At 32.1% G+C, this 72089-nt stretch overlaps 2 protein-coding genes, 1 long non-coding RNA gene and 1 pseudogene across 6 annotated transcripts; all 4 read left to right on the forward strand.

Annotated features, from left to right (window-relative positions):
• The first annotated feature begins 3402 nt into the window (after positions 1 to 3402).
• Positions 3403 to 8209, forward strand: LOC137828608 (receptor-like protein 4). 4 transcript variants are annotated; one of them, XM_068635250.2, is made up of 9 exons: positions 3403 to 3675; positions 3757 to 4812; positions 4907 to 5057; positions 5147 to 5218; positions 5575 to 5643; positions 5738 to 5806; positions 6023 to 6100; positions 6495 to 6700; positions 7463 to 8209. In XM_068635250.2, the coding sequence occupies exons 1-9, from the start codon at positions 3543 to 3545 to the stop codon at positions 7567 to 7569; spliced, it is 1941 nt and encodes a 646-aa protein (XP_068491351.1). In that variant the 5' UTR covers positions 3403 to 3542; the 3' UTR covers positions 7570 to 8209. The 4 variants fall into 4 exon arrangements, 1 of the variants encoding a protein (XP_068491351.1); XR_016523548.1 differs by having other exon boundaries at positions 3459 to 3675; positions 4907 to 5062; positions 5147 to 5210; positions 7463 to 8062; XR_016523547.1 differs by lacking the exon at positions 7463 to 8209 and having other exon boundaries at positions 3460 to 3675; positions 4907 to 5062.
• A 3742-nt stretch (positions 8210 to 11951) lies between these two features.
• LOC137828610 (uncharacterized) lies at positions 11952 to 12389 on the forward strand. The gene is made up of 3 exons (XR_016523018.1): positions 11952 to 12023; positions 12170 to 12232; positions 12333 to 12389. It is a non-coding gene; the product is annotated as an uncharacterized LOC137828610 (long non-coding RNA).
• Positions 12390 to 55345: 42956 nt separating this feature from the next.
• Positions 55346 to 56904, forward strand: LOC137829044 (uncharacterized; annotated as a pseudogene).
• A 7222-nt stretch (positions 56905 to 64126) lies between these two features.
• LOC137828555 (AP2/ERF and B3 domain-containing transcription factor RAV1) lies at positions 64127 to 65623 on the forward strand. The gene has a single exon (XM_068635175.2). The coding sequence runs from the start codon at positions 64336 to 64338 to the stop codon at positions 65419 to 65421; it is 1086 nt and encodes a 361-aa protein (XP_068491276.1). The 5' UTR covers positions 64127 to 64335; the 3' UTR covers positions 65422 to 65623.
• Positions 65624 to 72089: the final 6466 nt, after the last annotated feature.

A 72089-nucleotide genomic window follows, 5' to 3' on the forward strand; every position in this document is an offset into this window, starting at 1 on the left:
CATTTAATATTTGTGACTATTTGTAATAAACTCCTAAATTAATGTATACATATATATCATTTAATGTGTCAAGTGATTATAAAAATCCTTTTCTAATTTGTGGGCTAAATTAATGAAATTTTATTTTTAAATGCAATGTTTAAAATTTTCAATTATTAATTATTGACATTTCATTTTTATGTTTATTAATTAATTAATATATATATATATATATATATATATATATTTACAAAAAAAAAACTTTAATTTTGAGGAAAATATTGTTACCTCTAACTTCTTATCTTCTATAAAATAAGAATTCAAATTGTAATTTTAGGTCTAGTTTAGGCATAAATAAATGGTTTTATGTTATAAACAATTTGTTTTTAACTTTCATAAAGTTTTTATTAGTGTGATGTTATAAAATAAAACATGAAAAGTTAAAATTTAATTTTATTAAAATTATAAGAAAAGTAAATGCCAGAGCTGCATGTGTTGTTGGCGTGCAGGTGGTGGTGGGTTGACTCTAATTAGTGGGTACCACGTTTCTTCCCATAAAAATTAACGTTTGGCATATCCAACCCCACTACTCACCTACTCGCATCTACTACTAATATATTTATTTATTTAAAATGTAAATTTATAAAATTATAACATATTAGATTAAGATTAAAATGAGTCATCAAATCAATATATTATGATTATACTAATTATAATATATAAATAAACTATTCTTAAATTCTTGAGATTTAGTTTCATGTCATCTCAAAAATATTCCCGTGATGGTTGTTTAGTTACTTAAATGGAGGGATATTAAATTTAATCTTGCTCTTACTTATTAATCTAAAATTATCACTTTCTCTTTATTTATTTTTACTCATTTAAAAAAAGTATTTATTTGGTTTTAATATTTTCCGTTAAAAATAAAAGGAACGTGCAAAAGTTTAAGAATCCTTATTTTTTACTTTTTGAGGTCCAATAAAATAAAAGCTTTGACGCATTAATCAATCAATTCACTGATTTGGTAAAAGACAAAACTTTATACATATAGTTTTAAAAATGGCTATACTAATCATTGTTCCGAAGCTTCTTCTAAGATAAAGGAGTTTCCTAAACTTATCTAAGAATAACTTTTTATATATATATATATATATATATATATACTTTATATATATATATATATACTTTATATATATATATATTATTATCCAGTCACAAATAATATGATTTTAAGTAGTTTTCACAAATCAATATATTAACTCATATAGACAGTTTTATATATAATGTAATTTTATCCATAATGTTCACTATAATCATGAAAATTATGTCAATAATTTGTAAACTTAAAAAAAAAACAAAAGGATTAAAATGTTCTCTTTTATGTATTTAAAAATTAGGTATTACATAAATTAATTTTAACGTGCATTGATTAACTATTAAGTAACTCTGGAATTAATCTCGTAATTTGGAAATCCAACCTGGGTGAATAGATTGTTGTTAAACTTGTTTCGTATACTTACTTATAATTTATTGTAACTTTTTTTATTTTTCCATTCGCGGAAATTTAAAATTATTATTAAATATATCAAACAAATTTTTTAATGTATTTTTAAATAATAATTGGAGTATTAACAGATGCAAAAGAACTGTGATACCAACTAATTATAAAACGTTATATCATTTTTAAGGTGATAGACTGTTATAAGACTAAAAAATATTTTTTTTGTAATATTGTTTTGAGATGTCCTATCTAGTGTTATATAATATAATTAATCGATAGTTACTCACAGTTAAATTATTTACAAGTACTGAATAAAGTGATAATTAAAAATATTTTTACCATGAAAAGTTATAGTTTAATTTTTCTTGTTTGGATTAGATGATTTAATTATCAGATATAAAAAATTATTTAAATATCAAATAATTGTTAATAATTTAAAATATTAATGTTATTATTTTTGTAGTCAATTTTAATTAATGTTATCTTTTCAAAGTTTGCTAATATTTTTTTATTTGATATTATTAAAAAATTAATTAAGGTTAATCGTGATTGCTTTTAATTGATATAGATTATAATTATTAAGAATAAAAGCAACTAAAATTTCTAAAAAAAATTATTGATTATAACTAATTATTAATTTTTTTTTTATCGATATTCACTAAGTAAATATTAACAAAAGAAGATATTTTTAAAAAGTGGTTGGTCGGATGGTCCTTTTCGGTATAGTTAACTCAAACAACGAAATCTTAAAACATTTAATTAGTAATATATGTAAAATATGATTAAAATATAATTGAATCCTTTTTAAACCATATGCGGGCCTGTGATATGAAAGACATCCAAATTATACAAATAACTTTTCAACTCCAATATCTTGAAATTGGAACTCGTAAAAATATTTTGTCATAGTCTTGTAAGAACAAGTTTTTTCACTTAAAATAAAAAGGCTCAACAAACTATTTACAAAGAAACAAAGAATAATATTGGTCTTGAAGATAAAAGAATAGTTCACCACAAATTTCAATCAAACGACATTTGTAAAAATATAGTTCTTTCTAGTATTGGAAAAAAATATTTTAACTAATTGAGCAAGAAATAATAATATATAGTAAAAATAAAAATAAATCTTATTAACATCAATAAAAATAAATTTTAATCAATAGTAGTACTTTCAAATATTTTGTTCTTAGTTAATCTAACTGCATTCCAATCAAGGTAAACTTGGAGAAAGAATACAAAGAAAAGATAGGTAAATTTAAAAATATAAAAATAATTCAAATTCTAGCTTTTTAAATGAAATTTAAAATTATTCAAAAAAAAATTACAAGTTATAATTTTTTATTACAAAACATTTTTAATCTAGTATAAAAATAAATTATCCTTTTATAAATTTTATCCAAATATAAAATCTACGAATAAGTTTTTATTCATAACAAATTTAAGGTAGATAGTTATTTACACAGTGATATGTTTTTTAATTACTTACCAATTTTATAATTAATAAAATATATTTTTTGGTAAGCGCTTACTAAACAGTATTTATTAGAGTAAATAGAATGATACAATAATCCACCTCGTTCTGTATGGACTTATTTTGGTCCAAATTTAAACTTATCTAAACCATGAGTAGTTTTTTAGGTAAACTTTTGACAAATAAGTCACATTTTAAGCTTTTCTTACAATCCGTCAGGTTCACCATATTTAGTAAAGTGACATGAAGAACTACGGAAATGATATTTTGATTTTTTTTAAAAATAAAATAATATCTGACAATCCTTTATAATAATATAATAATAGATATTAATAAGGTAAGATAAAAAAGAATTAAAATATTAATAGATTGGATTATGAAGTGATTTTATGAAAAAACAAAAGGAGTGAAAGATTGAGAAGGGAAAGAAGGGTGATTTGGCACCAAAAATTGCATTGCAGAGCTACTCTCTCCTTCAATTCAACCAACCATATTCTCCCGCTAATCTCGGCATCTCTCACTATCTTCTCTCAGCCTTTATCATCATTATCACATCCCTCACTTCCACCTTCATTCATTCACTTTCACACCATGACTTCACTTTTCTTCATCTCTTTCTTTTTCTCTTTCTTTCTCTTCTTCTTCACCATCCCTATCACCACCTCTGCACCTCCACCACCACCACCACCACCACCACCTCCTCCTCCTCCTCCATACCCCTACGGTAAGTCACTCCCAACTTCAACTTCAACTTCCTTCCTCCCACATTTCCTCATTCACTAACACTCCTTCACTCATTCCACAGGTTTCTCCTACCATATTAACTGTGGTACTTCCGCCAACTCCACTGACTCCTTCAACACCACATGGCTCTCCGACCGTTTCTTCTCAGCCGGCTCCTCTGCCCTCGTCTCCCAACCTCTCAACTTCCCCCTCCCCTCCGAAAAAACCCTCCGCTTCTTCCCTTCCTCCTCCTACGGCAAGAAAAACTGCTACACCTTCCCCTCCCTCCCCTCCTCCTCTCGCTACCTTCTCCGCACCTTCACCGTCTACGACAACTACGACGCCAAGTCTCGACCTCCCTCCTTCGACGTCTCCCTCTCCTCCACCGTCATCTTCAGCTGGCGCTCCCCCTGGCCCGAGTCCACCGCTGCCAAGGGCGCCTACTCCGACCTCTTCGCCTCCCTCTCCAACACTTCCTCCTCCCTCGATCTCTGCTTCTATGGCTTTGCCACCGACGCCCCCCTCGTCTCCTCCCTCGAGCTCATCCAGGTCCACCCTGCCGCCTACGGCGCCTCTGACAACACCATCCTCGTCAACTACGGCCGCATTTCCTGCGGCGCCCCCCACCACTGGGGCGCCGCCTTCTCCAACGACACCGACCGCTTCGCTCGCTCCTGGCAGCCGGACTCTGCCTTCAGAACAATTCCCCAATATTCCAACGACGTAAGCTTCCTCTCCACGGCGAACTCAATCTCCGGCGCCGACGAGGAGCCTAATTACTTCCCCATGAAGGTGTACCAGTCGGCGGTGACCACGGAGGGGACGCTGGAGTACGAATTGGGAGTGGACGCAAAGATGGACTATGCCGTGTGGCTGCATTTCGCAGAGATCGATTCCAGCGTGAAAAAAGCAGGGGAGAGGGTCTTCGACGTGTTCATCAACGGCGATAATGTGACCAGGCTTGACATATACAAACAAGTTGGTGGTTTCTCTGCGTTGACTTTGAATTACACCCTTAAGAACTTGAGCTCCAACGTGTTCACATTGAAGCTCGTGCCGGCTGTGGGTGCCCCTCTCATTAGTGGCGTTGAGAATTACGCGTTGGTCCCTCTCGATCCCTCCACTCTCCCTCTCCAAGGTCTCACTCTTCTATAATTTTATTTCATTCATAGCTTCATACTAATATAATAGAAAGTTTCGAACTGTAATGTGTAATTGTGATGTGTTTGCAGCGACTGCAATGAAGGCGTTAAAAGAGTCGCTTCGTGTTCCTGATAGAATGGGTTGGAATGGTGATCCCTGTGCCCCTACTACTTGGGATGCTTGGGAGGGTGTTACCTGCCGCATGACTACCGATAAAACTGCTCTCGTCATAAGTGAGATGTAATGTAACTCTTCTTTCCACTCTTTTTCAATTTATTTACTCTGCCAATTCATGTACCAATCAATCTTAATGCCTGTTTCGGTTTCAGAGATCTTAGCACTCAGGGCTTGAAAGGGTACATAAGCGACCAGATTAGTCTTTTGTCCAACTTGGTAAGCCTGTAAGTATCACGGTCTCTACTTTCAACCCAATTTTTTCCTATATGTTAAACCATTAGATAGACTCATGAAGTGGTGGTGGAGGTAGCACCTTCGGCCACTGCAAGTATTTCGATTTTCCATACCTGGCCTTTTTTTCTAAGTTTGCTGTTTGTCCTTCTTATCGATTGTTTTCCTTACATTTTTTATGCGGTTCTGTCTTGTATCCACATTCATTATTTATTAAGTGTTGCTCTCTGTTTCAATGTTGGCAAAGATTTTGTATGCCTTTGCCTTATGCCTCTTCTGTTGCATGCAGCACGTGTTTTGCCAGATTAGTCTTGCTCATTTTCATACTGGTGGTAATTTAATTTTACAGGAATTTGAGTTCTAATTCCTTGGCGGGTGGAATACCACCTGGACTAGGTCAAAAATCTCTTATACAAGTGTAAGATCAGTTATTATCCGAGTTAGCTACAAATTCTGGCAGACGAGTAATAATGCTACATCTCCTTACAAATTCTCCTCCTACTTTACTTTAGGGATTTGTCTAACAACCAGTTAACGGGAACCATACCTGAGGGTTTGGCATCTTCGAATTTGAAGCTCGTGTAAGTATCCACTACATCAATTCATGTGATCGTCTCTATAGGATCGATAACCTTATTCTTTTATTTCTTTTCCTGTTTGGTAAGACGTATAGTCCCTCCTTTATTTTTAGCACTTATTTTCCCTCAAGTTCAATCTCATTTTCTGTCAGAATTGGGGTGCTACAATGCTTCTGCTTTATAAAAAATGTCATTTTCTAATCTATTTAATCATGTCAGGCTATTGAATGGTAACCGATTGGAAGGACGAGTTCCAGAGCAACTTTATTCGGTTGGTGTGCATGGTGGAGCTATTGAGTATGCCACTTTAATTTGCTAGCTCTGCTCTATCTGTTTCTGCATAATGTTGTGTTCAGATTGAAATGTTGAATAACTTCGCTTGTATATATAATTATCCTTATTTGGCTTATTTTTGTCTCTTGTCTTACTGTTTTCCCTATCTCCCAATGTGTGTGTGAGCTTAAATTAAACTGTTACACTATGCCCATTCAAGATGACGAACATTATGTCAATCAATTCAGTTATCATCAGCTTTGAGTGCTAGACTCAGCTTAAATTACTAGTAGCTATTTAACTTTCTAAGGTTGCAAAAAATGCAAAAAAAACTCGTATCACACATCTGTAATCGATTGTATAATCCAATGAGAAATAATCTCTTTTCAATATTCAATGTGATTTGTTTTTTATTCAGTCTCTCTGGCAACAAGGGATTGTGCGGTGTACCATCTCTTCCGTCATGTCCTATCTTTTGGGAGCATGGCAGATTATCCACTTGGGGCAAACTTGCAATAGGCCTGTCGTGTGTTTTTGTTTTGTGTGTGGCACTGCTGCTGGCATATATCTACATCAGGAGGAAAAGGAACGATTATGATTTTGCTCTCCCTCATGAATTAATGTGTAAGTATAATTTCAATAAGATTCTGCGTCTCGTGCATTTTTATTTATAATATTCCTAGTGACGTCTATTGGTTTTCTGGGTCTTTATTTGCTTTCTCGGAGTAGTAGTTAGTTGCTCTTTTCAGTAACTCGGACTCTTATATGAATGGAAAATTATGCTTTGACAACCCATGAAGTTGTACACAGATTAATTTTTGTGCAGTATTTATATTAGTTTTCTTGCTCTTGCAAACTCTTACTGGTTGAAATTTCAATGAAATCTAACTGCTCCAGTCATGATCATTGAAAGCATCCTTCATAAATCTTATTTTATTTCAGCTGTCATGTGTATTATTCAAGTTTTACTTATGTTCATTATTTCAAAAGTGGCAAAATAATGTACATTCTTGTTTATATAATGATTTAAGTTGACGTACGAGATCTTCATTAATCTTTATTTTTTTCCTATGAATAACCTCCATTGCCGGTTTAATCTGGGGTTGAATCAAAGATAAATGAAGTAGAAATCATTTAAATCCAATCTAACTGCTTTTTTAGCGGCCTTGTACATGCACCAGCTGTAATATTTTGTTTTCTTTCATAAAATGGATCCTCTTATTGAATTTCCCATCTGGCGAGTGTTGGGTTCGAGCTGCTTAAATTCCACCAAATGATGAGATATTCGGTTTTATGTGGACTTCTAAGTTTAAAGAGTTCTATTTATCAACTTTGAATATTTGAATTCTGTGCTTATTATCGACTGTTCTATGACTTCTTCTGCAGCATTAGCTGCCAAGAGAAACCGCTATCAGAGGCAGAAATCATTGATGCTTCTTGAGCTAGAGAGTCAACATGCCAAGGGACTGCCTTCACTTTTTACTCCACTATAACTTCTTTTTCAACTGATATGGAAGATTTATTTCATAGGTTTCGGCTAAACATACACAGTTATTGCTTAGAGAAAGTAATTAAATGTAACAGGTTAGCAGCATCCTCCCTCAGCCATAGTCAAGGTCACTTAGAAAGAAAGAGAAAAAAAAAATGGTTTATGGGGTTGGTCTGCTTTTCTTCTACAACTTTGTCATGTGGAGGATTGTGCAAGATACCTATTGCCATGCACAGTGAAAATAGTTTCCTGAATAATCAGAGAAAGGAATATCCCTGGTTGTATCTCTAGCCATCTGCACCTTTTGATGAACACACATACCTGACAGAAATAAATAACCCCATCAATGTATACAATTTGAGCCACAACATGGCCTCCAGTTTTCATGTTCTGCTCGATTCATACACAACCCTGTATACTGATTTATGTAGCAAAACATCAGTAAGTTTTGTTGTACATTGTATTGTGTCGAAATTTTTTCACGGATTTACCAAGTAGAGGATGGTACAGAAAATTCCGTATCTTTTAGGCACAAAAATACTTGTATTTGATTATGGAAGAATAGAAACAGCTTTAGTTGAAATCTTTTATTTCATCATTTGGAAACTTCCATAAAGTGAGAGGAAAAAAAGCTTAGTACTCAATTTTATCTTCCATAAAAAACTAGACAAAAAAGACAATAAAGCAATAACTTCGTTTGTAAACGGACAAATTATCCTCGTGTTTTTTTGTACACTTACTTTTTTTAAACAAATTTATTTTTTTAATAAATAATCTGCAAAATCATCTCATTTCTCATTATTTTTCAACTGATTTTTTCTTTTAAAACGTCCTTACACTAATTATTGTTTTAACAAAAGTACTCTTTATAAGGTGATTTTTCTACCTTTAAAAAATATTTTTTTCTTATTTCCATAAAAGTTAATAGAGTAGTCATTTTTCTTATTTTGATAATAAATTAATGGAGTGCATTGATTTTTACTTGACGAAGTATTTGCTTTCAGTCTTTGGTGAAAGAGTATAACTAACTACTTCCTTTGAAAATTATATTACCTCAGGACTAGTATATTTTCATCATCTTATTAATTTTATTTCCTTTTTTACAGGCCTTTGTTCTAATTGTCTATTATTTGTTTTTACAAAACACCCTTAAATATTTTAGTTCATAAATAATAAATATCGTCAACTATCTTTTTTTTTTCTCATGCGAAGACTTGAGAAGATGAATAGTACATTATTATTGTTATTATCTCTCTATAATTAATTATTTAGGTGAGAATAATTAAATAAAAAAATTTGATATCAATAGTCTTTTCAAAACATTTTATAAATTATTAATATTAACTAATTTTAGTAACTTTCTTAAAATGTGAATTAGTTATTTATGTCTTATAAATTGGAGATGCGGCTAAAATTATACAATTTTACATTAGTTAAGAGTATTAATTTTACGTGCGTGTGTGGGTGTGGGTGCGTGTGTATGTGAATTTGAATCAACAGTTTCTAAGTTATCATCTTTCAATCTCTTTTTCTTGTATATACTTTTTCAATTATATTCATGTACCAAAACTGCATCATTTCAAACACCAATATTTTCAAAAGGCACGGACATGTATTCATCCTAGAAAAAAGTTTGACTATATTACGAATAAAATAAAATAGAAACTTGCAATCTAAGCAACATAATCATCTTGAGGTTGTTGTTCCACAAATAACATATACAGGTAGACAATGACAATTGTTATTATGAGAGTCACGTGTTTTATATGTAAACAAATGATACAAAGATATTTATTGTTCACACGTATATCCTCTCCTTCTCTTCCCCACAAAATCATTGATATCCTCTCACATTTTTGGTTGTGAACAATACATCTATAGAAACAAACAAATCCTAAGTTTTCTGAGCATCGATTTAGATGAATGTCAATTCAAGGTTTCACTCCTTTTGACTCATTATTCTAGGATTTCTTTTACTTGTGAATTTAAGACAAAGAAATATATGTATTTGTCAAGGAGGGGACCTTATTTTTGCGTTAGTAATTTATATAAATGTAACCATATTATTCTACAAGACCTATCAAATAATAGTCATAATCAAGAAATTGCTCCTCACTAAACCAATTACTATTTTATTATCCTTTATTAATTTATTTACTCATTAGTCCCTTTAATTAACAAGTCAAGTGTCTCTCACATGAGAACCAAAATCTTACATTCTCCCATTTGGCTCATGTGACATTGTATACTTTTATGAACCAATAAACAAACGTAACATGTATTAAGGGATTAAAACATTCTTTTTATTGAGTACATCATAATTTCCTAATTAAGAATATGAACTAATTTGAGTTATGGCAGTTGTACATCGTTTAATTGACATACTCCCTTCCAAGTAGCACAAACTAGACTTCTAACTAATATAGACATGATTAAGAGCTTATAATTGATCCAATGTCTTTAGTGAAGACATTATCTATTTACATTACTCAAAACAATTATTCATGTAATCATAGAGAACAAACAATAATACACATGTTCATAACACATTCTATGAATATTTTGGTGGTAAACCCTTTTGTTAAAGGGCCAACTATCATCAATGTTATGCTAAATATGTTCTATTGACACTCTTTGTTTACGAACTCCATATGTTTAACACCTTTATATTACTTGTTATTCTTATAGAATTTTTTTGTGTGGAGTTATCATAATACATTTTCAAGGGTCTAGTAATACTATTGACAATTTCAAGTCTTGAAATGTCGATAATTCCAAGCCCTAAAATAAAGTTCCGCAACCAATTATCTTGACTTGTAGTCTCAAAACTAACTACAAATTCATCTTCCACGGTGAATGCACTAACGATAGACTACTTTACATTTGTCCACCATATTGCTCCTCCCTCTAAAAGAAACGCATAGCAAAACGTGGATTTTCTTGTATCTGCACGTTTAACAAATATGAAGCCTGAATATCCAATTACTTCAATAGAATCATACTTCCTATATATAAGCATGTGATCCTTTGTTCCCTATAAACATCTTAGAACTTTCTTTGTAGTTTTCCAATGTTTCATTCTTAGATTACTTTGATATCGTCCTAACATTCCAATAGATTACAGGTTTGAACATTCATAATACTCCCAACAACAAATGTATACGAAATTACATTTATTTATTTTTATTTCAAATCATTCTTAAGACATTTTAAGTTGATATATATATATATATATATATATAAAATATCAATTTTTTTTAAGTTATGACATAAGTAATTAGTCATAGTATTTAAAGAGTATAAATATAGAAAAAAAATTAATGTAAGAAAATTTTAATTTTTTCAATTAAATTAACTATATTTTAATCTTATTGAAATATTTTATTAGAACTTGTAATAAGAAACGGGAGATAGTACTAGTTTTTTTATTCAATTTTTTAATCAAACATGTAATTAACTAAAAAGTTTTTCTTCCAACTTAGAGTTAAGTTCAAAATAAAAAAAAGTTTTAAAATAAAAAATTATAAATAAAATAAAGGAACTGAATATTAATTTATTAAAACAAAAAGAAAGTTGATATTTATTTAAAAATTATATGAAATTTAAGTGTTATTTTATTAGGAAACTCGTAGGAAATATCAGTAGTCCAAAGGGCAACAACCACTCCCGTGATTGAAATTAAGGTATTGTAAATGTATAAAAAAATAATGCGAGTCCTATTTTGACATTAAAAGATAAGTAATTGTTTTATGGTATTAGGTTGTACTCATTTCATAAAAAGATAAAAAGATATTATTTGCATTTGTTAAGAGAGTTGCTCCTATTATTTTTCTCATTTTTTTTCATTCTCATTATACCACTCTCATTTCATGGTTAGTATCTCATATACTCAATATAATTATATATTTTATTGTGTGCCTTAGAAAATATATTAAATTTCTTACATATACAATGAATTTCAAAAGTTAAGTATTTTTTTTAGGTTTTAATACTTTAAGTTCATCATATGGAGAAATAGTTCCTGGTTTCTTTTTTGAGGTGACTGTAAGGATCTAGAAAATAACCTTAAAGTAGAAGTGATATATTTTAAATGATACCTGAATATTTTATTATTAAAATGAAAATGACATATAAATAGAAAATTCAGTTATTCAGGTTTCATTTTAAAATAACCACCCAAGTTTCCCTTTTCCTTTCTCTCCCTTCTCTCTAAGATTTTGACCTCCTCGTTCATCTGTTTGACGATCAGAGTACGCCATTAGACTCCTGGCAGCAAAGACTACAAGACTGCCCGATCAAAATCTCTGATAGAGTAAGTTTATTTTCGTACCCTTTTCCTTTCCTCTCCTTCTCTCTATGATTCTGACATCCTCAGTTATCAGATTTGACGATCGGAGTCTGCCATTGAACTCCTGCCAATGAACTCTACAAGATTGCCCGATCAAAATCCTAAATAGAGTAAGTTCATTTTTGGAGTCAAATTTGGAACTTGATAGGTTGTCTACGTGAGTTTTACATGTGACTCTTTTAGCTTTAGGGTTAATCTCTGTTAACTCAAGGTCCTAGTTATATAGTTAGATTTTGATTAGGACTCTGTGGTGCAGGTTAATTACCTTTAAGCTTTTGGGTAGATTTGGAGCTCTTAGTGAGCATCAACTAAAGTTCAGGTAAGGGAAGCTAGTCTTATTATTTTCAATAAAACCTAGGTTAGAAGATTCTGGATGTGGAGGTGACGTGGTCACCAATTCTAATTGTTTTTGCTTGCAGGATTGTCTCTCTTGAAGAGTAAAGTAATATATTGACTGGAATGGTTGATTTTGAATCTGTTATGGGAATAATTTGTTGAAACTGTTTGTGATTGAGAATTGAAAGTGTTTGAATGATAATATAAATGAGTTGAACTATTCTTTTTGAATATTTTGGTTGAATTACTTAAGTGAGATGTTTGATGAGAAGTGTTGTGTGATTTCAGATGATGATTGATTTAAAGAGCATATATTTGGAATTAATTATGTGTTTTAAGTAAAGTTTGAGATATATTTGGATTGTTTAGAAAGTTTATATATATGAAGTGATTGAGTGGTGCATTGATATGTTAAATGATGTATGTAATGAGGTTAAAGTGTGATCAAGACGTAGTATTTTCAGGAAAGGAAATACCATGTTGAGATTGTTATTAGGGTGTATTGATTTGTGAGTGTCCTGTGAATGAGACGATCCTGACTCTACTGATATAATGGAATCAAATAGATGAAGTTATTCAGTTGGTGAGAGTCGAAGGAGGTCCATTTGGCTGATTCTGAGGTTTGAAAGAACTGATCAGAGCATATCAAATGGATTTATCCTGTCATATGAAGATGATGAGATGATGAGATATTGAGATAATTATGTGCATGGCTGTGTGGGTTTCACAGCAGTAGTATGACAGGTGCAGGTCTCTGGATGCTAATTTCAATACACGAGTCTTCCGGAAGTAGAGTCAAGTATCTATGTGTTGTGAGTCAGTAAAAGTGAATTTTATGAATGTAATAGACACTTGATGGTTTGAGAAATCATATGAGAATGGATGAATTATGCTTATTAGTTTGAAATTTAAATTATATCAAAACTTTTTATATAGATAGCTTACCCTGTTATTTGTTTGTGTTTGTTTCTTTATCTGTGATGATCGTGTTTTACATGGGAGCAGATGAGATTTCAGGTGATAGAGCTCTGAGATAGTTTTATTTGAATGTTTTGTTTTGTTGTTAAAACTTTTGATGTATATATATTAAATCCCTATGAAGAGGGATATTTCTTTTGAGATACACATATGAGAAATTAGTATATGTTATTTGTAATTAGATATTGCTTGTTTTACTTTTATTACATTATATATGGGTAAAATTAAGGATGTTACCGTGACTATTGAAAATTAGAGGATATTTTGAGTGTTATTTAGTATAACAAGGTAAACAATTTTTATAAAAAAATTGACATTATTTATGAGAAGATGTACTTTTTGGGTAAATTTTTAAAATAAATTAAAATTATCACTACGTCATGAAATAAAAATCAATTTTAGAGATAAAAAAATAATTAGTTGCTATAGTAACTAAATTAGAGATCATCTTAGAAACTAAAAAAAAATTATTTTCTAAATTAATTTTTATTATTGTTAAATGGTTTTTAAATTGGTATTTAATTAGTTACCAATGTTTTAAAAATTAGATACTAATTTAGAAATCATTTAACAATAATATAAACTAATTTAGAAACCAAAATATTTTTTAGTCTCTAGAATGGTCTATGATTTAGTTACTATAGTAACTAACTATTTTTTGTCTCTAAAATTAGTTGCTATTTGATGATTTTCTTGTAATGTATAAACTTTTAGGAGAGTAATTGGGTTCATTAAAATTATAAAATTTATTTAAAAAATAATAATTCAATTTTTTTTTATATTCTCAAATTCATTTAGTATTGGATTCATTAAAATTATATATTTCTAAAATTTATTTGAAACCCATTTAAAATCTTTTATATTCCCAAATTCATTTATTTTCTGTTTGCATTATCTCATCAACTCAATTTTATTTGGAACAACATTTTATTAAAACATAAGTATTAATTGTTGGCTTTATTGTTGAAGTTTAGGAGTCATAATCGAATATTATTTTTGATAAATGTCGACGAATATTACTTTCAAACTAAAGTGGGTCGTCTTTTTGTTAACATTCAACTAACTATCTATGACTATTTTTGGTCAACGTTGATAAGGGAAAAATTTAAATTGATATTGATTGCAAAGTTGAAAAAAAAAACTGAATCTTATTTAGAAATTAGTTTATAAATTTTATTAATAATATAAATTATTTTAGATATTTTTTTTAATTTTTAAAATAATATTTAATTTAGTTAATATATTAATTATTTTTTATCTTTAAAATTAATTTTTATTTAATAATTTTTTAATGATAAATAAAAATAAATTAAATGGAAATGATTTTTATTATCATTAAAATCTATTTATATTTAAAGTGGTTTTTATTATTAATAAAAAATTATAAAATAATTTTTAAATTGTATTTAAATTAGTTATTAGGATTTTAATTAATAAAATTTATAAAGTAATTTTTAAATTAGTATCTTTATTAATTATTTTGGTTTCTAAAATTAGTTATAATTTAATGATTTTTTTAATGAAAAAATAATATTTGTAAAGAATGTGAAGTAGTATTATTAAAACATAACTTGCAAGCCTCATTCTCCCCCAATATAATATCCTATGGTAATAAATGAAATGCGAAAACAATATTCAATCAAATGGAAATGCAAATAAATGATGGTTGGCACAATTTAAGAATTTTTAAAACAATGTCCTTCCTTTGGTTCATTCCTTGTACAGAAAAGCACCAAACCAAATGAACCATAATTTGTGTCTGTAAGTTGTTGGACAAACTCTGAATACTGTAATTAATTGTATTCAATGTACTTTATACTTACCATATACTCATGCATATTTGTGATAGTGTCATGTTACATAATATACAAGTTTAAGGTAACTTTTTTTCATCTTTCAAAATTAAAAAAAATATATTTATATAAAAAAATGTTTTAGCCTTTTTGTTATAATTTTCTCTAATTTATTATTGGTGTAAAATATGTAAAAATAAGGAGGAGAATAAGCAACATTAAAGAATAATTCCTTTTATCTTAATTTTTTAAACAGACGAATAAAAAGAAACAATTATTTCTTTACAAAAGTGACATGTTAAAAACAAAGAGAGATTCGAGTAATTCATTTTATATATATATATTAAAAACAAAGAGAGATTCGAGTAATTCATTATATATATATATATATATATATATATATATATATATATATATATATAAAAGAGGGTGTAAACCTCATTCTCATAAATCGATTTTATGGAGTTGAGTTAGGTTTAAAGTTCACTTCGTAATATGGTATCAGAATTATTTAGTGTTGGTCTTAGCAGATTACTCACTATCGGGCCGTTATCAGACCACTCATAATATGTTATCCCACGCACGAGCTGTCATGCTCGGCGTGAGGGGTGTGTTGAAAATCCTACATTGACTAGAGATTGAAGTATTTCATTGTATACAAGTGGGTGCAAACCTCACATCCATAAGCCGGTTTTATGGAGTTGAAGTTGAGTTAGACTTAAAGTTCACTTTGTAATATGAAACACGAATAAATTTATAATAAGATATTAGACACATGAATTTTATGAAAAAATAAAATGATCATTGGTAAAAATATATTTTATAAATCTTCTATAAAAATGGTAAGAAATGAGTTATTTTCAAATGAATTTTTAAAAGTTTTATAAAATATTTACAGAAAAAAATTCACCAAATATGAAATATTACAGTAATGATATTTGCTTAGAAGACAAGAGTAGCTTCTAGAATGATGGATAGAATCATCACTTTCTTTTTCAAATTTAGTTTTTGTTAAACAATTATTAAAAGTGATAATTGCCTCTTTTTCATTATTAATTTAAGTAAATAAACTACTCTAATAGTTAATACCAAGTTTAAGTTTATTTATTTAATTAACAAATGAGATGGAACATTTATTTGTTTAACTCGTTTATATTACAAATGGGAAGAATCTAATATTGTAGTAATTTACTGAAGTAGTCAAGTCGTAGATGAAACTAATTTTCAAACTTTTTTTTACTCTACCATATTTCCAAAATCTATATTTCAAACTTTACTTTGATTTTTAACAATTTGGAAACAAAATACCTTAACTTAAATCACTCGTATTCTTCTTGGATAAGATCACTTCTTTTTGCTAACCACTCACATATTTATACTCAAATATCCTTTTATATTTATATTTTTTTTTCTAAAAGATTATTTGCTTTGAGTTACTTGTATTAAGATTTATTATTTTATTTTACAGATTTGTTTTAGATTACATATTTATTTTAGTTGATTTTTAAATAAAATTATTCTATATTTATATAAGACGAATATATTCCAATTTATTTATTGATAATTGTATTTTAAATTTTTTTTTATCGGTAAAATTTGTCTAAATCTAGTTGACATCCTATTTACCACTATACTTATAATTTTTAGAATTTTAGTTTTCAAAATGTTTAATAACTAAATTTCAAACCTAAGTTTTGAAAATTTTCAAAACTTCATATTTTCTTTCTACGAATTAATATTTTAAAAAATATGTCTTTGATAATTTTTTTAGGGTTATATATGTTTTTTCGTTTTTTTCCAAACTTTAGACCAAATACTTGTAATATGAAAATAATTATAATGGATTATTTTGTATGCGAAATGATTGTTAGTTTTTTTCAAAGATTAATAGTTTTTTTTTTCAAAATTTGTTGTTATTTTGATTGCAAACTGATGACTATATGTCTTTGATAAATTTGTCTTTGATTAATATTTAAAAAAATATGTCTTTGATAAAAATTTTAAGGTTATATATGTTTTTTCGTCCCTGTATTATAACAAAAAATTGGTTTTGTTTTTGGTCAAAACTTTAGATCAAATACTTGTAATATGGAAATAATTATAATTGATTATTTTGTATGCGAAATGATCGATAGTTTTTTTCAAAGATTAATAGTTTTTTTCTTGTTCAAAATTTATTGTTATTTTGATAGCAAACTAATGACTACTTCAACTACTTTTAATTGGTTAATGAAATGTAATTTCAAATTGAACCAATTTTATATATAAAATGATTTATTCCAATCATTTTCATATTACAAATACTTAGATGGTACAAAATTTGAATCAGACAAAAAACCAATTTTATATTATATTACAAGGATGAAAAACATATTTAACATTTTTTTAATAAGGAGAAAAATGGAAAGAAACGAATAAGGAAAAGAAAAAATAAATCTTCCTTATCTTTATGATCCATAGTGATGACCTTATTTTTTTTTTTTTACATGTTACCTCTCTTTTGTTAAACATTTTTTTTAAGGAGTTACGTGACTCTTATACAACTTTATGGATTTTTCTAAGATATAATAAGAAAATTGAATACATCATGAGCCAATCATATAAGACTTCATGAAATTATCTTCAACTTAAAACTCAAAAGTGATGGATGTATTAATTTTTTTTCTTATATATTACTTAATCTTTATTTCTAATCATTATTATGAGATTTTAAACTTATAATTGAATTTCTAAACAATCTCATCCATTTTCAAATGAGTTTTCCAAAATATTTCAACTTTCTAAAAAGTCCATTCCAAATTTAATGGTAGCATAAAAAAAAAAAAAACACGTTAGCCCATTTAGTGAAGGGTGTTTCTTCACACAGTTATTAAATTTCTTCTTGCACCCCATCAATTATAAAAAACTATTTTCTCTGTTTAAGAATGACTTCCAAATTATATTTTTTGAAACTTTTCCGGAACATACTTTTCAAAATTCATGAAAAGTTCTAAAAATCATTTGTCTCAATAGTATTTTTGAAATAAATTTATGGAACTTATATAATATGTTGTGGGATGTGTTTTTCTAAATGTGTTCCAAAAAAGAACTTTCCAGAAAGAAGATGAATCAGATGGAATAATTTGGTCAGTGGACCTTCTACATGTTATTCTATTTTAATTTTGTATTAGGTTACGCCATTCTACTCTACTTTTGGTCCATCTACGCCACTGCTACTTCTAGCCGCCAAACTCATTAAGCCCAACTATCCATGGATTCATTTTCGCAATTACTTTGTGTTACAGAAAAAAGTTAGATAAGAATTGGGTTTGCATATCCAAAATCCGTACAAATTTTTATTACATAAATTACTGAGGTAAAATTCAATTTTCCTCATTGCCATCAGCATAGCAATGTTTGATATATTTTTAACATGTCAAATACGATTTGGTGGAGTTTCCAAACATGCGGTGGAAGACTAAACGCGCGTTTTGAAAGGGCCTTGTTTGCGTAATAGCCTCCATCTAAAAGCGTATCTACAACGACGTTTTCGTTTTGAAAGTACTAGACTGGAAGAATTTATGCATAGTTTTGACCAAGACAAAGCCACAAATAGTGAGTGACACAAGTGTTGAAATTGACCTTAACCAGCATGTGCTCAAATTGACTTTAACAAACCCTATGACTCAAACGCATTAATTCCAACTAAAGACTGCAAACTAAATCACTTTTAAACTCTTTTTCTCTACCACCAATGCTTTGACTGAAAACGCGGATTCACACTCAATAATTCTACTACTAAATTCTATAATCAGACATGTGCCATTCAAAACCATCACTGTGCCACTTATACGTGCTTAGCTTCTTTTTGCTTACAACACATTCTCTTTAATATATACCACATCAAAATATTTTATATACTTAAGTTAAATTTATAAAATATTGAGTCATAATCTTTTAATATATATTTAGATTATAAATTTTATCAAGTGGAATTAAACTTAAAATTCATTTTTTAATAATTATTATATATAAAAAAATATTTTTAGATATTCCATGCCGTTACAATGAATCTAGTGTGAAAGAGTTACATGATGTTTGCACTCGTTTCTTGGTAGCAGCTCTTGTAGAATAATTTTTCACCTGGCTTAATTATTGCAGTCACATATTCATGTGAACAGTGTTCTAAAACCTGAAGTGGTGATTGAACAAAATATACTTGTTGAAAGTTTTAGTTGTTTGGACAAGAGATTTAGTCATTTGGGTGCAAGCTGTGTTTTTGAGGATGCAATTAGCACCGGATTAGACGGTATTAATGTAAGTTGGTCCTATATTATATAGTTGTTCCTTTATACATTTCAGTTGACCTTTTATTTTATTCAGTTAAGTGTCAAAAACATCATTACCCAAAATGAAAATATATGGTTGACGTGAATAGAGTGAGAAAGAACTGGTTTATATTATTGAATACATTGGATGAAGTATTGATAGGTCTTTGAAGGTGGATTTATTGGAAAGATCACAAATATAAGAAATTGATAACATCTCTAATTAAAAACTTTAAGATAATAAATTTATGTATTTTCTTTTTTAATTAAGAATTTAGTCACTAAAACAAACTTGACTATGATATAGTGCTGTCATGGGCCTATCCTGTGGAGTTAGGGAGGCCCATGACTTGAATCTTTATTTGAGAGGAGATAAAACTCAACACTAACTAAAGTTCTTAAATTAATGTGTTTATATATTTTTTTACTCAAATTTTCTTATTATTCAACTTTCTTAACTTTCTAATTTTGTTTTAATGTATAACTTAAATTCAACAAAGGTGTCAAAAAACTACTTCTCCCTCTTGTGTAAATCATTCAACACAAAACACTATGCCATGTCATGTCGGCAACTTCTAATCTCTCTTTCACATATTTCACTCCTCCTTCCATTCACTACCACAACATTTATTTACTCATTTGTAATTTTTTTTAATTTTTTTATATCACTTGCATTAATAAGGAAAAAAAATATCAAACTGATAAGATTTTTCATCTCGCATGTCGTATTTAATAAGTTTTACATGTCATTTTAAATTTTAATATTAAGATAAAAACGTCTTAAGAAAAGTATGATAAGGGTAGAAGTATTCAAAGTAAAAATTAATATTGCTTTGATTTTATAAAATCTTATTGTTGACTTCATAAAAATAATAAGCAAATGTATGTTTCTATCCTCTATGATTTTTATGTGATATATAATATAATTATGGTAGTCTATTAGGTTGTGTTGGAGTATAGGGTTGGGTGGGTTTAAATCCCTCCTTTGTTGAGATGAGTGGGGAATAATATATAGCTTCATACTTTTTAATATATTTTATTATTTGGTCAAGTTTATTGAGACACATGAAATTGTGTATATATTAACTATTTTTTTAATAAAATTCATTTAAAAATCTATCGCTTTCAAAACTTTAATAAAAATAATAATATATAAGATGCATGAGTGAAGGTTTTGGTGTGACCTGTGAGAGAAAGTGACGCAAAAGGAGGGAAATTTCCTTAGATGAAGTTCAACGTAGCAAAACCATATAAACTGGAATGTATAAAGTATCTTACGAGGTAAAGCACGAAAATGGTGAAATTTGCTTCTGAACGTATTTTAAAACAATATATGCAAATAGTAATTCGTGTTTGTAATTACACCTTTAAAAAAAAAGTGGAAAATTTAAGTACGATTTTTTTTCCTTATAATTTAATCTAAAAGTCGTGTTTTTGAAATGATTTTAGGATTTTATCTATTTTTGTCTTTAGAAAAATACTTGATTATAAATATGATTTTAGTGTAAATTAATAATTATTTTTGTGTGTGATTTTCAATCTTCTCATCATTATCAAAATTTAGTCCACTTAATTAAAAAACACACTAAAATTATAAAGAAAAGTCCACAATTATATTGTCCATTCAAAGTTCTAGAAACAAAACTCCTTTCTTAAGAACCCATTGACTTCTCGGTTTTCTTGGTCTTTTTTCTTGGATTGGACTTTCGGTCTACTGTTCCTTTGATTCGGGATTGGGCTTAGATGTTTGATAAACTCACTTATCTGGATTGGGTCCACTGGTCTCTCGACCTTTGATCTCGATCTCCTCCCTCAGGTGAGTGTGTGTACCTACAAGACGCTCCGATGCCAAAGTCAGAAACAATTTTATAAAGTTATCAAGATAAATTCACCTTCCTTACCTCTTGGGTTGACCATTTATTTATAATGGTCTATTATTGGACTTAGAAGTTACTTGAGCCTTTTCCTTTTGTACCTAATATTAATTACCTAATAATTCATTGAAACTTTTACTTCATAGTAGAGAATTTTGTTTGATGTGTTAGTTGCTTCGCTTCTATTTTATGAAAAATAAATAAATAAATAAAGCTAATAAATATTACATGAAATTAAATGTAAAATGTTTAGTGAAACTAAAACATATGTTTAAAACCTAATGTGCTAGTTTTTTTCTCCACTTTCTTCTTTGCATAAATAAATAATACAAGAACATTATTAAATATCAACTAATTCAGAGACAAAAAATAATTAGTTATTATATTGATTAAGTTAGATATCATTATTTAAAATAGTTTCTATTATTAATACAAATTTATAAAGTAGTTTATAAATTGCTATCTAACATTAACTACTAAGGTTTTTGGTACTAATTATTTTAGATTCTAAATTAGTCTTTAATTATAAATTAGTGATTAATTTAAAATCTAAAATAGTTAGTAGCTAAAATCTTCGAGGTAATGTTAGATATCAATTAGAAACTACTTTATAATTTTTTGTTAATAATATAAATCACTTTAGATACCAATAATTGTTTAGTTTATAAAATAGTATCTAACTTATTCATCATAATAAATAATTATTTTTGGCTTCTAAAATTAGTTGTTATTTAATGATTTTTTTTAGTGAAACAATATTTTTCTTCGATCAGTGTGATTGGTTATACGTGATGGGCATTTTTGTCCTATTGGGTTGTATTACTGTCTTCATTGGAGTTAGTTGCCTAAATATCCCTTTTGTTTTTGAAATTAATATCGTGATTTTTTTTGGGAATCTCAATCACGACAATGCATGATGGTATCTATTGGATTGTTGTTGCTTATCCTTGATATTGAAATAATCTTATTTAAATGTATTAAATTTTTTAATATTAAAATTAACTATTAAAATTAATTTAATCTAATAAATGAGTGTTAATTATATGTTTAAAATTGAAATTTAAAATTTAGGAATAATAAAAATGATAGGGACTAAACTGACTTAGTTTTAAGTCCTTAGTTTGTTTATAATTTTAGAGACTAAATTATAGATAATTTATAAATATTTAGAAAAATTGTAGGGAAAAAAGAAGTTTAGATTGATTGAGGAGTAAGATCTATTGTAATATGTTTGGGGTAATATTTTATGTTTTTATTATTCTAATTTGATTTACATTAAATATTATGCATGCACGCATTGAGCTAACCTTAGTTTTCGTTTGAGATTTATTTCAAATGGTTAAACATTAATAATTTATATTGAATTTTGAATTGTCTGATTAGATAATTTGTGAAAATTATTTTTCATAATTTGATAATACGTACACATTGTAAGTCAATGCTGAAAATTGATAATTTTTTTGTTCAAACCATTTCGTGTTTTTCGCCGGGTGCATATTTAAATATGGTGCTTTGTAACCACTTTCATTTTGTGTACTTTAGAAACCAAATGTTGTTGAAATTTTATCAAATTTAAGATAATAGATTTTGTCTCTACGTGTTACGAAATTATGGAAAATATTTTCCGAATGGGTAAGGCCTCACATGTAATTACAAAAGTGATAATTTAATATTGCATGGTTGATGATGATGGAGTTTGTAAGGTACATAGTTATGGAGAGAAGTTAGATGAATGCACGTCATGTTAGAGAAAAGTATGAAAAAAGAGTTGATGAGTTCTTGCAATTTGCTTGCCAAAATGGAAAACCTCTCAATAGGACATTAAATTTTCCTTACATTCGTTGTCTTAATCATATATGTTGAGATTTAGGGGAAATGCGTGATCACCTTTTCGTCTTTGTTATAATTAAGATTTATACAACATGAACTTGACACGTAAAAATATTAAACATTCCTACTGTGTTAGGAACAACAATATTTTTTAAAGAAATGATGATTGTCATGTGTTGATACAACAACTTTTGTCTATGATTATTCACGACATCTTACGTGCTTCTGTTAGAGGTGTTATAAAATGATTGTGTTTGTTCTTCAATGTCATTTGTAAGAAAGTAATAGATTCTTAAATGTTTGAGGAGTTGAAAAATGAAGCAATCACAATCTTGTGTTAATTGGAAATGTATTTCGGGCCTTCATTTTTTGATATCATGGTGCATTTGATAGTTCATTTGGTGAGAGAGTTTTAATTGTGTGACCCAATTTATTTGAGATGGATGTACCCTATTAAGAGATAAATGAAGATCTTAAAAGGATATGTCAAGAATCAGTATGTCCATAAGCTTCAATTATCGAGTGGGACATTGCGGAAGAAGCCATTTAGTTATATTTGGGGTATATGCCAAATTGTGAACCAATTAATAGGAATTCCAAAGACTCAACATGATGGAAAATGTTAAGGTAAGAGTACTGAAAATGTGAAGATTACAAATGTAATTCGAAAAGAGTGCACAAAACATATTTGTGCATATCAAACAATATTGATGAGGTTATCCCCTATATTCGCAACATAAAATGAATTATATTTTACCTTTATGAGTATTGTGTAATAACATGAGTGAATTTGGATCTCTAATGATCAATCTTCATTGTTCTAAGAAGACATCCAACAACTAAGAGAACAATAGATAACTTTCCTCCTTCATGATAGATAATATAGTTTATTTGTTTAGAAAATTGTTAGTTAGATTACACAATTTTTCACTACAAGAAAATCATGAAATAGAAACCAATTTTAGAGACAAAAAATAATTAGTTGCCATAGTGACTAAATTAAAGACCATTTAGGGAGTAAATAAATTTTTGGTTTTTAAATTAGTTTCTATTATTGTTAAATAGTTTTTAAATTGATATCTAATTAGCTACCAAGGTTTTAACTACCAATCATTTAGTTTCTAAATTTGGTAGCAAAAACTTTGGTTGTTAATTAGATAGCAATTTAGAAACTATTTAACAATAATAGAAACTAATTTAGAAACCAATTTTTTTTTTTTAGTTTCTAAAATGGTTTCTAATTTAATTACTATTGCAACTAATTATTTTGGTCTTTAAAAAATGGTTTATATTTGATGATTTTCTTCTAGTGTTTATAGAACTTTTTGTTCAAATGTCTAGCTTATATTGTATGTAATGATTATTGGAAATACTTTTGATTTGAAGCCAAAACCGATTTAATTGTTTTAAAATGTTTAAAATTTACGTTCACCCAACACAAATTGTTATAAGTTTTAAACATTTTTTTTTCTATTTCATATTTATGTCTGTTGCATTAATATTTGACATAAATGTAAAGTTTTTACTTAAGTTAGATGTAAATTATCACTCATATCCATAACGAACTCTTAATTAATGTAAAAAAAATCATAACTATCCAACATAAAAAACTTATTTTTGTTAGTTGTAAATAAATTATTTGATTATGTGTGATGCTCCTATGACTTAATTATCCTATATTAAAAAAAAATGAATAATAAGTATTGACATAAATATTATATGCATAACATTATATACTTACTTCATGATCAGTATCTAATATTTTTTGAAATGATATATGTATTTCATTGAATATGTATTATGTATTTTTAAGCAAATAACTATTTTTCTATAACTCATTTTGTTTTAAACTAAACCATCATGGCAAATGTTAAATATTTCAATCCATTGATATTTTGGTCAATATTGTATTTTAGTCCTCGTATGTTTTTATGAAGTTCACTAGGTTTAATAGATTTATTGGAATAGTTTGTTGAAGACAGAATTTTCTCATCACTCAATTAATTTTATGGTTGTGATCAATTAAAACAAGTGAAGTATAAGTGGTTTGTCATATGAAAAATTCAAAACTCCAAAATGACTAAACATGGTGTTGGTATAACGAGAAAACTTAACTATTTATTTAATTCTCTAATTAAAAGTTATAGTTCCAATTGTAATAAGACAACAACCAACACAATTAATTAGTATATATAATAATTATGTGGCACACTTGGAAAGGGTAGAGTGGGACCGAAGTATATAATAATAGAAAAAAAATGGCAGAGTGGCCAACACCATAACCCTAGCTCATAAACTTTGTACCATGCTAAAGCTAATCCAATCTAATCATCATCTCTTTCTGTGAACAAATGGCAAGTTGCTGTGATCCATTCATTATTCCTTGCTTTACAACACCAAATGATCAATACTACTTCTAGGTTTTCTTTTCATTGCTTTATTCCACAACAGGGAATAAAATCCTCCACCATCTCCCACTCCTACACAAAAATGTCACAACAAGTTCAAGGGAAATTACGAAAACTATTTATCAATTCATATTTATTTTCACTGCATAATAATCTATTGGTTTCATATAGTCAAGCCAAATTTACACTGAGAGATTAACTAGATTTAAATGATAATTATATAATAGTTTCCGTGACTACTACTTCTATTTTTTAATACATATGTTTAAAAAAATACTATAATTAGTAGAAATATAGAATATCATTAAGCTATCATTATTGTCTCATTAAACTGTATGAAATAAACATATTTTAGTTTATTTGAATTGAATATAAAGGAAAACAACAATGTAGAACACGTAATTAATGACACACATACACTCTCCCAATATTTTTTACATTACTAATAGAATTAGTGACAAATATGACAGAAAGAGTAACATGTTCAACATAAAACAACTTTATAGATTAAAAATGTTTAGAAATAAAAAAAAAGGTTTTTACTCATTTTTTATCGTAAAGAAGGGATATAATAAAATAAAGATTAAGGAATGTCGACACCCTTATGTAAAATATGTTGAGATTAATATGTTCCATCCTTTAAAAAACAATTTCATAATTAAAAAATATTTATGTTTATTTTTAAGTATACATCAAAATAGAGAATTTACAAAAACACACGATTAATTTGTCTATAGGACAATCCAAATACTACTCCAAAAAAGATATTGCAAAAAAAAAAGTAGAGAATTGTCTCCGTTATATTTACAATAAAAAAATCTCAAAATCAAACCAAAAAAAAATTGATTCAAGCTGTTGCACAATTTCATGTTAGACTCAATTTTTACGGAGTACTCCAAAAGAATCTAATACACTATAAAAAAATTATGAAATAAAAATTAGATTTAGAGACAAAAAATAATTAGTTGCTATAGTGACTAAATTAAAGATTAAAAACAATTTTGGTTTCTAAATTAGTTTCTATTATCGTTAAATGATTTTTAAATTGATATCTAATTAACAACCAAAGATTTTGCTACCAAATTTAGAATCTAAATAATTGGTAGTTAAAACTTTGGTAGCTAATTAAATACCAATTTAGAAACTATTTAACAATAATAAAAACTAATTTAGAATTTTTTTTTTAGTTTTTAAAATGATCTCTAATTTAGTCACTATAGCAACTCATTATTTTTGGTTTCTAAAATTGGTTTCTATTTCATGATTTCCTTGTAGTGATATCATGACATTCCAAAAAAACTTGATATATAGAAACTTAGCATTGTCGAATTTAAGGAACCCTGTCTGAAAAGAAATTCCCCACCACTATAAAAGAAACTTCCCACCAATAAAAAGTTATGTTGACCCTTTGCATGACTACGACAAAAATGGTAAAATTTTGAAGGCAATTAGCTCCTCCCAAAAGAGACAATTCTTGGTCAAACATTCCACTGTGAGAACCCATGTACCTGCACAAACAAAAAACCACGAATCTCCCAGCTCGTGGTAACATCAAAGGTGTAGAATGTAAGAGAACAAAAGAAATTTATTTTATTATGCTCTTCAAGCACATTATGGGATTGATACACCAATCAAAATAAGAAAATAAAGCAAAATTTTCTTTCTCCATAATTCATGACCAAGTTTTCAATTGGGTAAGTGTAAATTTTTTGATTGGGTCAACAATAGCATATTATTCTGGTGTCTCCAAATTTCCTCTAAAATGGTTACCCACATACAATCCTAGGCTTTATTATCAATCTCAAAATTGAAAATTGTTTCAAATGTTGCTTTGGTTCACGGTATAGTAAGTGACTTCTCCAATCCAACTATAGTATATGTTCCAAACTGTCGTAGCAGTCTTACAAGTGAGGAATATATGACTTACATTTTCATCTCCCTTTTCGCACATACTATAGGCTACCTGATCTAGCTATATCCCTCTTCTGCATAAATTAACTTTTGTAGCCACCTTGTTATTTATCACTCTCCAAACTAACACTTGTGCTGAGGCGAGAGCTTTCATCCCTTAGAACTTTCATATAAGACCCGACCTTTCCTAATTGCATATGTTATAAGCCATTTGTACTGTGCAAGTTTGTGTCTTATGTTCCTTCCATAACCATTTATCTTCCTCATCCCTACAAAGATATATCCTCTATATGTCGTGCATCAAGATACCTATTTGTTCGTTTTTCCATTCAAACCTTCTTCTCCAATCTAGTGATCATATCCAACAATTGTTTTTCCAGAATCCAAATTGATTTAACCTTTCCTCCTTACAACTAGATATTCCATATAATCTATGGTATTTAACCTTGAGAGGTATATTTCCAACCCATATATCGTCCTAGAAGTTGATATTTTTTTCCATCTCCTACTCTCCACTCAATTTTGTCTTCAAAATAGTTTTCTCAATCCTCCAACGCAACTAATCTTCTTATATCCCTCTACCATAAAGATTCAGACTTAATCACCAATGTGTTCCTTAAATTCCTCTATCTACACTTTGACTCTATTATTTCCTTCCAGAAACCTTCTTTTTCCATTCCATATAATATATAAAATCTCATCTCATTGAATCATATGTTTTTCATAATCTACCTCTAAAAAATATCACTTTGTTTTTCCTCTTAATCTCCTCCAAGGTTTCATTTGCCACAAACACACTATCTAGTAATATCTCTCCTCTAAAAAAGTTTATTATCTATAATCTATAACCTTGTGCACCTTTCTTAGTCTATGTGAAATATTCTTTAATAAAATCTTGTATATCTTACTAGAGATATAGGACGAAATTCATTTAAATCTTGAGGACAAAATGTTTTGGGAACAAGAGTTAAAAAGGAAGTATGTGCTCTAGCAGGCCACCATCAACTGTTTGGTATTGTATTAACCACATCAACTTTAATATCCTCCCAAAATCCTCTGAAGAAACCAAAATTATACCTATCTAGACCTGGACTTTTCCTACTTTCGCAGTTCCAAACTACAACATTTGTTTCTTATTCCTCTATATTTGCAATCAACATCTCATTATCTGCATTAGTAGATTAAAATCCTATTTTGTCAAGCTTAATGAATAATCAACATCTCATTCTCCATCTAATGATGTGATGATTTTTTATTTATTTATTTTGCCATGAATAATCCTCTATCTATATATCTTTCATCATAAAAGCCAAATCTCATAGAGTAGAACTGTATGATTTACGCAAACAATTAAGATAAGCATGAAATAGGGCAATTAATTATTAATTAGAGAGTTAATTAACTTCGCATCGCAGAGGTCACTATGCACGTGTTTGACCCCAAAAACTGTTTCCACGTACAAATAATATCAACTGAAAGACTTTTACAAACCATCCCATACGGCTTCGTTGATTATTTACAACTACCACCATCCGAATTTTTATTTATATAATTGTATTTTAAATTCAAATAAAGAATCCATATTTCTTAACACTTTTATTTATTCTACTTTTCATTTTTTTGTGTGGTTTGAGATGCGCCGTGTCGACGGAATTTAAATAGCACAAGTTGGAGACTATTAGATGCACGCAAAAATCCAAATGGATATTTGTTTCCCACCACAGTTCAACTCAACAACGACCATTTATTCATTACCTTTTTACTTATTTAATTTCAATCAAATCATGTAGTTATATGTTATGTTTATTTTGACCCAATTGAATTCTAAACTTAACATATCCTGTTTATGGTTTGTCTATATTTATATTGGTAGATTATTTCATAAATTATTCTATCGAATTCATAACCCTAAAATACTATTATTTTTTGAAGTATCCCATACCAATGCGCAGAGAATACGTTTTGTACTGTTAGATTTAGGCTCGGTGCTTCTAGTTTTGGAACCGGGTTTTATGACAAATTATTATTGCATAATCGATTATACAAAGGGTCTAGGATATCTTAAATTATTTATTTATTTTGTTTTTGTTGCAAAAAAAATGTTTGAGAATAATCAAGCCCTTTTGAAAACATTTGCTTAAATTTACAAAGACTTTTTTTAAATAAACTACTTTTATGTACCTATTTGTAGCTTATGATTATTTTTAGGTTTAATATTTTAGTTCATCTCATTATTAATGTGTTGGTTTGAATTTTCTCGTATTACTTTTTAAGTTCTCAATTAGTTTTCTTTATTTAATATAGTAACTGATTTTCTTTTACAATTATAATAAAAATAATTCTCGAAATCTCTATTTTTTTTATCAATAATAAAAAAGAAAAAAAAAATCTAATACAAGAATTTCTCACAAAATTACTCATTCTGTATTATTCTCGCTCAAATACACTTAACTAGACTTTGATGAAATTCAGTACATCAGTGATGGATTCGTTTTTAACACCACATCAATGGATGATGTTTTTTTATTGACAACGTGAATCGACAACATTATCTCTCCCTAGGTCCTCTTTGTTAATTACTCTGGGTCTTATGGGTGGTGCTCATGCTTGGTTATGGGTTTTGCTCATTTTGAACCTTTGCATGTATAAATGTTTTCACGTGCACGTTGTAAGAAGTAGAATAAGAACTTTGTTATGGTTATGTGTTTCTCTCTTCATCTTCTTTGGGACTATCATGAAACTTTCACACCAATAATGGAGATGGAACCTAATACGTCCATTACCGTTGTGGCCACCCTAAGAAACTCCACCCATCCTGACAAACTCATCTATCTTGTCCTGAGTTGCTTTTGACAATCTCAATTAGTTAGTTTCTTATCTACATTTTTCTTTCATTTATTAATCACATATTCTTTCTTTGATTGTGTGTATAGGTCGACATTTATATAATTCACGAAGGTTACACGCACTCAACAACTAATATTAAAATTTTCAGTACAATAATTTTTAGTTTCCGCTAACATCTATCATGTCAACTGTTAAATTTTTTTTGTCTAAAATAGAAATAAGCAACGATATTTAGTTGTTGACTAAAACAAAAATTCATCCAATAGTGTTTTTGCCATATAGCTAGAAATTTTGGAGAAACTGAATTTGGAATGTGAGAAATAGATTATTTGCTATGATGAACAGAGGGGACACCATTCTTTTTCTCTAACTTCCCTTTGATCTCAAAGAAACAAATTTGTGGATGATTTTTAGAAGATGGGGAAGGGTGAGTGATGTTTTCATATCCAGAAGAATGAACATTAAGAAGCAAATGTTCGGTTTTGTTAGATTTTAAGGAGTGCAAAATATTAGGGAGTTGGAGAACCAGTTGAACACGAATCGAAAGTTGGAAACTAAATGCTAATAAACCGAAATACAATAGGACAGCAAAAACAAGAAAGGAACGAAATGAAAAGCTGAAAGAGAAGGAAATAGTGTTAGACAAAGTGGTTAAAAAAGTGTGGAGGGCAAAAGGAACAAACTCTTACGCAAATATTGTCAAGAATGGTGATAGAAACAGAGCATAATCACAGAACAGGGCAAGTCTGCATGCTATACACTTTAATGTGGAAGAAACACCAAGAGAATGGCTAAAAAATGTTATATTGGGAGGGTCTCATATTTAAGCAAACTATCATGCCTGAATGAAAGCTTTATTCTCAACTACATAAAGGTTAAATTTCTGGGTGGATTCCATGTCTTAATGATGGGAGAAAACGAAACGAAGGTTAAAGAAACTATAGAGGAAAACAAAGAGTGGTACAAAGATTTGTTTGACACCATTATTCCATGGGAAGATCAATTTGTAGCGGTGGATAAATTGATTTGGGTGAGATGCAGGGGCTTACCATTGAAGTTATTGAATACATAGTGCTTCAAACACATTGTTGCGTTACTGGGAACCTTGATTGAGGTAGATGAAGCAACGATGGCACTGGATGAGCTAGAGTATGCAAGGTTTAAAGTTAGAGTATCAGTGGGATGTGAGGCAAAGATAACCAGCTATATGAGAATCAACGAAGTCCGGTATCAGATATCAGTGGAGGAAGAATGCACAGTTCCTGAACACAAAATTTTCCAATGCCATTGGAGCAAAACATCTGAAGGAGCCGAAACAAATGTAGATTCATTTGCGTCGCATGCCTCCGTGCGTTCGGGGAGTGGGGCTTTCGAAGATGCAAGAAAGATTGTTAAGGAGGAACAAACGGTGGAAATGAGCAATGCACCGCCACTGTTCGTACAGGATCGTCGGCGATCTGAACCATCAGTACCGCTACACTATTGTGAACCTTTTTCGGCAAAATCCCTAGGGTCTATATCTGCACCTAATATCTGCCTACTCACAAGAAAGGAAAACATAGGGTCTGTAACACCAACGGCTATAAGCAGGGTTGACAAGGCAAAGAAAATTGGGCTTTCAGAAACGACCCAATGTGTTTCAAATCAGACACCCCTTGCGGATGAGGAAGGGAGGTGCATATTAGAAAATTACATTGAGATTGATTCTAAATCTGGCCCAAATGTTTGTAGGGTGGAGGATTCAATATGGTTTGGAACGCTTGAAAGGCCGCTTAATGCAAAAAGGCTTTAGTAGATCAAGGCAATTCAGTTGACATTTTATACTAGAAAAATTTTAAAAAAATGAGGATTCCAGAATCAGAGATCCATACTTATATTGACTAGATAGTAGGGTTTTCGAGAGAGCAAGTGGATACTCAATGGTACATTGATTTGCACACAAAGTTCAATGAAGGTAGATATCTCTGCAAAACCATTAAAATCAGGTATCTTTTGGTTAATGTTAATACTTCATATAACATCTTGGTCGAACAGTTGTCCATCAACCGCCTTAGAGCAATAATGTCAACTCTACACCGTGCCATGATGTTTCCATTTGCATTTGGTGACACAATCCTCGTTCATGTCTATCAAAAGGTAGCCCGAGAGTGTTATGTTGCAAGGTTGAAATTCGAACCAACCAATATTATAAGTTATAGAGAATCATTGTGCGGGCGATCAAGAGAATACAAAATAGGACGTTCTCCAAGGTCTAGAGGGTCGACTAGAGATCAATCTCGGGAAAGAAGATCTCCCATAAAAGAAAATATGGTCACATTGGTCGACCTCGAACCTTGACTGAATGACACTCATATTGAGTCGGGTGAGGATCTCCACCCACTACCCCTACGTGGTGAAGAAAATACAACTCACATAGGGAGTTCATTACAACAAACCGACAAGAAATTAATGAGTCAAACACTTGTTGAAAATGCTGATTTATTCGCTTGGACAACCTCTGATATGTCAAAGATAAGTTCGAATGTCATTACACATCACCTTTTGGTTTATAAAGAAGTAAGATCGGTCGCCCAGAAGAGGAGAAAAATGGGTTAAGAGAAGCGCAATGCAGCGCGCAAGGAGGCCGACAAACTTGTCAAAGCCAACTTCATAAAAAAAACACACTACACCACATGGTTGACAAATGTGGTTATGGTCAAAAAATCTAATGGTAAGTGGAGGGTGTGCACGGATTATACCAACCTCAACAAAGCTTGTCCAAACGATTCTTATCCTCTACGAAACATCGACCGTCTAATTGATGGGGCAACTGGTCCTTATATTTTAAGTTTCTTAGATGGATATTCTGGGTACAATCAAATCCAAATGCATCAAAAGGACAAAAAGAAAACAACTTTTATGACTGACTGTGACAACTTCTATTATGAAGTCATGCTGTTCGACCTATAGAACGCTGGTGCAACTTATCAGATATTGATGGATCAAATTTTTAAAGGGATGCTCGATCCAAATGTTGAAGTTTATGTTGACGACATAATAGTCAAATCTAATTCATGTTTTGATGACTTTTTATGGCAAGTTCATCGCTTTGTCAGAAGTAATAATTGTCCCTAAGGACGAATATCGACCCCACAAGGAACAGTGAATTATCAAGTACAATAATCGCTAAATATAGAACAATACAATTAAAAGTGTATTGAAAGTAGTTGTGTTGGCGATGATCAATCAAAAAATAGACAAAGAATTAGTTGTTTCAATTGGAAAAATAGGGATTAGGTTTCATCTCTCTCACTCTCATGTATTTTGATTAGCAAGTCAATATTAAGTGCTTTAATTGAAATTGATGCCCATATAAAAATCATTTATATCGATTCCTCGCATATAAAATCCTTAAGAATGCTCCCTAACTATCGATCCCTCGCATAATTATAAGAACAACTTAGAACGAAGCTCAGACGTTAATAGCAATTAACATTTCAAGTCTATTCTGTTGAAGCTGGAGGAAGCTTCTTCCCTACCAAGACTTGATGTGTGTTTGATAAAGAAAATGGCTTGAGTGCTTTGAAGATTGTAATAGGTTTTTAGATTCATTTGTAATTAGGCCTGTAAATGTGTATGATTGCCTTTTGCTGTGTAACCTAGCCTAGATGCCTAACCAAGTCTAGATCAAGCACATGATGAATGGTTTTTGAAAAGCCTTTTGAAATGGTTTTAACAGTTTTAAAACAGTACACAAATAAATCTGTTTTATGGAGAAAGAATCTGTTTATTTCTTCTCTGTTAAAAAGGCTTTTGTTAAATAGTTTTTGAAAAGCTTTTTAAAATGGTTTTAACAGTTTTAAAACAGTACACAAATAAATCTGTTTTATGGAGAAAGAATCTGTTTATTTCTTCTCTGTTAAAAAGGCTTTTCTAAATTTCTGTTAAGACTTCAAGGGAAAGCTCAATTCGTTATTTCAGTTAAACTGAGCTGGCCTGTGTGTTATACTTTAATCTGTTTTACTGTGAAAGAACAGGTTTATTCTTTGGTCTGATGAAAGGTTTTTCACAAGTTAGTTAGGGCACCAAAGGTACCACTCAGACAATTATTTCTGTTAAGCTGAGTTGGCAGTTTTCACAAATAAATCTGTTAAGATTCAAAACTGAATCTGTTGTTTTCTTAACTGCTTTTCAACTGTTTTTTGAAAAGAAGTTAGAAACTGTTTTCTATATAAACAATGTCTCTCTCACATGAATAAGTGCTGAGGAATTACGCTTTTGACAGAGATCAAACAATTTCCATGTGAGAAGAAGGATTGAAAGAGTTTTTTGAAAGGTTTTCCAAAGAGATTTTCAAGTGTGCTTGTTCTAGGAAACCTTGAATCTTGGTGAAGGTGCTGGTGCAGTTTCTGCAGCAAATTGAACTACTGGTTTTGAGTTCTTGCATCTTCTTTTCAGGTGTAATCTTTCCTTTATTCTGTTTTGTAAAGGTGTAAGTGTTAGTCACTCCTTGATAGGGTTTCTTGGAGTGCAAGGTGTGCTGAAATAGGGTTTTTCAGCATTGTGTGTGTTGTTCTTGTAGTGTTCAAGAACTGTTGTGTTTGTAAGTGATTGGCACTGTTTTTAGTGAATTCCACCTTGGGGTAAGGTGAGACTGGATGTAGCTCTGTATGAGTGAACCAGTATAAAAACGTGTGTATCTTGCATTCTCATCCCTGCACTCTTTTCTGGTTTTTGCTTAGTTCTGTCAAGAACTAAATCTGTTCTTTTGAAATTGAATCTGTTAATTCTGGGTTAAGCGAAAACTGTTCTTCCTGATTTGTTAAAGTTTTCTGATCATAAACAAGGTTGCTGCATATAATGGTTTAAGTGAATTGTGAACAAACTGACCATTCATTAAAACCTAAGAAAGGATCATACTTCTTGAAATCTTGTGTTGTGTAAATTTTGGTTGATTTCTAAGCATAGCTGTATCCTTCATCCTCACAATATTAAGCTGATCTGGTTCTATCATAATTCTCTGTTGATCACAATTTTACATTGAACAAAATTCAAATTGTGCCAAGACTACTCTGAAGAATCAATCTGTTTCATGTAAAAACAATCTGTTCTTTTTGCCTCTGGAATACTGAAAAATTATGTGCTCTTGCGAAAATTTTATAAGCTCAATTCACCCCTCCCCTCTTGAACTTAGACACTAATAGACCCAACAATTGGTATCAAGAGCTAGGGCTTGTATTTTGCTCAAGTGTGTGTATGATGTCTGAGTTTAAAATGCCTTTTGCTGAAGGTGCATCTATTAATAGACCTCCTATGTTTGGTGGTGTTAACTATGCTTTCTGGAAAATCAGGATGAAGATCTTTATGGAATCTATTGACATGGGAATCTGGGATGCAGTGGTCAGTGGACCTTTTATACCTATGCAGGTTGTCAAAGATGAAACAATAAAGAAGCCTTGGTCTGAATGGAGTGAAACTGAGAAGAAAAAGGCCCAATATGACTCCTTAGCCAAGAATATCATCACCTCTGCACTGAATATGGATGAGTTCTTTAGAGTCTCTCAATGTAACTCAGCAAAGGAGATGTGGGATGTACTAGAGGTGACTCATGAAGGAACTGATGATGTGAAACGGGTAAGGAAGCATTCACTCATTCAGGAGTATGAGCTGTTCAGAATGCAATCTGAAGAAAGTATTTCAGATGTGCAGAAACGATTTACACACATTGTAAATCACCTCACTGGCCTTGGTAAAGTCTTTCACAAGGAAGAGCTTAACATTAAGGTATTAAAATGTCTTGATAGGAACTGGCAGCCTAAGGTAACAGCAATCTCAGAATCCAGAGATTTATCCAAGATGTCCACTGCAGCACTTTTTGGAAAGCTGATAGAACATGAAATTGAGCTGAAAAGATTGAAAGAACAAGAAACAGTGGAAAAGAAGGCCAAAGGAATTGCTCTGAAAACTACCATAGAACATGATACAAGTGAGGAAGAAGGTGATCCAGAACATGATGAGACTGTGAGTCTGCTCACCAGGAAATTCAACAGATTTCTTAGAAAGAAAAACCGTGACAGAACTCAGCAGAGAAAGAGGTATTCCAAACAACCTACTGATTCAAATTCTTCCAATTACACGTGCTTTGGATGTGGTAAACCAGGTCATATAAAAGCTGACTGTCCAAGCAATCAAAGTAAAGAAAAATCAGCAAGCAAGAGGAGTGACAAAGGCAAAGGTAGAAGAGCATATATCTCATGGGAAGAAAATGATGTATCCTCATCCAGTGATTCCTCAACTGAAAGTGAAAAAGCAAATCTGTGCTTCATGGTGAATGATGAGGGATCCAACTCTGACTCAGTAAGTAATTTCTCCACTGATTCTGAAAACTATGATCAACTGCTATTAGCCTTTAAGGAAACTCATGATGAAGCAAACAGGTTGGCTGTAATGTGCAACAGATTGAATAAAGCAAATAAGGTACTTGAACCAAAGGTCAAAACTCTTGAAGAAGAACTGCACAAAGCTAAAACTGAATTAATTAGTCTTGAATTGACATGTTTGCATGCATCAATTAAAACTTGTGATAATTGCAAAAAGCTGGAAAAACAGGTTGAGTATTTGTTGAAAACACTTTCAAATTTCACTAAGGGAAGAGAAAATCTTGAAATATTATTAGGTTCACAGAATGCTGTTTTCAATAAAAATGGTTTAGGATTTAATCCTGGAATGAAAGGTAATGTGAAAAAGCTGTCCAGTTTCTTTGTTCCTTCCAAAACAGTTTTTTCCTCTTTCAGTAATTCAAAAACAATGCATACTGCAACATGTTTTTATTGTATGAAATCTGGTCATGTATCTAGAACATGTAGGGCTAGGAAATATCTTGTTCCTAAAGGTTTAGCCAAATGGCTTCCTAAGGAAAGGTGTTAATCATGCTGGACCCTAGACTAAAAGGGTACCATATGTGCTAAATCTGTTTTGTTGCAGAAAAACAGCAGGAGAAACCAGTGGTATCTAGATAGTGGCTGCTCAAAACACATGACTGGTGATGTGACTCAGTTCATAAATCTGAAACTCAAAGCTGAAGGGCATGTCACATATGGAGATAACAATAGAGGAAAAATTCTTGGAAGAGGAGATGTTGGTACTAAAGACTCAACTACAATTGAGAATGTCCTATATGTTGAAGGGCTAAAACATAGTCTTCTAAGCATTAGCCAGCTGTGTGACAAGGGATACAAGGTCAATTTCGAAGCAAATACTTGTACAATTTCAAATGAAAATTCTGGTAAGGTGCTGTTCACTGGAAAAAGGGTAAACAACATTTATCTCCTAGACATTATAAAGAGCTGTTCTGAAAATGAGTGTTTGCTATCTAAAAATGATGAGTCATGGCTGTGGCATAGGAGACTAGCTCACATTCACACAAATCACTTGAACAAGCTAAAATCTAAGGAACTTGTTTCTGGCTTACCAAACATAAAGTTTCAAAATAACAGATTGTGTGATGCCTGTGTAAAGGGAAAACAGATTAGAACTTCTTTTAAATCAAAAGATATGGTTTCTTCAAATAAAGCTTTGGATGTTTTGCATATGGACTTGTTTGGACCATCTAGGACTGCTAGCTTAGCTGGAAATTACTATGCTTTGGTGATTGTTGATGACTTTTCAAGATATACATGGACTTTGTTTCTTGCTTCTAAAAATGATGCATATAAAGCCTTTAAGAAACTTGCAAAGGTTCTGCATAATGAGAATGAAAATAGGATAAAACAGATTCGTAGTGATCATGGGGGAGAATTTCAAAATGCAAAGTTTGATAAATATTGTGAAAAATATGGGATCATACATAGTTATTCTGCTTCTAGGACACCCCAACAAAATGGTGTTGTTGAAAGAAAGAATAGATCACTAGAAGAGTTAGCTAGGACTATGCTAAATGAATCTGGTTTACCTAAATATTTTTGGGTTGATGCTGTATATACTGCTTCTTATGTGCTTAACAGAACATTGATTAGACCAATTCTTAAGAAAACTCCCTATGAATTGTATAAAGGTAGAAAGCCTAGCATTAGTCATCTTAGGGTGTTTGGCTGCAAATGCTTTGTTTTAAATAATGGTAAAGATAATCTGGGGAAGTTTGATCCTAAATCAGATGAAGGAATACATATTGGTTATGCTATAAATGGTCATGCATATAGAGTATATAACAAAAGATTGCTTGCTGTTGAAGAATCTATACATGTTGTGTTTGATGAAACAGATTTTTCTGTGCCCAAATCTGTTGTGGATGAACCTAGTATGGATGATTTAAGAACAATTATGCAACAAAATCAGTCTAGTGAGCTTGATGCTACTAATCCAAATTCTGTCAAAGAATCTACTGTGAATGCAGGACTGCCTAAAGAATGGAAGACTCCAAGGGATCTCACTCTTGACAATGTAATTGGTAAAATTGAGAAAGGAATCTCAACAAGGAATTCACTCAATAACTTCTGCAGAACAGTAGCTTTTGTGTCACAGATTGAGCCTAAAAACTTGGAAGAAGCACTGCAAGACAGCAATTGGATAACAGCAATGCAGGAAGAGCTGAACCAGTTTGAATACAATGAAGTGTGGACTTTGGTTCCAAGGAAGCATGAGATGAACATCATAGGAGCCAAGTGGGTGTACAGGAACAAGATGGATGAACATGGAGCTATCACTAGAAATAAAGCAAGACTGGTTGCTAAAGGGTATAACCAAGAAGAAGGTATTGATTTTGGTGAAACCTATGCACCAGTAGCACGTCTTGAAGCTGTCAGACTTCTTCTAGCATTTTCCAGCATACAAGGCTTCAAGCGGTTTCAAATGGATGTCAAGAGTGCATTTCTAAATGGCTACATCAATGAAGAGGTGTTTGTATCTCAGCCTCCAGGGTTTGAAGATCACAAGAATCCAGAACATGTGTTCATGCTTAAGAAAGCCTTATATGGATTAAAGCAAGCACCTAGGCAATGATATGAAAGGCTAAGTGAATTTCTGCTGTCTCAAGGTTATAGCCTTGGCAATTCAGATAAAACTCTCTTTCTAAAGAAGAAAAGTGAAGATATCATACTTGTGCAAGTCTATGTAGATGATATTATCTTTGGATCCACAAATGAAGAGATGTGTGAAGACTTTGTGAAAATCATGAAAAGTGAGTTTGAGATGTCAATGTTAGGAGAAATGAATTTCTTCCTTGGTCTACAAGTTAAGCAACTCAAGGATGGGATTTTCATAAGCCAAGAAAAATACTGCAAGGAACTGCTCAAGAAGTTTGATATGAACCAATGCAAAGCAATCAGCACTCCTATTTCAACAAGTTGTCAGTTGGATCAAGATTCTGCAGGAAAATCAGTGGATCAAACGAAATATAGGGGTTTAATTGGTTCCTTATTATATCTAACTGCCAGCAGGCCTGACATTATGTTTGCTGTATGTCTATGTGCTAGATATCAATCTGATCCAAAGGAATCACACTACAATGCAGCAAAGAGAATTCTGAAATATTTGCAAGGATCTAAGGATGTTGGATTGTGGTATCCTAACAAGGTATCTCTGAATTTGATTGGTTTTTCAGATTCTGATTTTGCAGGTTGTAAAGTTGATAGGAAGAGCACAAGTGGGACTTGTCACATGCTTGGATCAAGTCTAATCTCTTGGCATTGCAAGAAGCAAGCTTGTGTTGCTCTCTCTACAGCAGAAGCAGAATACATAGCTGCTGGAAGTTGTTGTGCTCAAACCTTATGGCTAAGGCAGCAGCTAAGTGATTTTGGTATTCTGTTAAATAACATACCTATAAATTGTGATAATACAAGTGCCATAAATTTGTCTAAGAATCCTGTCATGCATTCTAGAACTAAACATATTGAAATTAGACATCACTTTCTAAGAGAACATATAGCTAATGGAACATGTGATATACAATTCATTGGTACTGAATTTCAACTAGCTGATCTATTCACTAAGCCACTTGCTAAAGACAGGTTTCACTTTCTTTTAAATGAATTGGGTATTATTAGCTTGAATTGTCCTCTACAGTGAAAATTTCAATCTGTTGTTTTATGTTTTAACATGTTTCATTCCCTGTTTCAGAAATCACAACTGTGACTAGGAAAGAGAAAGATTTTTTTTTCTCTCTCTCACTTTATTGTTGACTGCTTTTACGGTTATTAACCAGCAGGCCTATGCCAATTAGCTTGTGGGTATCCCAACTGATTGGATTGTGTGTAAGTGCAACAGATTTGATTTATCAAATTAAAATCTGGTTCCAATATATTCTTGTGCAAATCAATATCTGAATCTGCTGCACCACAGGAATAAAATCTGAAGCATATCAAATTGATCTTCTTTTTAATCCATAATTGTTGAAATCTGATTTAAGTGATTTTCTTTTACAATTGGTGATTTCTAAAATCTGATTTAAGCTCTATAAAAACCTAGCTCAAATCAGTTCTTTCTCACACTTTCTCATTTGTGCTATAAGCTGTCCAGGTTCACACTTGCTTCACCACAGGTTTCGTTTCTGTTCTGAGTGATAATCTGTGCTGTTTTTTTTCTAGAATTGTATGTTAATAAACTGGTGCAGGAAAACACAGATTGAGCATGGCATCCTCATCACACAGAAGGAAGAAATACAAAGAGCAATCCAGCAGCAACCAAGGCATTCTGGAGAAATGGTTTGCTGGAGATTCTGAAGCAATGACAAGGTACATCCATGAGACAAGCAGGAAGCAAGTCAATGCACCCAAAGTGCTGGAATTTTCTTGGCTGAGAGAAGAAAATCTGACTGAAGCAAAAACCTTGCTCAAGCATCAAAAACTGAAGAACTTTCTAGAGATGACTGGAAATGTATATCCAGATTTAGTGAAAGTTTTCTACAGCAACTTGGTTCAAGATGGCAAAAATCTGGTCTCCCATGTGAAAGGTGTGAAGCTGAAGATTACAAGGGAAATATGGAGCAATGTGGGAGGAATCAAATATTCTGGAATGAAGGTAAGCAAAGGGAACACTGCTGGAATCCAGGGATTCAACAAGATGCAGTTTTACAGAAGTTGTGTGAGGAATCCTGCTGAACCAGTGGCTAGATTTCATGCTGGAAATCTCACAATCATTCCAAGACTCCTTGCCTACATCATTGCTTGGCAGCTTACTCCAAGAGGAAGTAATCATGCAACTCTCCATGAAGAGGACTTGATTTTGTTATACTGCATCATGAATCAACTCAAGGTAAATTGGGTAAGTACTATGGTGGAGCATATGCTCAAATCCACACCAGACTATCGCTTTCCATATGCAATTTTTGTGTCAAAGCTAATTGATTACTTTGAAGTTGACACTACAAATGAAAGAAATGACACAATTAAGGCAGCAAGTGAGATAGACAACTCCACTCTCCTCAAGATGGGATTTCAAAAGGAAGATGATAGCTGGATATTCAGAAGGAATGCTGCAAACAGAGCTGAAAATGAAGCTGCTGATCCAGAAAATGAAGAAGAAAATGCTGATGGAGTGCAGAACATGGATGCATCACCAGTACACTCTGCTGGACATGAGGATATTGCTGCTACAAGCCAAAATGCAATGGTTGCATATGAGGCACCTGAATACAGAGGTGAACCTCTGACTATGTTTGAAAGACAAGTGCTAAGCAGGCTGGACACACTCACATATGAGCAGAAAGCACACTATGAAATGACCTACGCCAGGTTTCAACACTTGGATGACCAACTTGAAGGAGTTCAAGTGCAGCTAGCTGAGCTTTATTACAACAACAAGTGATCCTATTTCTAAGTCTTTATCTTTTATATGTTGTTGAGCAATTTGAAATTAATTTGTACTGTTTGAAAGATTTAGTTGTTTTGTGGTTTGTAATGAACCTCTATGGTTTATTGGTTTTATTTGGACTGTTATGAATAGTTATTATTGTTTCTGTGGTATTTTGTTCTCCCATTCTGTTTGATGAATCCAAAGGGGGAGAAGAATAGCCTAGTACAGAACAGCCAGGTACAGGTTCTGCAGATGATATTCACAGTGGCTGCTGATATAATTCAGATGTTAAATCTGCAGGTATATCATTTCTAAATCTGTTGTTCTGCTTTAACACCTGTTTTCTTTGATATGGTTCTGTACAGACTTGGTCATGATCTTTCTTCAAAGCTGTGCAAAGCAAAGGGAATTTGTCTCCATCAAACAGGGGGAGATTGTTGAAGCTGGAGGAAGCTTCTTCCCTACCAAGACTTGATGTGTGTTTGATGAAGAAAATGGCTTGAGTGCTTTGAAGATTGTAATAGGTTTTTAGATTCATTTGTAATTAGGCCTGTAAATGTGTATGATTGCCTTTTGTTGTGTAACCTAGCCTAGATGCCTAACCAAGTCTAGATCAAGCACATGATGAATGGTTTTTGAAAAGCCTTTTGAAATGGTTTTAACAGTTTTAAAACAGTACACAAATAAATCTGTTTTATGGAGAAAGAATCTGTTTATTTCTTCTCTGTTAAAAAGGCTTTTGTTAAATAGTTTTTGAAAAGCTTTTTAAAATGGTTTTAACAGTTTTAAAACAGTACACAAATAAATCTGTTTTATGGAGAAAGAATTTGTTTATTTCTTCTCTGTTAAAAAGGCTTTTCTAAATTTCTGTTAAGACTTCAAGGGAAAGCTCAGTTCGTTATTTCAGTTAAACTGAGCTGGCCTGTGTGTTATACTTTAATCTGTTTTACTGTGAAAGAACAGGTTTATTCTTTGGTCTGATGAAAGGTTTTTCACAAGTTAGTTAGGGCACCAAAGGTACCACTCAGACAGTTATTTCTGTTAAGCTGAGTTGGCAGTTTTCACAAATAAATCTGTTAAGATTCAAAACTGAATCTGTTGTTTTCTTAACTGCTTTTCAACTGTTTTTTGAAAAGAAGTTAGAAACTGTTTTCTATATAAACAATGTCTCTCTCACATGAATAAGTGCTGAGGAATTACGCTTTTGACAGAGATCAAACAATTTCCATGTGAGAAGAAGGATTGAAAGAGTTTTTTGAAAGGTTTTCCAAAGAGATTTTCAAGTGTGCTTGTTCTAGGAAACCTTGAATCTTGGTGAAGGTGCTGGTGCAGTTTCTGCAGCAAATTGAACTACTGGTTTTGAGTTCTTGCATCTTCTTTTCAGGTGTAATCTTTCCTTTATTCTGTTTTGTAAAGGTGTAAGTGTTAGTCACTCCTTGATAGGGTTTCTTGGAGTGCAAGGTGTGCTGAAATAGGGTTTTTCAGCATTGTGTGTGTTGTTCTTGTAGTGTTCAAGAACTGTTGTGTTTGTAAGTGATTGGCACTGTTTTTAGTGAATTCCACCTTGGGGTAAGGTGAGACTGGATGTAGCTCTGTATGAGTGAACCAGTATAAAAACGTGTGTATCTTGCATTCTCATCCCTGCACTCTTTTCTGGTTTTTGCTTAGTTCTGTCAAGAACTAAATCTGTTCTTTTGAAATTGAATCTGTTAATTCTGGGTTAAGCGAAAACTGTTCTTCCTGATTTGTTAAAGTTTTCTGATCATAAACAAGGTTGCTGCATATAATGGTTTAAGTGAATTGTGAACAAACTGACCATTCATTAAAACCTAAGAAAGGATCATACTTCTTGAAATCTTGTGTTGTGTAAATTTTGGTTGATTTCTAAGCATAGCTGTATCCTTCATCCTCACAATATTAAGCTGATCTGGTTCTATCATAATTCTCTGTTGATCACAATTTTACATTGAACAAAATTCAAATTGTGCCAAGACTACTCTGAAGAATCAATCTGTTTCATGTAAAAACAATCTGTTCTTTTTGCCTCTGGAATACTGAAAAATTGTGTGCTCTTGCGAAAATTTTATAAGCTCAATTCACCCCTCCCCTCTTGAACTTAGACACTAATAGACCCAACATATTCCTAGCACTCAAATATGTTAAGTATTGTTGTTTAGGTCTAAACCCTAAAAATACCTCCCGGTCAGATTTAAGATTCTCAATTTGTCACGGAAAATTAAAATTAAAACAACAATACCAATAATCAATCAAGAATTGAATATTAATATATAAGATATCACCTCAATACATAAGAGTTTGAGCAGATTACTCCCAATTCCAAAGGGTAGAATTAGCCACGCATACTTCTAGCACCTTCCATTTTCTCAATTGGGTTACAATTCACTCTATGGTATTTTCCTCTCAATCTGGCACACTAGGGTTGAGCCTCTAACCCTCTATTTATCCTAGTTTTCTAGGGTTAGGTAGCTTCCTGTGTCGCGCTAATGGGCTAAATGATAAAACATAAAAAAGGCCCAATCTTTCTTTGCATCTTTTTCCAGTCTGAGACCTTCCATCTTTATCTTTTTAGCTCAAATCATTTATCTTTAATCCAAATCTCTAATCTTCCTTAGAAATCTGCAATTAAAACCAAATTTGGGAATAAAATACTCTTATTCAAATAAAGATCATAAAAAATATAAAAAGGTATAAATTCATAAATTAGAGATTATTTTATATGTAAATTAGCAATAAATCCTCATAAGTGCCTATATTTTAATATGAAATATTACTGAAATTAGACACTTATCATGTTTGCAGCACATTCAAGATCTCAAAGAAGTCTTTAAAGGTGTCAAAGATCATTGTATGCGACTTAACCCTGACAAGTGCACGTTCAGGGTTGAAGGTGGAAAATTCCTAGGCTTCATGCTCAGACATTGTATCATCGAAGAGAATCCAGAAAAATAAAGGTCTATTACAAAAATAAGAAGCCCTGAAAATATGAAAGAAATATAAAGGTAGATCGGCCGATTGACGACCCTAGATTTGTGCCAAAGATGGCAACAAAAACCAAGCCTATCGTTCAACTTTTGTGAAAAACGGATAAGTTTAACTAGATGCCCGAATGTAAGGAAATCTTTCATTACTTAAAAGTATTCTTTGCAGCCCCTCCGATCATACAAAAATCGAATGTTCAACGACCAATCATAATATACCTTGCGGTATCGGAGGAAGTGGTCAACACGACTTCAGTACAAGAAGTGAAAAAAAAAAAAGAACGATCGGTCTATTTCATTAGCCGAGTCCTACATGGTATAGAGATCTGCTATCAGATGATTGAAAAGGTAACTCTAGTACTTGTTGTCGCCACATGAAGAATGTAGATATATTTTTAAAATCATCGCATTATAGTGGATACCGACTATCCTATTATGAAGATCCTAGCTAAACCTAATTTGGTCGGACGAATGATTGGATATGCGGTTGAATTATATGAATTTCACATCCAGTATCAACCAATAGGGAAAATTAAGTCTCAAACCTTAGCCAACTTCATGACTAAACTTAGCCCTCGACCGACCGAAGACAAAGATCTCCAATGGACCTTACATGTGGATGGTTCAACCAATGACTAGTCTTCTGGAGGAGGGGTAGTTCTTGAAGGTCTAGACGACATTCTCCTTGAATAATCATTGAAGTTTGATTTCAAAATGTCAAATAATCAAGCAGAATATGAGACCATTATGACTGGGTCACTTTACCATATGACATAGAAGCTGAACAATTTGTGTAGAAGCGACTCTCAGCTAGTAGTCGTACAAATTAAAAGAGAATTCGAAGTGAAAGAGTCTTTACTATAAAAGTACTATCACCTCGTTCGGAATTTGATTACTAAATTAAAAAAATATTTATATCAAAGATATTCGAAGTGAGCATAATGTTAAAGCCAACATGCTTTCAAGGTTGGCTACCACTAAAAGAAAGGGCTCCATTGGTCAGTCATCTACGTAATCCTCAAGAATCCCAGTGTCAACATAGATGAGTGCATGAAAATTGTCGAAAAAGAAACCTGGATGACACCTATTAGAGAGTTTTTATAAAATGCTTAATGTGAAGCACAAAAAGAGAATACGATGAGGCAATAGACCGCTCAGTCTTTCCTCGTCGATTTCGACCTCTATCGACGAGGATACACTTGGCCATTATTGAAATGCATATTAACGGATCAAGCCGACTATGTCATGCATGAAATACATGAAGGCATATGCAGGAGTCATTCAGAAGCAAAAACGATAGCTGCTAAGGTACTAAGGGTAAGGGTATTACTGGCCAACCTTCCACGATGAGTGCATGGAGTTTGTGCGCAAATGCTTAAAGTGTCAGGAGTATGGCACTCTATCTTATCATAAATCTGAGAACCTACATTACATCCTGTCCCTATGGACTTTTACAAAATTGGGTATGGACATTATCGGACCCTTCAGCCCAGGTAAAGGATAGTGTAAATTCCTCTTAGTTGGAAATGACTATTTCACTAAATGGATAAAGACCCAACCCTAGGCAGCCATTAATGCACGAAACGTTCAAAATTTTGAATGGAAGAACATAATATGTAGTTTCGATATACCACATGTTATCATCATTGACAACGGTCGACAATTTATTGACCGTGAACTTGTTGAATTCTATGAGAAACTCAATATCAAGCACATCACCAGTTCAATGGAGCACCCTCAAACGAATGGACAGTCTGAAGCTGCGAACAAAATAATTCTCAATGAATTAAAAAGAGACTCGTTCCAACTAAAGGAAAGTGGACCGAGGAACTTCTTGAAGTCTTGTGGACTTATAGGTGCACGCCACAAACCACCATTCAATAAAATCCTTATAGTCTAACATACGATACTGAGGCAATAATCCTAGTAGAAGTCAGGGAACCTTCCCTACAATGTTAAATGTTTGACATCAACATCAATCAGGACAACTTATCAGTTGGACTTGACCTAATCAACGAATTTAGAGACAAGAGCAGGATAAGAGAAGAAGCTTGCAAGATTCAGGCGGCTAGAAGATACAATTCAAAGGTAGCACCTCGAAGCTTTCAAAAGGAAGATTTGGTCTGGCGAATGCACAACGATGCTAGGAAGACACGACGATTGGTAATTGGAAAATTTTCAAGCAATTGGAAATGACCTCTCCGAGTTAAAGACACGGCGATTGGTAGAACCTATTATTTAGAATTTTTATCACGCAAATTTGTATTGAGAATATGGAATGTCATGCATCTCAAGTTTTATTATAGTTAATATAATAAATAGTGCACTCTTTCCTTGCTCGGTCGTTTTATCCCTAAGGAGGGTTTTCGACTGAGAAGGTTTTAACGAGACACTTTAAATTTATATTTGTTGTTATTTCAGTTGACACACACATTACATTAATCTTTTCAATGGGGCAAAACACCAACTTGAAGTTAGAAAGACCTAGTCGGATAAGGCAGTATTAGCAACCCCATACCGGACCCACACATACAGGATCAAAGAATTTGCCTTAAAAATGGCTATCGACTAAGGTAGTCTGCTTAACAATTAGCAGCCCTTACCAATTACATGCGTAAAAGCATTCCCACAATTAGAGAATTTGGCTTAAAAATGACTATCGACTAAGACAGTTGCTTAACAATAGGCAATCCTAGCCGAATGACTACATAACGAGATTAATATGGACATATGTTCGGTTCATTAAACGTTCTACCATGAAGCCTAACGCATAATTTTGTTGAAGCAAATCATTACAAGAAGTGCGTCAAAGTTTAAAGCCCGGACGACATAATAAAAATCTTAAATGATTATTTGACTACAAGTTATCTAAAGAAAACTCATGAAGATTATTTCAAGCATGCGTCACGTCAGTATTTATTTAATTTTATCTAAGCGATCGAATTCAATATCATTCGGTCGGTACTTCGAACTATGAACTTTATTATAACTTAAAACGTGATTTGGCGCATTTTATCTTCTAGTGACCCATAGCTTTAAGGGTCGTTTTCAACGAGTTGGAGGACTCGTTCAATTAAACTTTTAACTTCGCCACCGCTATGGCTAAATTTCTCTCCAACTCGCTTCCAAGGGTTTGGCTCACCACGAGCGACTGACTTAACATCTTGATAAGGCTCGAAACCAAGTCGTTTGTAGGAGTTGTTGCCATAATTCTCTCCTCCTTGGGGGTAAGTGCAACATGTACACCCATTTTGCTGTTTGGTCGCTTTCCTCCTAGACTGTTTTACCACATTGATGGAATCAGGGTTGACGTGTGACATTACCTTTGCAAATTCAGAAAAAATTAAGCATCCGATCAACATATTAAATAAAAGTACAAGTACATAAAATGAAACAGACCAAAAAGTTATGCCCATCGATAGGCTAACTCGTATACAGTTAAGATCTTATGAGTAGGAAGTCTATTGGGGAGTTGATCGAATACACAAAAAATCTTTTTATCTTGCAAAGTCCTAGATGAGCTCAACCAGTAAGCATAACGGGTAAGCGACCGAGTTTAATGAAATGGGAATTTCGATTTTCCCTTCAAGTCATAGAAATATGGCTCACCGTATAGTTTAATGAACATTTTAAAGTACCTCTCCTTGAAGTTTTTATAGGACGAGGTAAAGATAACCAACCCACAAGATGGGTCGCCCGAGAATTATAATAGAAAAGAAGCGATTGAGGGGACGACCTCAACTTAAAGGCATCATAAATCAACCTAAAGGCTTGGAGGGTCTCCCAGGAAGTGGGATGAAGTTGGGTCAAAGCAACATTAAGGATCCTAAGGAGCCCCATGGTAAACTCGTCGAACGATAGTGTTACATGCAAATAATTAAAAAGACAGGTATATGCAAAGAAAAAGTCTTGAGGATGGTTTTCTCAAGCGTGACAGACTTGGTCGGTATGATTACAACTATCGAATGCAACCACATCCGAGGGGGAGTCGGGTTTTAATATAGAAACATTAGATAGAAAGCCCAACCCCTAAAACAAGTAGGGATATCAATGACACATGGATCAACTCACTCATATTCTGGATAACAAGGCGGTCAGCTAACAAGGTCGAGCACCTGGTTAGAGAATCCTACATCCCTTACCTCATTAGGTTCAAAATGTGCACACTCAGAAGAAAAAGAATATGAAAGAAGACTAGAAGACCCATAAGAGGAAGCCATCACTAACCTCTTGAAGCACAAACACAGAAAAGGAAGAAAGTTGAAAAGCACTCGACACTCGGACAACTCTATTTACTTAGAAGCAATGAAAGCAGAGGAAAATGTAGCACAGTTCAACCAACGCCTCTATTTATTGATTCGCAAAGGGGAAGAATGAAACGTCATCCCATTTGGCACCTTTAGATTCACCTCCATCCAAGGGTGCACAATGCTCGACATTTGAAATGGCGCGGCTTCCCAATCGTTAGATCTCTTTGGTCAAAAGTGAAAGCTCGAACAACGCGTTGAAAGAACGCACGTCGCATCTCTATCATAAACATTTAATAGATCCATGCCACTTCTCACCTCGGGATACCCAATAGTCACATCTCAGCTCTTCTGAAGTAAACGTTCCTCAAACCTAGGGGGCAAGTGTATTGGTCGGTACTGGACAAGCCATGTCACTCGACCTCAAAATGTGCGATTGACCGACCGAGTTAGAACACATTTAAAGTAGTTATAATAAATAGCAATTAAGGTAGTTGTAGAGGCTCCTTTAGAACATTCAACTAAATTCGGGTAACGTCCCAAGAAATCAAGGAACCTCCCTAAAAATAAGTTAATACTGATATTTCATAAATCTGGCTCATCACAACAAATGGCTTATGACCAAACACTATAAATAAACCCTTTACAAAGGAGTAAGATACGCTTTGAATCAATTCTTAATATACCCTCTGAATACTGACTACTTACTTCATCGTCAGATTACCTTTTGTAGGTCAATCCCAACCGAGCGTCAACAAATTAAGGAAAGAGTCTTAGAGTATTGAAGAGCAAGGAAGTGACCGAACAACCAACACCTCAACAATTGTACAACCAGTCTCAGATACTACCTATGCCTACTTTGTCTATACAAGTACATGTGATAGATACAATCTTTAGTGTAAAGATGAAGGTTTTCAAGCTTACAACTCCAGACAAAGTAAACATGATATAATATTTTAAACGATTGAGCATATATAACTGAGGACGAAGAAGGGGATGAAAATTCTAAAACTAAAAGATGTTGAGTTTGAAACTGATGATGAAAATGAATTAAATTCTAGTTTGGGAGGTTTTGAACATGCAAAACAAAATAAAATTGTAGTCAATCATTGTGGTCTTGCACATTTTATTACATTTCTAAATTATATAAGTTTTATTTAAGTTATTTTTAATTACAATAATTTACAAATATTGATTTAAATATCTTTAATAGATTTATATACTTATTTCGTTAAAATTGAATAAATAATATTTTAATAGTTTAAATGACTTGTTATGTTTTTATTTTACAATCTAAAAATAAATTGGTGGCTTAATGTATTAATAACTTTTTTAAAAATATTATAAATATCGTCTAAAAGAACAACTCACATTTCAAAATTATTACAAGGTAAATGTCGGTTAAAATACAACTTCAAAAAATACATTACATCTGTAAAAAATTGTTTAAAGACAATCGTAATAATTAACTACAAACAGTTATTGTTGCTTCATGACACGACTAAAATATGTTGTCTAAAATTATAAAATAAACAAAAGGTTATCTAAATGTTGGTGACATATTGTATTCATATAAGGTAACAGATTTAAAAATACTTGTGATTATAGAAAAAAGAAGTCGTTGTCTTTGAGTAATGACCACAACTATGATTAGAAAAATCATGATCAAATTGTTATAACTAATGTTAAAAATTGTTGACTAAAGTTAAAGACCACCATTTTTTTACTTAAAACAATATTTTTAAGTTGTTTGTAAAGTGAAAAAATTGTATAGTCCCTCGAAACGTCAAATAATTTGTCATAAGCTAAAACTTTAATTTCTATTTAAATTTGATGTTTCTCCAGTAATTCCATTGAATTATTTTAGGAAACGAAAATTTTAGTTTTTTCAATATCTTTTAATTTATTATTCTTAATACTTTTATTTTTAATATTTTAAAATATTAATAATTAAAAAACATTGTATCACAATCTATATATTATTCATCATAAATGAAAAATGTAATTATATAGAAATATTTACTTATCATGCATTTTAGTTATACAAATAAATATTTATTCCGTACCATACAGTTAAAATATTAATTACACTTGAAATAAATAAAAGAAATAATATAATGTGTATTTTTTTAGTTTTAAAGAAAGTTGGTTCAATTCTCGACAAAGGTGTGGTTATCTGGTGTTAAAAAACACTTTTGATAAAAATTAAAAAAAAAGAGGCTTCGGTGTTGTTGCACCTGTTTTAAAGGCAGCTTTGGGGTAAAATTATAAATCATTTTGTTTTACAATTTTTTTTTTCAAAATAATTTTTTTTTTAAAACATTAAGCCATTTTTTCAAAAAAAAAAAATTGAATTTAAAATCTTGAAGTCAGTTTTTAAATTAAAGAGAAAGTAGGAAAATATAAATAGTACATTATTGTATCCTTAGAAATATGAACAGAAGAAGCAAGAAATAAAATAAAATTTTGGAATAATGCAGAAAATGAAGTATAAGTTGCATAGAATTGGATGGGTTGAGACAGCAATTGAGAGCTAAACCACTGACAGATAATTAATTAGATTGTTTGCATTATTTGATGAATGTAAGGTGCATATATTATTGGTAATAATTAATGATCCACCATGTCCATGTCCATGTCCATGCATGGATTATTCCTTAAAATTTTCTTGGAGCTATAATTTAAAAGTTTGGGTGGGATTCTCTTAGTGTTATTATAGGAGGGTCCACCAAAACCAAAACCAGTGAAGAAGAACTCACTCATCAAAGAAAAACTAATTAAGTGGCCCACCCTCTTAGAGCCCTCAGGTTTTCATCAACTTGCTATGTGGACCATTCTTTCCCATGCCAAAGGACTCTTTCCGTACATCATGTATTTGCCCAATAATACGGAATTTTGTTCTACATGCTAACAACACAACACACCACACCACACCACAACACCAATTTCAATTCTCTTTTTTCTTTTTTATCCATAAAAAAACTATTACAGTCTCATCCTATCATTCAAACTGTTTCCCTGTTCATAGCATGTCTGGCTCTCATTTATTCCCACAACTCACACACAGCTATATCAATGATAATACTACTACTTCCACTACCAATAATAATGAAAGTATAAGGTTCTTTGTCACATGAATTATTAAGCTTGTTTTCAATAGATAGATAGAATTGTGAGTGATGTGATTGTAGTGCAAAATGTATTAGGAAGATGTAAGGACAGTAATGCAATATGTAAACTCCAAAAGGCTAAATTATGGTATGTATATTGTAGGTGAGGGTGACAATAATTGTCTGAATGACCCAATCCTAGTCATTCTAAGAAGTAGGATTGTGGATAAAGAAATCATGGGACAAACAATAGAAATGAATGAAGGATGAATATTGTGGTGAGCAAAAGGAGGATAGTGCAATGGATGTGCTTTTTCTTTATTCGTTTTCTATTTTTGTTAAAATTGTGGAATAATACTGAGGCGAACCTGGTCGAAAAGACAAACTGGAACTGGATGTTAAGTTAGGTGGGGACTGATGGATGGGGAAGAATTTGTTTTTGGTTGAGAGCATGCATCTTTTAGGTAAAAAAAAACACACACACAAACACTTAATTGGGAAAAATACACCATCATTTATTGTCACTAGCTATTATTGATGATGGTGATGATGATGATACTTATAAACACATGGTTAATATGATAATTGTAGATTTTGATGTTGCAAGAAAAGGTGATAAGGTGTTTTGGTTAAGATAAGGAAAGAAGATAAAAAGAGAAGAGTGGGTGTGTGTGGAGACTGGGGTAGCAGGAAAGCTTAGGGGGGATGAACTTGAGAGAATGAAGGTCCACCCTCCTCGTGAACCCCATCATGTTTCTTATATGAACTTCACCAACTCATGGTCCACACCCTCTCATGTGGGTCCTCCCTCACATACACAACCCACATCTCAAGCCCATATTCACCACAAAATATCCTATTCATCCATATGTATCTACTTCTATTTTCCCTTTTATCACCTCTTCTCTAATCTAAATTCTACTTTTTATTTCTATTTTTTTATCAACGATAAATTAATAAAATTAAAATAGAATTTTTAAGAGTGTCTCAACCCTTATACAATATTTTTACTCAAATACTTATATTTAAATACGTGCATACTCAAGCTCTTCATCAATAGCTATCAGTAATCTTATATAGACAATCTTAATACCATATAATTATAGGTATATCATTGCACATGACCCATACTAATTTGTGACCCGCTACATATTTCTATAATAAGCTAATGCTAATACCCTCCTCCTTCCAATATTGTCACAAAATGTTTTTATGTATCTTTGGGTGTAAGATTGATTTTTATTTGGATATAGACAAATTTGTTGTCATAAAGTGATCACTCAAGTAGCTCCAAATGGAAATGTCATTTAGGTTATTTTCCCTTCTCATATAAACTTTAGTTCATTAACATTGGGCAACTATAATTTGGCCCCATAAATTATTGGTCCATATTATTTGTTATCCCGTACGGGTACTGATTGGGAATAAGTCCTTTATTAGTATTTTCTTTATTTACTTCTAAATTAAAAATCGAATGATAGTTTTAATTAGTTTATTTAAGAAAATTGCAATTGAATGTATTTGATTTATGCTAAAATGTTTTTATTATTGTTTAAACATAAGCAAATATTAATAGTAAAAGGGCATCTAAAATGGAAAAGCTTAATAGTTACTATTACGAATAATAATCCTCCCACTTTACTTACATAGAGTATTGACCATGTTTTATATATTCAAGATATCAAAAAAGTATTTTTTTTATAAGGCAATAGGAGGATTTTTTTTACACAATATGATGTGATGATTTGTTCAAAGAAATAACATTACTTTGTAATTACACAAAACTGCTATCCAATTAGATAAACTAATTTGAAGTCGTTTTGGGTTTCTTGTATTTTTTTTTTTAATTTTGTGTAATCTTGATAATTGAGGTCATGACAATCTTTAAATTGTAAAGGTGGAGAGGTTGATGTAAATAAGGACTTTGAGATTACTTATAGGTTAGGTTTTGAAGTATACATAGTTGATGTATACAAGTTTTGATGGTTTTTCTTTTAGAGTTATCATATACACATTCTTCTGCTTCATTATAATAGGATTGAAATATTCCTAAAATATTTCCTATTTATTTCTATTCTTTATTTACTTATTAAAAAACTATTTTAAAAATAGAAGTGTTAATAGTCCATTGACACTTCCTTACGATTATTGTTTTACTAATAACTATAACAAATATAAAATTATGAGTCAAAGTCATTAAACAAAAAATAATATCCAACATTTTCGGTGATTTCTATCACCACTGTGTTAAAAATTACATGCATTGCAAGCATTTCTTTTTTAATTTTAATTTTTTATCCTACTCTTATGATTTCACAAAAACCTGTGAAAATCCACTTCGAAAGTTGAAGTAACTATAGAAAGAAAAATGACTGTAGATGACTCGGAAACCCACTTACCTAAGTGACTATGTATGAAGAGAGAATTATGCTAAGTCATAGGTGTAGATACGCAATCCAAATCTGTTTTTCTATTTCCTGGTATTGCGGGTTGCCAATGATTGGCGTTAGATTATTTGTTTAAATACTACCATGATGAAAGGAATGAAAAGGAAAGAAAAACAAGAATTATTTCCTATCTTCTCTTTTATATGTTTTATGGAGGTTTTTTCCCTTGACCTCGAAACTTAGGGAGTGATCCTAGCTCTATCAATTGCTCTGACCTGCCCTCTCACCACCATGACCTAACACAATGCGTGCTCCAAAGTCACCACCGATCGCCTAGAAGAGGCCATTCTTCACCTCACCCAAAATCAAACCACCCTCACCTCTAACCAACATGAACTTTTCCTCAAAACTGATTCCATTCTCGAGCAACAGAACTCTCTCAGCACCACAACCCACACACCCACCACCCATCCCCACCCACCACCACCGCCACCGCCCTTTACGAACCGACCACTTATTAAGCTTGAGGTTCCACGTTTTGATGGTAATGAAGCCATGGGATGGATCTTCAAAATCTCACAATTCTTCGATTACCAAGGGACACCCGACGAGGACCGTATCACAGTGGCATCATTCTACATGGATGGCCCTGCTCTGAGTAGGTTTCAATGGATGTTTCGCAACGGCTTCATCACGTTGTGGCCTAGCTTGCTCCAAGCTCTCGAAACTAGATTTGCGTCGTCGTTCTATGATGACCCCAAAGGAGCCTTGTTCAAACTTACTCAACATGGTATTGTTAACGATTATTTGAATGAGTTTGAAAATTTGGCAAATCGCATTGTTGGCCTCGCTCCTTCATTCCTCCTTAGTTGCTTCATCTTCGGGCTCTCACCGGATATTCATAGAGAGGTTCAAGCATTACAACCTTTGTCTCTTCCTCAAGCCATGGCCCTGGCAAAACTCCACGAAGACAAGATTGAGGACCGCCATCGCGATTACAGGGGTAAACTCACTACATATGTGCCTTCCACAACCACCAACACTACCACAACCCCACTTCTCCCCACCCCACCCAAAATCCATTTTTGTAGGTTGAGCCCAGAGGAAAGAGTTGCCCGTAGAGAGAAGGGTCTTTGCTTTAATTGCGACAAAAAATTTGGCCCCAACCATAATTGTAAGGCTCGTTTCTTCCTATTAATCAGTCAGGATGATGATCAATATCCTGACCCCGACCCCTCACCTCCTCTCATCATTGAATACCTCCCTACATACCCTGACAACACGGACGCCCAAATCAGCTTCAACGCTCTTTTGGGTTCCTCTGCACTTGAAGCATTTCGTTTATATGGTCAAATTGGTCAATCTCGCGTTACTATCCTCATCGATGGTGGTAGCATGCAGAACTTTGTGCAAACTCGGGTAGCTAAATTCCTTGCACTACCCACAAAAGTTACGCACGGGCTAAAGGTCACGGTAGGCAATGGAACAGTACTAGACTGTTTGCACATGTGTCCTCACACTACTGTGTCTTTTCAAGGGTGCACTTTTGATGTCATGTACTCCCTATTAGTGGTGCAGATATTGTATTGGGGATTCAGTGGCTCAAACGTTTGGGTCCCATCATTACTGATTTTGACACAATGACAATGCAATTTATCAAACACGGGGAGCTCATCCAATTTTGTGCAGATGCTCCTACCAAGCCTGTGGACGCCTCTGCACAACAAGTCAAACGACTCCTTCAAACCAATCCCGCATCTGCATTTTTTCACATTTCAATCATTGAAACCAAATCCCCAAACACTGACCCTACCTCAAACCAACATATCCCAGAAATAACCTCCCTCTTAACTGCATACCACACCATTTTTCAGACACCTACTCAACTACCTCCTTCCTGCAATATTACCCACAAAATACACTTACTACCCAATTTTAACCCCGTAAATGTGCGACCATATCGCTACCCCCATTTCCAAAAGGGAGAAATAGAGAAACAGGCTGATGAAATGCTATCCTCGGGTATGATTCAACTCAGCCACAACCCATTTTCTTCCCCTGTTTTGCTGGTTAAGAAAAAGGATAAGAGTTGGTGTTTTTGCGTGGACTATTGGGCTTTAAACTTGATCATCATAAAGGATCGTTTTCCAATACCGATAATTGATGAACTTTTAGATGAATTGGCCAATGCCTCTTAATTTGAGGCAAGGTTTTCACCAGATCCTTATGGATGAACACGACATCCCTAAGACAGCTTTCTGCACCCACTAAGGCCACTATGAATATAGGGTCATGCCATTTGGACTTTGTAACGCCCCTTCCACTTTTCAGGCAACCATGAACGAGCTTCTCAAACCATTCCTTCGCATGTTTGCAATTGTGTTATTTGATCACATTCTTGTATATAGCAACTCATTCAAAGAACACATTTCCCACTTGGAGTGTGTTTTTCAGGCACTACGAGATAGGAAATTCTTTCTCAAAAATTCCAAGTACCTTTTTGGTAAACGTCAATTGCAGTATCTCGGCCACACAATGTCCTAAAAGGGTGTGGAACTTGATCCATAAAAAATACAGGCCATGTTGGATTGGCCCGTTCTCTCCACCATTAAGTCCTTGCGAGGATTTCTTGGACTCACAGGTTTTTACTGCAAATTTATTAAGGGATATGCAACTATTGCTTCACCTCTAACTGCTTTGTTGCATAGGGATTGTTTTCAGTGGAATCCGAATGCACAATTAGCATTTGAACGCCTCAAGAAAGCTATGACAGAGGCCCCGGTTCTTGCTCTTCCCGACTTCACTGTTCCCTTTGTTTTGGAAACCGATGCGTCAGGACTGGCCATGAGGGTTGTTCTCATGCAACATTCACATCCCATTACTTTCTTTAGCAAACCTTTTTGTCCTAGATTACCGCGCTTCTACATATGTTAGGAAGTTGCATGCGATCACAACGGCTGTGCGCAAGTGGCGCCAATATTTGTTGGGTCACCCATTTGTCATTCTCACAGATCATAAGAGCCTGAAGGAATTGATGTCTCAAGTAATCCAAACACATGAGCAACAAGTGTATCTCTCCAAACTACTGGGCTACGATTATTCCATCCAATATAAAGTGGGGAAAAGCAATATTGTCGCAGATGCCTTATCTCGCATCTCTGAGCACATTGAGGGTCAATTTTTTGTGCTTTCCATGCCCAATTTCACCTTATTGGAGGACCTGTGCAAGTCCTTAATTGATAGCCCCGATTTCCATAAATTAGTCACACAAATACAGCACAACCCCGCCTGTTTTACAAATTATAAAATTCAAAATGGTATCAATTTCTTTAAAGGAAAGATCTGGCTCGACCCTACTAATCACTTTAAACTGCTATTGATGGAGGAATACCACAAGAATCCTTTGGAAGACCATATGGGGGTAGCGAAGTCCTTACATAGGTTGTAAGAAAGTTTTTACTGGGCTGACATGCGCAAGGATGTTGAGCACTTCATTTCTCAGTGTAGCACTTTCCAACAAGTCAAGTATGAGACCAAGAAATCGACAGGCTTACTTCAGCCACTGCCAATCCCAACAGCCATTTGGGAAGACATTTCTTTGGATTTTGTCATTGGCCTACCACCATCCCAGGGCCATACTGCTATTATTGTTGTGGTGGATCGTTTTTCTAAGGGTGCTCACTTTGGCGCACTTCCTCCAAAAGATGGGGCTTTCAAGGTGGCTTCTGTTTTTTTGGACTTGATGTGCAAACACCATGGCTTCCCTCGTAGCCTAGTCTCAAACCGTAACCCCATTTTCATCAGTCAATTTTGGCGCAAGTTGTTTAAAATATGTGGCACAAAACTACGCATGAGCACTTCATACCATCCCAAAACTAATGGTCAAACGGAGGTCCTTAATCAAGTACTTAAGCAGTATTTGTGTTCCTTTGTTTCTGATAAACCTTCCACCTGGTATAAATTTCTTTCTCTATCAGAATGGTCTTACAATACTGTTGTACATTCCTCTACTGGAGTCACACCTTTCGAGCTTATGTATGGCAAAAGTCCTCCATCCATACCTCACTATTTGCTTGGTTCATTTTCCATTGAAGTTGTAGACAATTTGTTGGCTTCTAGACAAGAATGTTGCTCAAATTAAGGAACTGTTTACTCAAGGTTCAAGTTGCCATGAAACTACAAGGTGATAGCAAAAGGAGAGATATATCCTATAATATAGGAGATTGTGTTTATGTCAAATTGCAGCCTCACCGCCATAGTTCTATTTCTAATTTGACATATCATAATTATCTAAAAGGTTTTATGGTCCTTTTCACATCACAGAACAGATTGGGGCAGTTGCTTATCATTTGAATTTACCCTCTGGTTCAAAGATACACCCTGTGTTTCATTGCTCTTTGCTGAAACTTCATAAAGGTCCACTCATTCACAATATTGATCCATTACCACCAGATACCCACGATAACCATCCATTTGTTCAACCTTTGGCTATTTTGGACCGCAAATGGGACACTTCTACTTCGCCACCTTCTCTCTTGGTATTGGTGCAATGGCTTGGTTTGGCTCCGGAAGACACAAGCAGGGAAAAATGGGATGATCTTCAACACAAGTTTCACCTTGAGGAAAAGGTGATTCTCCCAGAGGAGGGTGATGATAGGAATGCAAAGGCCCAATCATCTAGAACCATTAGGATGACCCAAAAACCCACTTACCTAAGTGACTATGTGTGAAGGGAGAATTATGCCGAGTCATATGCAATTTTGTTTTTCTGTTGAGTCATAGGTGTAGATACGCAATCCAATTCTGTTTTTCTGTTTCCTAGTATTGCGGGTTGCCAATAATTGGCGTTAGATAATTTGTTTAAATACAACCATGATGAAAGGGATGAAAAGGAAAGAAAAACAAGAATTATTTACTATCTTCTCTCTTATATGTTTTCTGGAGATTTTTTCCCTTGACCTCGAATCCAAGGGAGTGATCCTAGCTCTATCATCTTATGATTTCACAAAAACCTGTGAAAATCCACTTCGAAAGTTGAAGTAACTGTAGAAATAAAAAAGAAAAATGTATCTTCTTAAAAAAAAATTCAAATGAAAATCTTCTTTAATTTTTAAACAAAAATTATATATATATATATATATATATATATATATATAACACATATAAAGTATGAAGTAACGCATCTTTTATTTATTTCATAAGGTGGACACATTTTTTCCCCATGTTAGAGAGGAAAAAACTAATTATGTTTTATAATTTTAAATCAGGATGTTAACTTTGATCTAGATGATAAGTGTCATAATTTAGTAAAATTTCATGTAAAACTTTAGGTATTTGTAGATTTTAATTGTTAATTAATCTATGACTCAACCCTAATTTGAGAAGTTTAGACTTGAACGATATATTTTTTAATCATGATATTAAAGAAGCCATTTGATCCCAACTTTGTGTTAATTTCAGGAAATTAAGGAAAGATAGAGCAAAGGGCTAGAGGATGAATAAAGAGACTTTAGAAGATAGAAAACAAGGAGTTAGACATCCAAGAATCTCGCTCAGGCAAGCGAGTCTCGCCTAGGCGAGAGTGGTCTAGAGGCAAGCCTTATCTCATTTCCAAACTTGCTCAAGTTCGCCCAATCACTAAGATCTTGTGCACTCGCTCAAGGCTCATCCAAGCGATAATGCTCTAAGGACCATGCTTCCTTCTAGTGCCAAGCTCGCCCAAGCGCTCAAGCCTTGCCCAGAACTCGCCTAAGAAAAAATGCTCTAGAGATAAGGGGTTTTAAATTAGAGGTCTCTCTTAAGCGAGATATGGCTAGCTTGAGCGATAAGTCACTTACCAAAAGCTTGAAAATAGGCTAATACGAAGAATGATAGGAGAAGAGCAATCTTGAACAAACCCTAGTAGTTGTACATGAAGAAGAAAATATTTCAACTCTCTTCTTTTGATTACCATAATCTTTTGGAGTGTGTAATGGTAATCATTAGTGGCTAATTTCCTTCCTTTGGGATTTAATGTAATCCTTTCAAACTCCTATGTATTTTGATAATATTTATATATGTTTTTTTGTTCCTATTTGATATTCGTATTTTCATTTTATGCTTAAAGCTTGATTTTATTCTTGAATTAGATCTTTGGATGAATGGAAAGTATTTATGAGAATCTGACATAAATGAAAGTACTTTATATATATATGCTAGGAATAGGTTTCGATACATCAAATGCTTTATAACATATTTTCTTCATGCCAAGAAATCTACTAAATAATTTAGGAATCTGTGTTTAGGAGATGATCTTAATAATTTCATAATTGAGGAATCAATGTGAATGACTCTTTTTTGTTGCATCAATATCTAGTAGTTTAGAGTATTGTATATTTTTATGTATTCAAAATACAAATGAGTGAGAAATATTAACATCAATCCCAATCTTATTAACTGAATTCTTGTAATCATTTACTTTGTTTTTATTTAATTTACCAGCAAAAATTCTTCAAATAATGTCGATGTATCTTGAATCAAATTATTTTACATATTGTGATACTTAGTGAGTGTTACGAAGTAAAATTTTAAGAGAAAATGTTCCTTGTGGGTTCGACATTCGTCTTTTGAGACAAAATACTACATTTGACTCGGTACACTTACCGAAAGAATCAACACTAGCTTAATATTTTTTTTACGTGTTAGTCAGTAGATTGACCATGTGTCTAAAAGGGTGACCCTCGGGTATCTCTCTTATACATTGTAGTTGTTGATGGACTTGTTGAGACGGTTAGACAAGTGGTTAAAAACAATCTTCTTCAAAGTGTCTTGGTGGGGAAAGGGGATGTTAAGATTAACTTGTTAGAATACGTAAATGATACACTATTTTTATGCAAGACCACAACTGAAAATATTTTTGTGATTAAAATCATATTGAGATACTTTGAGTTAGTCTCCGGTTTAAAGATAAATTATCTTAAGAGCATAATAAGTGGGAAGTATGTTGATGTAGGGGCGATAAATATATTTGCAACTATATTGAACTATGATGTTATGTCTACCTCTTTACTTATTTGGGCATGCCTGTTGGGGAAACCACATGTTTATCTCTTTTTGGGATGGGGTTGCGGAGAAAATTAGGTGTAGATTATAAGGGTCAAAAGGGAAATACCTCTGCAGTAAGGATCTAACTACAAAAATCGGAGATTACATCTCTTCCTCTATTCTATATGTTTATCTTTAAATGTTACTTGTTGTTGTGTCCTCTATCGAGAAAATGTAAAGAAAGTTTCTTTGGGGTTGGGGAAAGACGAAAAGAAAATTAACTAGATTGCTTGGGATAGAATTTGTAATACAAAAGAAAATGGTGGTCTATGGGTTAGGGATTTAAGAATCTTTAACATTTCTCTACTCGAAAAGTTGATATGGAGGCTTGGTTCAGATAAGAAAGGGTTATGAATTTATATTTTGAATTCTAAATATAGGGATTTTGGAGAGATTTATAAAATTTATAGGAGGATACCTCCCAATCTCTTTATTAGAGAGATCTTAGGGATGTAGGAATGATGTAGGAATGGTGCTATAATCTAGAGGATAACATTGATTAGGAAATTGGGTATGGAAAAAACATAAGGTCTGGCAGAATAAATGGATTGGAAACGAGTTGTTAAAACATAAATTTGCTAGGTTATATAATTTTTCTAACTACAAAGATGAAAGGTTGTTTGAGGTTGGAAGATGGGAAAATAACAGTTGAATTTGATCACTCAAATGTAGAAGAGAACTGTTGGAACGAGAATCTGAGTTGAATGATAAGTTAATGAGTAAAATTTGAGGTATACAACTAACAATTGGAAAGCTAGATAGATGGATTTGGAGACACGATGCAAAGTCTTATAAGGTAAACTCTGCGTATAACTTACCGCATAATGAAATCAATGGGGAAGACGGTTCAATCTATGATAGTTTTTTGTTGGTTAATGCCCTATCTCGTGCTCAGTGTTTAGCTTGGAGAGTGATGCATAATAAAGTGGCTACTATTGATAATCTTTGTAAGAAGGGTCGAAGGCTTGCTAGTGCACTTTGTGTTTTTTTGTGGCTTATGTGATGAACTTGTTAATCATCTCTTTCAAATTTATCTTTTTTCTATTATTTTTTGACATCATTGTCTTAACTAGATTGGAGAGGGCACAATAATGTATTGTGTACAAAAACTGTATTTTAGTCAATTTAGGTCATGTAGGCTAAAAACAGCTGGAAACAGAGTTTTGGGTTGAATGTGGGTAGCCATCATTGCTAAAATTTGGAATCAAAGGAATCACATTGTCTTTAGGAATGCTACATCTGATCCCATGGAGATTTTTACCTTGCTCAGCTCAAATCCTAGTCTTGGATAACTGGTAAGACAAAATCTGCAAATTTCTCTTATTTTGAATGGTGCCTAAATCCTTATGTTTGTCTAAGTTCTATAAAATAAGTCAGGATCTATGTTATAATTGATGTTGTGACACACTTTTACCTAGTTTTGATTTGTCTCCTGATCTATGTCAATTAGTTGTGATGGTGTTTTTTTGTGTTTATAGGGTCTGTAGATTCTGAAATGGAAATCAATGTTGCAGAAGGTGATTTTGTTGATTATAGCGGGCTGCAAATTTTTCAAACAAGGTTGCAGAAATCTTTCTTTGTGTTATGACATGTACACAAAATCTTTATTTATTGGTTTACAAGTTACCACTCTAATGACTTTTGGAATTTTGTTGTTCTTTGTGTAGGATAGACGATTTCATAGTTTCACCTGTAGGGATTCCAATTTTTCCCTGTTTTGTGTTTTGGAGGGGCGAATGAGTTATTGTAATTTTTGTTTTCATTTTGAGGCAGGGTCATGATGTACATATCGTGTACCATATTATATTTTGCTATAAGATTTTTTTTTTATATATGGGTTAGGTAGTCCTGGTACTCCCATTAATTTTATTTTTATTGCCAATAAAAAAATATTCAAGAGATTAATTTTGTAATATATTTAAGTTATTTAAAGTTTTACATAAGGAAAAATTTAAATGACACAAAAGTAATATTAGTAGACATTATCGGTCATTAAATTGTTCATATATATATATAAAATATCAACATGGTATATAATATGAATTTAAAAGAGAGACAAAATAATAAACATTATAAATAATATGATTTAAAAAGAAGATGAAGAAAATAGTGAATTGTATTTATCATTGTATAATTTTACGAATGTAATAAATTATCTCCATGTGAAATCTAGTGATTTTCTAGTGTAATCTTATCTCTCTCTCCCTATCAATGAATTTTTCTCCTTCTCCAATGGTTGACCCACCCACACCACATATCATGCATCCCTCCATACCAAATTCATTGAAATTGAAATGCTTAAATTTCATGTTGCATTAAGTAACACAACCTCATCTTCCTAGTTCCTTCTCTATATAAATAATATCCACCCACAAATCAAACCACACCTATTCTCCAGCTTCTTTTACTCTCTCAATTTCCTCTCCCTCTGTCTCTTCATACACTACTTCATCCTATACTACTTTAAATACTCAAATAACCAAACCCATTCTCTTCACTCACTCCACACAAACCAAATTTAGTTAGTTAACGGTTACAAACGCAAAATGGATGCAGGCAGTTCAACGGATGAAACCACCACCACCAGCGACTCTCTTTCCCTTCCTCCCAACCAATCTCCGCCGCCTCTCATCCGCGTCGGAAGTGGCGGCGTCGACCCCGACGCTGTTTCCGGCGAGGCCGAATCCCGCAAACTTCCTTCCTCCAAATACAAAGGCGTGGTACCGCAACCCAACGGTCGTTGGGGCGCTCAGATTTACGAGAAGCACCAGCGCGTCTGGCTCGGCACCTTCAACGAGGAAGACGAAGCCGCCAGAGCCTACGACATCGCCGCGCAGAGGTTCCGCGGACGCGATGCTGTCACCAACTTCAAGCCTCTTGCCGGAGCCGGCGACGACGCAGAGTCTGAGTTCCTTAACTCGCATTCCAAGTCCGAGATCGTCGACATGCTCCGCAAACACACCTACGACGACGAGCTCCAGCAGAGCACTCGCTGCGGCAGGCGCCGCCGCGCTGCCGAGGCTGCATCGAGCGGCGCGTTTGACCCGCAGGCGCGTGAGCAGCTTTTCGAGAAAACGGTCACGCCCAGCGACGTCGGGAAGCTGAATAGATTGGTTATACCGAAGCAGCACGCGGAGAAGCACTTCCCCTTGAGCACTGGATCCGGTAGCGGAGTCTCGCTGTGCACTGCGGCGGCGGCGGCGAAGGGAGTGCTTTTGAACTTCGAGGACGTTGGAGGGAAAGTGTGGCGGTTTCGTTACTCGTATTGGAATAGTAGCCAGAGCTACGTTCTTACCAAAGGATGGAGCCGGTTCGTGAAGGAGAATAATTTGAGAGCCGGTGACGCGGTTCGGTTTTTCAAGTCAACTGGACCGGACCGGCAGCTTTATATAGACTGCAAGGCCAGGAGCAGTGGCGGTATTTGTGAGCTTAATAACAATAATGCTGGCGGTTTGTTTGTCCCGGTGGGACCAGTTGTTGAGCAGGTTCAGATGGTTCGGCTTTTCGGGGTGAACCTTTTGAAACTACCCGGTTCGGATGGTGTCCGGGTTGGTTATGAGGGGAAGCGAAAAGAGATGGAACTGTTTGCATTCGAATGTAGCAAAAAGTTAAAAGTAATCGGAGCTTTGTAACATTATAGTTTTTACGTTTGTTTTTGTGAATTTTGTAATTGTTGAATTCATGGGACAATGTTTGAGGAGGTAGAGCTAGTAGATTGATGGATGGTGGCCATGTTTCAAGTTGCCACTTGTTACAAGCTGTATATTCTTAGACAAAAAAGAAAAAGGAAATATTAGGGCAAAATATATAACAGTTTTTTCGTTTTAAAATAAAGGAACCTTGAGTACAACTGCTTATTTTTGTATTGTTTTCTGTGAGAGTACTTGTCTTTTAGACACAGGGACATTAACTGTGAACAGCTATTTCCTACTCCAAAAATTATTACTCAAATTCATCTTCTTAAGAAAAACCAATTGCTTATTGTCACTTGTGCATGTAGTTTGCATGTGCGGTGTTCTCCATTTCATGATTTCAGCTTACTTTACCATCATCTCGTCATCTGATTCTTGTTTAACTTGTAGCATTGAGTATAAGATTTCGATCTTTTATGTTTAATATAAGATTTAGAAGGAAAAAATCTTTCACAATTGTTATTTCATTAATTTTTTAATCATTGGTTAAAGCATGAGATTATGGCTGAAAACCTTATTAAGTACATACAGATTGAGTATTTTCTATCCAATTAGGCAAAAAAAATTATTTCACCTTAGGTTAGGTTAATGCTTGTCGGTGAATCACTGTTTTTTTTTTTCATCCATAAATATGGAAATAATTTAGAAACTCTACATTCAACTAATTAAACTAGATGTCTTAATATTAAAAAATAATGTTAAGATTTAATCAAATTATATAATTATTTTCGCAAGATTAACAGAATTTAAATTTACGCTTAAACTTTTATGATGTAGAAGATGATATGGTTGGGATGACAAATTATAACGTTTTATCTCTCATTTTTTCGAATGTTTTAATTTTGACGTTTATTTATTTTCCTTCTCTCTCATTTTCAACTTACATTTATATTATTATTTTTTTCTTTGTATAGACCTTTTCTTATGATTGTGAAATGAAATATGAAATTTTGTACTGTGGAGAAAAATTGGCAAAAATTGAGAAAGTTAATAGACATTGAGGAGGGGTCCATAGCATGACCTAGGAAAGTGTGAACAAGTTGATAATTAGACATTTGTCCAATAAAGAAAGAAACTGAGAAATGGCTACTTGGCAAGTGGGTATGGCGTACTGTGCATGCCCATAGCTTTTTCTAACATTCTTAAAATTTTAGACCTTATCAGTACCTTGTTTTTTGAATAGTCAACTTTCCATGAACCTACCATTGCTTGCATCGTTTCTGCACCACTAAACAATTCCCATCTCCTTCGCAGAAAAAGAGAGTGGAAATCTCAAACTCCCATTTTGTTTAGAACTTATTATGATACATATATTATAGGTTGAAGATTTCACTTCAAATAAGTATATTTAATAATATATATAAGTAATGTAAATCTTATTTTATATGTTTACTTAGTTACACTTAAAATTTATTTTTTAATATTATATCAAAGTTATTTAAATTCTATTTTAACTAAAATTTGTAGAACTTATAAGATCACCCAATATCGAACCATCCATAAATATATATTTTCACACACGAATTGAATGTATTAATATGAGAGAGTATGTTAAACATTTCATATCAACTAAAAATAAGAATATTTCGCATTATATAAGTAAAAATAAATCTTATTTTATAAGTTAGTTTTATAAGATTAAGTTAAACTTAAAATCTATTTATATATATATATAAGTAAATTAGTTTTATTGAAAGTGTCATTTTTAATTCAATCTACTAGTTATTTCATGTTGGGAAGAGATATTTGTAATGATTCCTATATGAAACCAATAATAATAATATAATAATATAATCACTTTCAAATTTTACTAGAATAAATTTTGAATTATTTTTATATCATTTTATCAAGGTGAGAATTATTTTTAATTATATAATGTATATTGGTTTGTATGATTAGTTGAGTTGTAATCTCCATCACGTTGAGTCTCTGTTCTTTTTACTTCTTCCATACCACAACACCACCTTCTATGTCTTTACTAATAATGATATGTACTGGGTTTTACGACTTTGCGGGTATAGAATATTCAACTCTTTTATATAATTTAATTCAATGTACATTGTTTTGGTTTTAAGTTAATTCATCATTTGCACATCAAAATAAATAACAAAATATATAAATTGATTTTATTACAAACATGAAATTTCATATATAACTGATACCATTTACAGTGCAAAATGATTAACAAATAGCATTATTTCTTTAACTATTCAATTTTAGGTTTGTGCGTATGAAAATAATTTCAGTATTTTTGAAGAATTGGCCTTTTTTTTTCTTTTGACCGAAAATATCTTGGATTAAAAACAAGAATAACTTTAAATATAGTTCAAAATATAATTTCAAATTGCAAGTTGCAGATAAGATCACAATATAACTATGTATAAATAATTTAAGAAAAATAGTCTATTCTTTATCTGTAATATTGAGTCACATTCACGCATCAATTTGGAAAAAAAGAAAAGTAAGAGTTTTTTTTTTTTTAGTTTAAATTAAAGAGGAAAAACATTTCTTAAACAAAAAAGAAACGTTTCTTTCATTTCCCCTTCAATCATATAAAAAATCATCATTGTTTATGTTTTTTCTTTTCTATTTTCTTTGCTCTTGCCAAAAAAAACACACCATAAATTTTAATATTAAAAGTTGTATATCATTGAAGCCTAATACAATTAATAAACGGCGAAGCCTAACAAAAAAGAGAAGAATAATTTGTAGGGCAATAAAAGGATATCACCAATTAAGGGTGTTTTGTAATTATTATAACCAATTTTTTATTAAAAAAAAATTCATGACATCTTCCTTTGCTCACTGACATAGATAGATTTAAACAGTATTTGATATTGTTATCCTAAGAATTAAATATTAAATTATTAGTAATATCCATTTTGATAAAGATTATTATTATTATTATTAAAATGCATTTTATTATTGATTTAAAATTATTAAAAATCAAAACAGAACTCATGCGAAGCACAATCAGTGAAAAAGGCAAGAAATTTTTTAATAGAAAAAATACAGAAAGAAAACAAAGAGTGGGAAAAAGGAAAGAAAAAAAAATGTTATAAAATGTTAACTCCTGTCCAAATTTTTGGATTACTTTTTATATAGTTTAAATCACGAATTCATACTAAGATTCACTTTTATTTCAACAAATATATTTTTTAAATAAATTTGAACAAGTATTAGAAAAAATAATTTAAAAGTGTGGTAACATTTCTTTAGAGATACCAAAAGAAAAGAGAGGGTAAAACATAGTGTGTAATAATACAATAGACGTAATGTTATTCTTCTCCGAAATGAAATGTTTCAATGATGTTGAGGAACACTACTCTGTCTTGATATGGTGTTATAACAGTGGAATTGAATCTTCTGGTCAGAGTTTATGAATAATTGAGGCACTATGAACGAAGTGAGGTCCCACGATGCCTCTTGTATAAATATATAGTTTTGAATGCTTGTGATGATAATCGTCTTATTGTTCCATCTAGTCTGCGTAAAGAGCCAAATGATGTGTATATATGACTTCCTCCGATTGTGCCATAAAGCTTCCAGATAATTTCTTGTTAAATGTTTCAATCTTCAACTACATGCATGCTACTTATTATGACGTATTCCACACAACTGTCAATTTAATTTAGGTTCGGATTTAACTCTCATATCCACTAAATTAATATCTTCACATCACACATTACTAATATACTGTATAAATTATATTCTATGATATAAAGAGACACCTTCAGCTTCAAACATTCAATTTATTTTGTACACACTGATAGTTGGAAGTATATTTATAAATCCATACAAATATCCACCATTTTATTTAGAAAAGGGATAGGATGGTAATTATTGTCAATTAAAATTAAAAAAAATAGGGTCTTTTTTATATATTAAATGGACTACATTTGCTGTATCAAGACTTTAATATAACTAATTTTTCTTATTGATTTATGATCAAGATTTTAATATATCTAATTTTTCTTATTGATTTATGATTAAGACTCGTTATCTCTAACTATATTAATTACAAAAACACTTATTTTAATTATAAAAAATCTATATAAAATGACCAAAATTCGTGATAAGAAATTACTGACAAAATACCAACAATCCAAAATTCGTAGGCATTCACAGTGTAGGTAATATTTTACAAATTTTTATATGTGGAAAATATAATTTCATGTTTCCTACTAATACTCATCTGCAAATAAATATTATTATTATATTTTATTATTATTATTTATTATTATTATTATTATTTATTATTATTAATATTTTGTATTTATTATTAATAATTCACGTTTCTTGAGTGAACCAAAAACTTTGTTATCATATTATAACTATTATTATTCTTATTATGATTACATTTATATTTATTATTATTATTATTATTATTATTATTATTATTATTATTAATATAATGGTTAAATATGTTTTTCATCTATGTACTTTCACATAAATTAATTTTAGTCTTTAGTCAAAATTTTAGACTACTTAGATCCTTGAACTATAGAAACTATTCGAATAGATCCTCATAATACGACAGCGTAACATTTTTGCCATGTGACAAACAGGCTTTCAACGTGGAGTCTATTATGGCTATTCTGAGATCAAATGAGAAAAATTGAATTTAATTCATTCAATTTATACAACTTTGGAACAATTAGAAAATTACAAAAACGAATCCATTGATTTTGAATAACAAAGAGTGATTAATCAAGTCCGACAGTCTAGGTTAGCATAAAAGTTCAAGAACTAAATATAATTATAAATTTTTATTTTTACATAAAATAATTTTTGTTATATAAAAAATGTTCAAAATATTTAAAAGAATACAATATAATTAACATTTTTATTTATATTTAACTCTATTTTTTACATAAAATAAAATATTTTTATATAAAAAAATGTTCAAAATATTTTTTAAAATATTATAATTAAAAAATTTGTTATATTAAAACAAATATTATAATAAATGTTATATATAAACTGCTATTTTTTAGTGCACTTCTTGTATCCAAACCTCCAAATTGGATTATTGGATTATCTTGACAACTTTTCTCTAGTTGCTAAAATCACTAAGGTGAGGGTATTTCTTGCTATGACAACCACTGAAGGATGGTTTCGCACAATTAAATGTTAATAATGTTTTCCTTCATGTAGAGCTTCATGAGGACGTTTATATGTTGTCTCCTCCTAGACTACTTTCGCCTTGTTCTTTTAAGGTTTGTAAGTTGCACAAATCTCTTTATGGTCCAAATCAATGTAGCTAACAATGATATAACACCTTATTTGTTGCTTTTATTAATCTGAATTACAAATAATCTTTTATAAATAAAGCTTTGTTAAATCAACTCATACTTTCTTTACTATCTTATTGACTTATGTGGATGATATTGTTTTAGCTGAAAATGATATGGAACAAATTGCTTATGTTAAATAAATCTTAGATACCAAATTTAAAATCAAGGACCTTGGATTTATGAGATATTTTTTAAGCCTTGAAATTTCCTGGTCTAAGTCTGAAATAAGTGAAAATATGCTCTTGAACTTTTCGATGACATTAGGTTTGATTGGTTTTAAACCTGCTAATACTCCTTTTGATCCTTCTATTAAATTACAAGCTTATCACAATAAAACTTTCCCTGATGTTGCTGGTTATGGAAGGTTAGATGGTAGACATTTGTATGACACCATCACCAGGCGAGATAATGTTTATTCATTAAAACAATTAAGTCAATTTATGTTGAATCCTCTTGGTATTCACTATAAGGTTGTTGTTTAGGTTCCTCGCTACCTAAAAGGATCACTTGCTCAACGATTATTCTTCTTTGCTTCCTCTAAACTCATATTATCGGTCTTTGTTGATTAAGATTGGACTTGTTGCCTAGATACCAGAAAATTCATCACTGGTTTTTTTTGTGTTTCTTGGTTCTTCATTGGTCTCTTGGAAATTGAAGAAACAAACTATTATTTCTCATTTTTCATTTGAAACTAAGTATATAGCTCTGGCTAGTCTCACTTGTGAAATCCAATAGTTACATTTTCTCCTTCATGATCTTCATATGTCTTTGGGTTCTAATTTGGTTTATTATGATACTAGTATCCTATCTAGTGAACTCACAATTTTGCACTGAAATTGACTAACTTGTTTTTCGTGAGAAATTCAGCAAGGATTAATTCACTTGTTTCTAATTTCTTCCTCGGACCAACTTGTTGATGCTTTTACCAAACCCCTTCATCACACTTCTCTTGACATTTTTGTTACAAGTTGGGATGTTGTGATTTTCATCACCCAACTTGAAAGAAAATTTTACTAGATTTATTTTTCTTTAGCTTTTCTAATATGTTGTTTGTAGTATGTTAATAGTTTATGTTAGCTCTTAGAGTTTGTGTTAACTTTATATAGCTTTTCATCCTCCTCTGCATAAATGTGTTCTGTAGTTTTCTTGTTCTCAAATACAATGAAAGTTCTTTATTTTTTCAGTATCATAAGTGTTAAATTATTTGAAGCATTTGTTGAAACCTAACGAGAAGATTCCAACATATCAGACACAAATCCTGTTGTATCTTTAACATATTAATGCTTTAATTTTAGAATCATTCTAATTGAT

The sequence above is a fragment of the Phaseolus vulgaris genome, chromosome 7, assembly GCF_051622355.1.
Source record: "Phaseolus vulgaris cultivar YP4 chromosome 7, ASM5162235v1, whole genome shotgun sequence".
Taxonomy (NCBI): Eukaryota; Viridiplantae; Streptophyta; class Magnoliopsida; order Fabales; family Fabaceae; genus Phaseolus; species Phaseolus vulgaris.

Coding starts and splice junctions, on each gene's coding strand:
- LOC137828608 (XM_068635250.2), top strand. CDS start 3,543: ATGACTTCACTTTTCTTCATCTCTTTCTTTTTCTCTTTCTTTCTCTTC. Junction 5,058..5,146: donor GCTCTCGTCATAAGTGAGAT/GTAATGTAACTC, acceptor TTTCGGTTTCAG/AGATCTTAGCACTCAGGGCT. Junction 6,101..6,494: donor GTGCATGGTGGAGCTATTGA/GTATGCCACTTT, acceptor TTTTTTATTCAG/TCTCTCTGGCAACAAGGGAT.
- LOC137828555 (XM_068635175.2), top strand. CDS start 64,336: ATGGATGCAGGCAGTTCAACGGATGAAACCACCACCACCAGCGACTCT.